Here is a 72,089-nt window from a genome sequence, read left to right on the forward strand (position 1 = left end):
TATATCTGTGTGTGTGTGTATTTCAAACAATATACTACAGATAACTCAAGAAAGCATGTTATACATGTCATCGGTAAATATTGAGTAGCCAACAGGTTAATGTCGTCAGTAATTGTTATGTAGCTGACAGGCCCCTTCGGGAAGGTTCTTCGGGATGGTATATGTACAACTTTGGATCATTGTTGTAATCATCATTGGAAGCATTATGTAATCTCTTCGGCATATATGCGAATAATAAAAGGAGTACTGCGGTGTTACATATTCTTGTCTATTGTCTGTATGCAATAAGCCGTTTGCCCTGTATGGTAAACATTTGGCACCATTGCTGGGGACGACTTTTTCTTTTGGGGGGATGATGTCGTCGGTAAATATTGAGTAGCCGACAGGTTGATGTCTTTGGTAATTGTTATGTAGCCGATGGGCCCCTTCGGGAAGGTTCTTGTTATGTAGTGGACGGGCCCCTTCGGGAAGGTTCTTCGGCATGGTATATGTACAACTTTGGATCATTGTTGTAATCATCATTCGAAGCACTATGTAATCTCTTCGGCATATTTGCAAATAATAAAAGGAGTACTACGGTGTTACATATTCTTGTCTATTGTTTGTATGCAATAAATCGTTTACCCTGTACAGTAAACAATACGAACTCTCTATTCTTCTTCAGCAACATGAGTGCCTTCTTTTTACACTCCTGACTCATATATTTTGATCTTCTTGTTTCCAGTAATATAAATCTTTTCTATCTAGTGTATGCATACACCTAAATCGAATGAACACACAATATATGTGGAAGTTGGACAATCAACTACTCAACAGTGGATCTTTGCAAAGAATGTTATAAAATGTTTCCCTTCAACTCACCCCGCCAAAGGGAGTCCGACCGTAGACCATCTCATACATCAGAATTATGAGTGGCCACCAATCCATTGGAAAAGCATGTCCAATGCTCTACAAAATCTTGGATGCAATATATTCCTTCAATCCCACAAATGAATGTGATTGCTGGGAGCTAAACTCTTTGAAATCCTTGGAATGGAGGTTATCAGTTTGTTTGTTATGATGAATAGAAGAGAGGCAGAGGGAATGATCGAAATAGTGAGCATTATGTGACCTTTACCTTGGAGATGTATGTTCTCTGGCTTTAAATCTTTGTACATGATCCCCTTCTTGGGAAAATATTTCAATCCAACAACCACATAAGCGGAAAAGAACCTTGTGGCAGATACAAAAAATTTGTGATGGGGCTGCCCAAGGCGGAGCACACTAATATCTCCTCTAGAGCAATATTTAGTGGCGAGAAAGACGTAATTATGCGACTCAAAGTGGGTAAAGATAGAAGGGAGGAATGGGTGATGTAAAGTGAACAGGATGTCCTCTCGAACACACCCTACATTGTTTGAGAGAGAGGGCTTGCGCATTACTTTGACAACATAGAGCTTGTTGATCATGCGATGCAAAGCAAGAAAGAGTCTACTCACATGTACCTACACCAACTTCCACATCCAGTATGGTAGCTAACTGTCCAATTATCATAAACAAGCAATTTAGAATGTTTTAACCAAAGCAATATGCCCTGACACAGATATGGAGTTACCAGGACAGTCCAATACAAACAAACACATGACACTTAAAACTTAGGTTTATTTAAACTCCAATTGCATCTTGCAAAGCACACTACATCGTCTTGCCTATATGTTTAGTGAGTTGTTGTATAAGATGCCACAACCCTATAAACAAATATTTTAATCAAAATAACAAGTCCTCCCAGTATGTTTGCTCAACAAGAATAGGCAATGAAGAACCTTTTGGCATCATTCCTTGTTCGAACACCAAAACACACAATTTTTTTCTAGGACTTGAAATTCTTCATCCTCTACCCATTTGTAGGGAATGGAAAATCTCCTCCAAGGTTTTTCTCTGATACAGTGTTAGGTTTGAAGAGATTTGTCTCTATTGTAACTTGTGATTTCTATGTTTTCCAACAACAACCCAATGAGATTATATATCTGCCACAAGATGAAGGGTCCTCCCCTTAATACCATAAATGCACTACAAAGATAGAGAAACAACAAGAATTTGCGAGAACAAAATATGGGCTTCTTATTATCGCCACAAGTGTGGAATTACATAATTCAGATCAACAATATGCAAACCCACATGGGCGCCTTCCTTGCACTATTTAGCAAGAAAAAGTTGCAAACCACTACCCAAAACTTCCCAAAAGAACCTATGGGCCTTATATACGCATTTTCCATCACCAAGAAGGTTCACTTAGCCCTAGCTCTTGAGGCCAACCAACCTCAAATTATATTATTTTATTACACTTTGTTAGATAGAATTGCCTCAAGACAATGTACGAATTACATTTTCGAATGGCCACGTCTGAAGACCATAACATACAAATTGTTGACCCGATTGGATATTAGAACCACTTTCCAAAAATGACAACTTTTGTTCGACAACGATTGATTGTGCAAGCATCTCTCAATTGGGGTTTGACCTCGTTTTGGAGCCATTTAGGCCTTCAAAACGGAGCTTGAAGTTTTGATACCAAAAATTCATACATTCAAAATGCAATAACTTCAATAAAACATATGATATGGCAATAAAACTCATGTGGCAGGCTGATATATCTAAGATGAACCTTCACCTATTAAATTAGCACATTCTAAGTAACACGACCAACTTACTTAACATAACAAGCTTCCACAAACAACATCTCTACACTACGACAGCCCTTGTTTAAAAGACAGAAAAAGAAATACAAATGCTTTTGGGTGATGCAAGATTGCCATTACACCTAGGATGCTCCTGCACCAAGCATGTTTCTCAATGAGACGTGCTTCATCATTAATCAAACACTTAACTAAGTATTGTTTTATAGCATACAATTAAATTATTAATCAATTTTATAATCAACATATTTACTTTGATTAATAATTATTAAATATGTAAATCAATTATATGATATATATAGAAAAGTTAAATCATCGTGTGAGAGAAAAACAACTCAAACATGCGTCTTAGGTCTCAATTGGGCAAAAGAAAATTTTAAAAAACTTAAACGAAACATAGAAAAGTCAACTTAAATGAATTACATGTTAGATTTGCCCAAATTCATTTCTCATTTGCTAGATTTGATTTTGTTGATTTAATAGCTTTGGTTAGGATTATTTTATCAAAGAAAACAAGTTGATTTATCAGTATATAAAAATTACGTGTTTACGTTACCTTTATTAATAATTATTAAATATATAAATTTATATATTGTTGTGATTAATATATATATTAATCACAACAATATATAAATTTATATATTTAATAATTATTAATAAAGGTAACGTAAACACGTAATTTTTATATACTGATAAATCAACTTGTTTTCTTTGATAAAATAATCCTAACCAAAGCTATTAAATCAACAAAATCAAATCTAGCAAATGAGAAATGAATTTGGGCAAATCTAACATGTAATTCATTTAAGTTGACTTTTCTATGTTTCGTTTAAGTTTTTTAAAATTTTCTTTTGCCCAATTGAGACCTAAGACGCATGTTTGAGTTGTTTTTCTCTCATACACGATGATTTAACTTTTCTATCATTTTTCCTAAGTCACTGATGCGTCTGGGCTGGAGGGGGATGCGGATGCAAACTACTGCAGGGATGCAAAAGGATGCATGGGGGGTGCACGAATGTGGGAGGATGCAATAATAAGTATAGATGCAAAAGGAAGTGTTAAAGAAGCGATGCAAAAAAAAATCTCTACAATATGTTGTGACAAGTCCTCAAAGAATATGCCACATCATCGACTTCATGAAATTAGGGAACTTCATAATGGTGTTTGCATAGCAATCTAAAGATACATATTTTATATATCACTACAACTATCGTTCCTATCAAGCGCACTACATAGGAGCTCATCATCTCATGATATTTAAAATATAGTTTGCCTGAACAAAGAGGAGTTCGCAAGTGGAAGTGGATATGTTTGGAATGAATCTATGATGAAGACATGAAGCCACGCATGATAGATATGCTTTCCAAGTCAAGGTGAGACATAGGCACAATTAAAGAAAAGGTCATGTTTGTCTGCGATGCTTCGGAAAGCCTTGTTGGGTTTCAACTCATTTGTTTGCTGGAAGGATTCTCTTCATGAGGCAACAGTCAACAATAAAGAGATTAATCTTACACTACAAGTGGTAGATTAATATTCAGCTATAGTTTATGAAAATGTTGTAAATAATTAAAAGGCCTCATGATTACATTATAAAAGGTGTAATTATTTTTAGAAGGATATGATTTTGGAATTTAAAAGGACATGACCTTCTATATTTAGAATTTAAAAGATCATATTTAACATAATCTAGTAAGCTATTTTTCCTTCCTCCTCTCTTTTCTTTCTCATATTATATCTGATATTTAATATTTCTTGTATTTCTTTGTGTACATAAATTATAGTTGACAACTTTACACACACACACACACACGTGTATTAATATATATATTTTTAAATATATATATACTTATGTATGCATGCACCCAAATGCATCCAAAATCCCCAAAAAAAAATCCACGCATCCACGCATCATCACCCCACACCCGCATCAGCATCAGAACCAAAATCAGTAACTTAGCATTTTTCTATACATAAAAAAACATTGTTGTCTGGCTGTCATGTTGGCTATTTGAGCAGGCATTGCTACATTGGTTGTCTAAGCAGGCATTCATATGCAAATTTTTCTCACATTGCACTTGCAACTAGTTTTTGTCACACGCATGCATCTGGCAATAAAGGCCGTGGGTTATCACGCTGCTATAGGTACGGCTTTCACTCCATTCTCCCTACCATACTATTTGGTCCCCTCACCAACCACTGATTCCACCATACAGGTAACTTGGGTCCACCGTATGGCCATATCAAACTCCTTCCACCGTACAAACAATTGCCCCCTCACCATACACACCCTCCTAAACACCGTACCTCTCTAACATCCTGGTAGCACCCATTCACTGTTCAGTCATCTTGCATACCAATCGTACGACTATCCCTCTGCATCGTACGACCAAGTGGTGTTCTGTCGTACGGCCCTCCAATCCCACCATACGGCCCTCATTTGTATTCATACAGCCGCGGAAATCACTTCATTTCCTGTACATTACAATTCCATTAGATCGTACGGCTCCTACTCCCAAAGACACCATCACCGTACAGCTAGAGTCCGTATGACCTCTACCATTACCCTGTACGACTGTGAATCCATACGGTCACTGCTCCATTCAGCTATATGGCTCCCATTCTGAGCATCTGCACGACCACCAATTCCAGAACAAGGAGGGCATTACTGTAGCGGGAACATTACAGTAGTATCAGAGTTAGTGATCTTGCCAGCCTACTGGGATGATTGAGAAATTTTGGTATTGGGATCACACTATGGCGCCAAACATCGATGGGGAGTGGCGGTTGAAAGCACTATTGAAGATTGGCAAAGAACTAAGTGAGGGTATTGATCCTCCATTAGATATATTGGAAGTCTGTGTCGGGGGGACCAATTACCTTCAAGATTTATACAGAGAATCCTCTCGCCAATTAAGGATGCTTTAAGTCAACCCAGGCTTTTGAGACACCATGACAAGGATAAAAGATTGGCAGTTGCAACATATCTCAGTGAGGTCTTAAGAATTTCGGCTCCTGAAGCACCATATGATGATAACACCATGATAGAGATATTGCAATTGATAGTTGATAGCTTTCAGAGTCTTGATGACTTCAGTGGTGACCCTTTTGGTAGGAGATCTAAAATATTGGACAATTGTGCAAATGTCAAAGTAAGTAATCTTCTCTTAGATCTCGAATTGCAAAATTTGATCCATGATATGTTTCATCACTTCTTGGTCACCATCAAGGAAGATCATGATACTAAGGTTTCAATTGCTATGGAGAACCTTATGATTTGGTGCATTGAGGAGATGGATGAAATATCCCAACCCATCACATCTATGTTATGGGCTATTCGTAATCTTGAATGTGTCCCCTCTATAGCTACATGCAGATTGGTCAATAATGTTTTCAAGCATTGTGAAGAAAAACTAATATCTCATTTGCACAAGTGCAAAAAAATGGATGACAACGATAAGGGTGACGCTTTACATGAGGAGAATGAAGACATGATTACAGGGCCGCTCCAGGAGGATTTGCTAAATCTTTCTACTACACCAACATGGGGAGAACACCAAAAAAATGAAGAGGTCGCTTGCATGGATCTTGTGAAGACATGGACAGATCATGTTGTGCCCGAGGTTGTGCCTGTCACCAATGCACTATCCCTTGAGGAAGCTTTATTAGTTGCCAAAGTTGTGTCCATCATAGAAGCGGTGTCCATTGCTAAGGTCCATGTCCCGTCAAGTTGGCCTCCGCCACCGTCATGTTTGTCACCGACACCGAGTCGTTATCCGTCACCGTCATGTCCGTCACCATCGTGTCCATCAAGTTGGTGTCCGTCACCATTGTGTCCAACCCCAAGTCCATGTCTGTCACCATTGTGTCTGTCATCGTCATATCCATCACTGTCATGTCCATCACCATCGTGTCCATCAAGTTGGTGTCCGTCATCGTCATGTCCGACGCCGAGTCCATGTCCGTCACCATCATGTCCATCACTGTCATGTCCATCACCATCGTGTCCGTCATCGACACTGAGTCTGTGTCTGTGTCTGTCGTCATCGTCATGGTCATCCATGTCATCATTGTGTGTCCGCCAAGGAAGCTACAATTGTTAAGACATTGCTCATTGTCAAGGCTCTATCCATCGTCAAGTTTTCAACCGGGGTTCTGTGTGCCACCCAAGTTTTATCTATAGCCAGAATTGCTAGGTGGGTTCCAACATTGGCTTCTGTGTGTATGACCATACCCCAAGAAATTGATTAACATGATGACATCAATATATGTTATGATTGGCGTCTTTGGGATCCCGGTGACTCAGGATACGACAACGTTTATATCAAAGTGGTGCATCGAAATCCTGATGTTGGTCTACTAACCTCAGTTGAATTCAATCGGGCTCATGTGATCCTGAACAAGTATGGTGATTCCACTAGATATGGCTATCTGCGCCAGTGCATGGTTTGGGATCTAGGAGTTGCGAATTGCTTGAGGACAAGCAATTTTTGGGCGGCGAGGATTTGGAATGTTTCCAATTTTAATTAATTTGGGGCCCATGTTATTAATGTTTGTATTTAGGGGTTTCGATTGATTTAGTATATCTCGGACCCATTTTATTTTTTATTTCCGTAGTTTGTGTCACCATTGGCTACCTTTGTACACCCTCGGAAAGTTTCTCGATGGGTATTTAAGCACGGCTTGTAGATTGTAGTAGGTATGATTGGATTATATTTTCTCTGTACTGTGGATTCCTATTGGAGTTCGGAATTGTTCGCCATTTCGGAAGTGAAAGATCTTCCTTATTTGGCTCGTGCAGTTTCGGTGGGCTTCAACCCTCACCCTATTCTGTCGATGTTCTACTCTGTCTGCATCTGGCAAATTGAAGTGCTCTCATTATTTGCAAATATTCATCAACTTGCGAATGTTCATTCTTTCTGGTACAAGCATTATTTGGTGTTCAAAATCTACATTGTTATTTAGCATTAGATAATAATATCAGTTAATAGTTTATGGTGTATGACTTCTCTCCATACTCCACCTGCAATTTGCAATCTTCTGTACCATCTACCTCACCTACACAATGTATGGCTTTCACTCCATTCTCCCTGCCATCCTATTCAAGCCCCTCACCAACAATTGATTCCAACGTATGGGTAACTTGTGTCCACCGTAAAGCATATCAAACTCCTTCCATCGTATGAACGATTGCCCCCTCACCATACACTCCCTCCTAAACACTATACCTCTCTGACATCCTGGCAGCACCCATTCACTGTTCAATCATCTTGCGTACTAGTCGTACGACTATCCATCTGCACCGTACGACCAAGTAGTGTTCTGTCGTACGGCCCTCCAATCCCACCGTACAACCCTCATTTGTATTCGTACAGCTGCGGAAATCACTTCATTTCCCGTACATTACAATTCCATTAGATCGTACGGCTCCCACTCCCAAAGACACCATCACCATACGGCTAGAGTCCGCACGACCTCTACCATTACCTTGTACGATTGTGAATCTGTACGGTCACTGCTCCATTCAACCGTACAGCTCCCATTCTGAGCATTTGCACAACCACCGATTCCAAAACAAGGAAGGCATTACTGTAGCAAGAACATTACACTCACATACAACTCTTCCTCATGATTCCTTCAAAGAAAATGAAATTTAGCATAGGAGACTAGGTCATCTTCATTTTCGAGGATTACCCTCTCTACGAAAAATGGTAACTGGTCTACCCAAACTTTATCCTTACCATGAAGGAACCTGTAAAGGTTGTGCACTTGGGAAGAACATTAAAACCACATTTCTCAATAGTCAAAGAAAATCCAAAGAAGTTCTAGAACTTATTCACTTAGATTGATGCGGGCCAATGTCAATTCCTTCACTTTGGGGTTTCCTATACTACATCATATTTGTGGATGATTTCTCGAGGAAAACTTGGATCTATTTTTTAAAGAGTAAAGAGTCTGAAGAGATCTTGACAAAATTAAAAAAATTTAAAGCCATTGTAGAAAATCTATTTGGGAAGAAAATAAAAGTTTTGAAAACTGATAATGGTAAAGAGTATATTTTAGAGATCTTTATAAATTATTGTAAAACTGTCGGGATCATGAGGGAGTGTTATGTTCCCTATAACCCTCAATAAAACAGAATAGGTGAAAGAAAGAATAGAACCATAGTTTAAGCTGCTAAAGCAATGCTTCATGATCAAAATCTTGAAACTTTTCTTTGGGCAGAAGCTTCCAACACTGTTGTTTTCATTCAAAATAGATGTCCGCATTCTCATCTTGAATTCAAGACCCTTGAAGAAGCATTCTCCGGGAAGAAACCTGATCTTAAATTCCTAAGAATTTTCGGTTGCCCTATCTATGTGTACATTCCTAAAGAGAAGAGAATAAAACTAGATCCATCAAGAAAGAAGGAAATCTTTGTAGGATACAATGAAACTTCTAAAGCTTATCGTATCTATATCCCTGGACAAAGAAATATTGAACTAAACCGAGATCTAATATTTGATGAAGATTCAGCCTTCAAAAGATCTAAGGATGAAACTGAATCAAATTCAGAAGAGACACCAGAAGAACAAATCTCTGACAATGAGAGGGAGTGTCTAATGGAGGAAGATAACTCTATTGACCCTATGGATGTTACTCTCACTTTTGAGGAAAAGAAAAGACCACTATGGACCAAAAAACTAATTGAAGAAAATAATTCCATTCCCTCATATTTTATTAGGGGAAAAAACCGTCCTAATATATATTCTAGTTATATTGCATTATTGAGTGAAATTTCCAAATCTGAACCATCTGATGTAAAAGAAGCAATGAAACATCATAACTAGAAAGATGCCATGACAAAAGAATATAATTCCATACTTAAAAATGATGTTTGGGATATTGTTCCTAGACCCAAAAATAAATCGATTGTCTCCTCAAAATGGTTATTTAAAATTAAACATGCTGCAGATGGAAGTATCAAAAAGTACAAAGCAAGGTTTGTGGCAAGAAGTTTTCTCAAAAAGAAGGAATAGACTATGATGAAACCTTTGCTCCCGTAGCAAGATATACCTCTATCAGAACTATTATAGCCATTGCTGCATCCAAGGGATGAAAATTCACCAAATGGATTTAAAGAATGTATTTTTGAATGGTGTTATAGATGAGGAAGTTTATATTGAACAACCTGATGGTTTTGAAGTAAAAGATAAACACTCCTATGTATGTAAACTAAAAAAGGAATTATATGGATTGAAACAATCTCCCCAAGGTTGGTATGAACGGATAGATCATCACTTGACTAAACTTGGTTTCTCTAAATGCATTGCAAATCCTAATATATATTACAAGGTAATACAGGGGTATATGTTAATTATGGTTTTATATGTTGACGATCTTTTGATTACAAGAGAAGATCATCTTATTGACAAATGTAAAGAAGCTCTTACGTCTGAATTTGAAATGAAGGACTTAGGAATACTGCACTATTTTTTGGGACTGAAGTATGGCAGCATTCAAATGGAATCTTCTTAAATCAAGGGAAGCATACTCAAAAGATTTGGCATGTTGGACAAAAAAGCAATGAAAACTCCTATGGAAACAAATCTCAAGAAACTAAAAGAAGCAACAAAAGATTCTGAAAATGTTGATCCTACTCTATAGTGACAAATGATTGGTTCTCTAATGTATTTGGTAAATACAATGCCTGCCATTTGTTATGTTGTAAATGCTCTTAGTTAGTTCATGTGTGAACCCAAACAAACTCATTTAGTAGCAGAAAAACACATTCTCAGGTACCTTAGTGGTACAATTGGATATGGTCTAAAATACACTAAGACTGAACTTAATCTAAACAGATATATAGACTATGACTGGGCAGGAAATTCTGACAATCATAAGAGCACTTCAGGTTGTTTTACTTTGGGGTCAGCGATGATGTCTTGGTTTAGTTGGAAGCAGTATTCAGTAGCCCAGAGTTTTACAGAAGCCGTGTACATCGCTGCATCCATGGGAGCAAGAGAAGTTGTATAGTTAAGAAAGCTTATATTTGGATTATTTGGAAAGACTCTACCACCTACTACTATCTATTGTGATAACTAGAGTTGCATTAAACTATCTCTTAATACAGTGTTTCATAACAGACCAAAACACATCGGGATACCATACCACTATGTTCGAGATATGGTTGAGAAGGATGTAATTGAGTTGAAATATATTAGTACAGAGAATCAAATTGCAGACACTCTTACCAAACCACTTGCTAAAACAAAAGTGGAGCACTTCCGTAAAGAACTTGGCATGATTAAAATCTGAGGAAATTTCTCAGAAAAATTGATTATTGTACTTTATATATATTATATGAAAGTTATGGAACCTGTGTTGATCATTGAGAAGTGACGAGTTTAAAATGATTTCACTTGTATTGCGAGACGTTATTGTAATGTGATGACTTTATAATAACTTGTAGCATGATTCATTCATGTAAAGGCTTTATCTTATAAATCAACAACTAGGCGTGAGATATCATTAAATTGATTATCTACAAGTTGCTTGTATAGATATATTTTCGCTACTTGGTGAATATCTTGCCCTAATATTCTGATAGGACAATACCACATTGAGTACTTGGTGAACATCATTTGATTGATATTCTGATAGGCCAACACTCATGTCACATAATGTCAAATATAAGTTGGTGAACATTTTATTGTTCATATACCAACTCTTATCTAATATTATATAAAGAAGTCTTCTGATCAAAGTCGTCTTCTGTGTTAACAAATAAATATATATTTTCAATTTGTTGTTTGTCCTACTAATCTAAGAGGGAGTGTTAAAGTATAGATTAATCGGACTTAATATTGAAATTATATTTTTGCTTTATGTTCATTGTATCATGTCATATATTTGGATATATACTCATGCAGATATATTATGATTTATATGATTTAATAAAGGTGGACAAATTTGTTATTGACTGAATCAGGTTGACTTATATTGAAGACTGATTGTCTATCGGTTGTGACTATTGAGTCAAGCATGATAGACGTGACTCAAGTATGAGTCATGCCTTACTTGATTCACGTCTATCGTGCGTGACTCATAGTCACCCCATCATATCATATACATATGATATCTCAACCTGATTATATCACACGGTGAATACATAATATTACAGTCTTCAAAGGTGCTATAAATAACAGGTCTTATTTATATGTATATCTGCAGTATATAGATACCTCTGCTAATTCATGATTATTAAGATAGTTATTAGTTCCGATCCTTATTCTGTGAAAGCATTCTCAGAAGAAACAATTTGACAGCATATATATATATATCTGATTACATTAACATAATCTGAACTCACTTAGGTTTACAAGCTAATGTCTACAGCCATACTACATTATATTATTAGCTAATTTACAAACTATATACATTATTATATTATATAAAAGAGAGATAACTAGATCCAAAATCACTATTTTAAAGCACAGATTGATATGAAAATTTACATATATTTACAATGCTGCTACTCCTTTTTTGTCATGTCATTATTGTCCTGTATTTATACATTCAAATACCTAGAGAAATAGATGAAATGAAAAGAAGTTTGAACCTAACTTGTTAGTTTTATTTTACTTTTCTCATTCATGAACCATTTTTTATTTTTTTTGGTTTTTGTGTGTTGTTTGTGGATTCAATGTCTAAAGTATGGCTACCAATACTTCAAGCACCAAAAACTATTGCTTCAAAATAGACAAATACTCTCCACTATGGAAATATGTGGAAATCGTTCAACCAATGTCAAGTGGAGGTCATTATATGTGGGTTTTCTGCCATCGCAAAGAGGAATTTAGCGGCTCCAAGAATTGAGAAAAAGCACATTTTTGTTTTACTCCTCAAAAAGGCATCAAATTTTGTACAAGGAAAGGCAAGAGTTGATGGGATCCTACCTAAAAACCTTTCTTCTAAAACACATTCTGAACAACTATATTCAAGAACAAAAAGAAGCAGACAAAGCAGCTGGGAGGGTAAGTTCTCATTCTTTGCAAAGTGCTAGGAAAAAAGCAAGATCATCTAGGTCTTCAACTTCCCTTCCTAATGAACCAACAACACAGGGTCATCCATTCTTGTGTGTACCTCAAGTACAAGTTGCAATGGAGAGAGAAATGGGGCCCTTGGAAACATCATTTGGAATGAAGCTAGAAATATTGTAGAGAAAGCCATAGTGATATGCATCGATGTATATGGATTGGCATTTAATGTCATTCACTCACCGTATTGGCAAAAATGGTAAGATCAATTAATGCAGCTCCAAAGGGGTTCAAAGGGGGCCCTTAAGAGAAGGCGTATACCACTTTATTTGATATAGGGGTGACAAATGCAGGAGCTGCCATGCAGCCCATCAATTCATGGATTGAAAAGGTGTGACCATAGTATCCAATGGACAAAAAGATGCGAGAAATCTTCTTTCAGTGAATGTTATTGCAATGTCCACAAGAGGTGCAGTGCTTCTAAAAGTTGTGGATTGTGAAGCAGAGGTTGGTGAAGCTTCTTTTATTTAATGTTATAAAATGATGATGTGTTGGTGAAGCTTCTTAAGTGAAGTTGTGATTGGGAAACTAAGTGCCATTTGGGGGTTATAAATATGAGCCCATTGTGAAGGAAAAAGCATCTGATTATCCAATTGATTATTTGCTTTGGTTTCTGTGAGAATTTCTGAGTTTCGTGATTTTTGTACCCTTTCTGAAGTATAAGGGTTTGAGGCTGAGAAGTGCATTTGATTCCACAGCTACAGGTATTGTGGATCAAGTTCTAAGATTTGTTGGAATTGAATTATTGATTTTCCTATCCAATTTGGGAAATCTATCCAATTTGAATGCTAATTTTGCTTGGTGTGTTGAGGATTTGAGTTTTGATATTTGCCTGCAAGTATCTTTGCAAATTTTCTGCTGAGGAATAGCAAAATTGACCATTGCTTCTCTACTGTATTTACTATATCTGAGAAGTCATTGACTGCTGAAGTACCAGTATTTGGAGGAGTCATTAAGCTGCTGGGAATTGAATTCTACCTGTGTTTGGAGCTTAGAAGTGTTGGCGTAGCAACTATATCCCCAATGAGATCCCTCTCCACTATCAGTACGTGCTTTTGGTGTGATGGCAAAATCTACATGGTATCAGAGCACAGGTCACCAGTTCGAGTCCCCCAAGCCCTTTAACCCTTCGTCCACGTAGGCTTGGATTATCAACATGGTATATAGTGGGTGCAAATCCCACATGATAAATGGTTGTATCCGGCTCCATTGTATGGGGGGGTATTGGCATAGCGACTATATCCCCAATGAGATCCCTCTCCACTATTAGTACGTGCTTTTGGTGTGATGGAAAAATCTACAAGAAGATGTCTGTGTTAACATTTAGGCTGCCGTGCATCTGGAGGCAGTGCTGAAGGTTGTATGTGGCCTGCGATCACTCCAAGACAGCCTGTGTTCAACTTTCAGGGCTCCGTGTCACCTTTCCTTGGCCCACGATTCCTCATACTTTCCCGCAATGTGCATTTAGGGACTGCCGTTACATTCTTGGGCATCAGAAATGTATCACAAAGGCTGACACAGCAAGGGAGTGACCTGCATCTGATATCCGAAAGTTTAGATGTGTGATGCTGGGTCCACGTTGGCATTTTGGACTTTATTGTTATTGGTGAATGTAGCATTCAAGGCTGCTATCCAGTCACTGTCAGCATGTTGGAGACTGAGATAAATAATTCATATTATTTATCTGCAATTTAAGTTTAGATTAAGCTTATGACAGTTTGTATTTACTTTCCATCAGATTTATTGGCAGAATTCAGTTAGTTTGTTGGTATCACATTCCCAGAATTGTTTACAAAGAGAATAGTCCAATTTGTTAATTGTTTGTGTTAAGAAATTCCATACTATTTGTTTAAGCTGCATATTTAATTGAACCAGAAGAAAAACAAAGGAATATAGTCAATATTTAAAAAATACAGATCAGAGTTTGAATTGAACTTGTTACATTGGAGCTAGCTGTTTACCTCCCAAGATTTTGACAAAATGCTAAGTTGTTGATTAGTGAAGAAAATTGATATTTTAAAGCTATATTACAATGTTCTACCTGCTTCTTTCAAAAGTAGTACACATCATCATAGAGCAAATCAAAATAACAAGCTTCTAATTCTAATAGTTTCATAGGCATTGCCCACCAAAGGATTAAGAGATGTAAACAAGCGGTCATAAATAACCAGCTGCTCCCTCTTCCATGTCGAATTTATATTTAAGAAATCCATTTTGATGAAACATCATGAGATGCACAAGATATGTAGGAACTCAATGCCTTATTGTCATTGCTTCTATTGGAATACTCCCTCAAGGATCCAATAATGAATCAAAATCCAGGGCTTTCATCAAGCCCTTGGGATGCCCATCTCCCTAAAACTTCCCTTAATTGAGATGGAGGTAGAATCCTAAGTTATTCTCAGTGCAAAGAAAAAGGAAAGACACTATACCAAAAACTAGAGTATTTCTTAAATGACACAACAAGATTGTTAACACGGATCAAAAACATCATCTTCAACCATTAATTCATAGAAGTAAATAGATGAGCTGATTTGAAAGTGTATTTAATATTAAACATAAACATTCTCTGTCATCTTTCCAACATAGATGAGAAGGATCAGCCTAGAGCAAGCCATATTTTACTAAATGATGCCAGCACAACCCATAAAGAAACTGTAATGTCCTCTTATTTAATATCATAAGATTATGGGACTATTTACTTAGATTTCATGCAAGAGACTTATTTCTAATTAAAATCTTCGTCAATTTGTCTGAACCGATGTGAATGTACAAGGCACATCTAAATTATTCCATCCCTATGAATTTTAAATCATACAATATTCAAGTGTATCAATGCAATCGATATATCTTATATGAGCTTATCCATATAGATCGCCTATGGTATCCCCTATTAGTATCGCATATATATCCCTTATATTATGCCATGTGGTATCCCTGGTGTACACATTAGTGTATCCCTTATGTATTACTTGGATATTTTGTACTCTTGTTAAACGGTCGCCTATGATGTGGGGCCTTGTGCCCATCTCCTAGCACAAAGTGGTGGGCCTTGTGTCCATCTTACTATCTTGTTATAAACATAGATGTAAGGTTTAAAAGAATCTTAATTTATATGCAATTGTGTAATTATCTCATAATTCATTAATTGTTTTAGTCAAGATTTGTTACCATATGTTTCTCTGTAGTAAAGTCAGGGAATCTAAGAGGTCATAGGATAATGTGTTGATGGTTCGCATTGCATTTGTTATTTATGTATCACTCATTTGGTTGTTATGATGTAAAAAAATCATTACATTTCGGCTGTAACTGCTTTCACTGTTTTAACAAAAACAAATTGTTGTATTCCTTAGTAGATATACATTGTCCTCTTGGGTTCCCTACGGTGCATTATGGATTGTCTAAAATAGTGTTGTGAAATTCAAATCTATGTCAAAGAATTAATGACGTGAAGATTGTAAATTTGTTAGCAGAGACATATCATTGCAAAACTTGGCAGATACCTTTATGAGAGTGAGTTTACAAAAGAGAGATGTAACATCCACAACGTTGGTGCCTAAAAGATGATGAGCTGTCGCGCAATCTAACAAGTAGGTGCTTCTTTGGAGTTGGTTCTGCCAAGAAAGTGGAGCCCTTAAACATTGTAATCAAATTTATTCGTGAGGCTCAATAAGTACCGGAGGTCCTAGAAGAATTTTTAATCATGATTTTTATTATCCTGGGTTTCCACGTAATTCTTTGCATTGGCTTCATTGTTTTGTTGCATATTTCTCAGATTTCAGTTGTAAGCTATATTTCCTTCAGATTTCAGTTTGATAAACTTACCAAAAGTTTTAATTTTTGAAGTATCTAAATTTTCTCTCTTCAACTGATTCAAACCTGTTATTTTGATGAGTAATTGAATTTAGGAGACCATTTTTTCAGTGGACATTTTGGTTATAATTAACACCAACTATTGAATGCTTTATTCACAAGTTCGAGTTTCTTTCAAGTTTATAACCAGTAACCATTTCCACATGATTAATTCAGTAAAGTAGACTCATCATTGTGTTCTCTTTTAGAATTCCATTTTCACATGTTATAGCTTGAAACTACTTTGGGAACTTCCTACCTCTCTCATCCAGAACTTACCAAGAAAGAAAACAATGCAAACAAGAACCTTTTTTAAAATAGAAAGTTTTGATTTTTGTGCCAAAACTCTGCAATCTAGGGTACTAAACAAAAATATACGGCAAAACAAAAAAACGTTTCTCTAAAAAAATTGAGTTGGTCTCTAGACCACAAAAAAACTGTATATCTTGAAAACTGGATATTTCTGTAATGATAACTTAATGCTTTGAAGACAATCCTCATGCATGATTATTTGTAAATGTGCCTGAAAAAATCTCTTAGCCTCAATTCTTCCTATATATGTTTGTTGCATACAGTCATAATCCTTTTTTGAAAACACAAGATCGTATGATCCATATGGTTGTTCATATTTTTCCTTACAAATTTTCAATCACCCCAAAAAGCTCAAAACCTTTCAGCTCCAAACCTTATCAAGTCTTCTGTACACCTATAATTTTTTCACATTATGAAATCAAGCTTGAGGTTTGTTTTGCACTAGCACATACCATATGAAACTACTTGATTGGAACTCTCAAAAAAGGGAAGAAAATTACGGATTAAGATCTCTGAAACCATGTAAGAAATGTTGTTTTAACTGCAACCACACAATAGTCTACCAATCACTTGCAACCTAGATTGCCTTCCACATATGAAAGGAGCAATGAAAATGTTATAGCCAGAGAATTCATTACATGTAAAAATGGAACTGATGCAATATACTATCATAAAATCTTGTCAAACAGGGGTGAAACCCATAGACATAATAAAACCATGACGAGTGATGACATCAAACCCAAAAAGTAAATGCCTAAGAAAGCTTCAGATGTCTAGAACTTACTATGAAACTATTTAGATAACAGATGTTCACACCAACATATCCCACTTTCTCATACATGAAAATTTAAATATTTCTAATTATCTTTTTGATTTTGCAAAAGCTGGTTTGAGATGTATAACTTAAGAATGCTCTGCAATGTGACAATAATATAATTTTCTAAAATGAATCTAAAACCCTTTTAAGAAATAACTTCAAGAAATGTAAAATAGATTCTAATGTCAACTTTAGCGAATAAATTTAAAATATTTAGGTTTGAAACAAACACATTGTATAGATGCACTACCTCAAATTCTACTGGGGTACTTGTCTGCGTTGATTCACCAGATCGATCATTCTATCATAGGTGAACAGATGAGTAAAAACAATATTAATAATGGTCCACATTAATAACCAAAAATAGATCATATTTCCAGAAAAATGTGAAACGCATAAATATAAAATTTCCATTTGAAAGTTCTTTTAATTATTCCATAAACTAGAATCCTCTTATAATATCACATGAATTAATAAAGGAAACAACACATAATAGGGAATTGAATGTAGAGCAGTTCAGTATATAGCAACTGTATACCTACATACTAAATAGTATATAGTGACACATGGATCATTCTTAGAGGCTCATAAATCTTCAGAAAAAAATCCCATTGACTGAAATGGTATAACAAATGTGTCTATGAAAGAATTATGAAAGATACTATCATGAGATAATGTAATACCAATCAACTGTTCTCTTTATTTCTAATATGCAGAGAAAATCAAAGACAAAGAATGTACGGATGAGAATTAATATTTTTATATTGTTTTCAATAACCAAATTGGCACAGTTTGTATTTTATGTGATTACACCTAATGACAGCTATTGTTGTACCCCAAAAAAACATATTATGTCATGTTGTATGGAAAAATCTTTAGTCTCTAATTTGTAGCTCATAATAGAATCCTTGTTCCAGATGATTATCAGTGTTGTCCTCGTCACATTTAGCTTAAAACCTTACCAAGAAAAACAAAAACAAGATTTGTTGTGTATCACATGATTACTAGAAAATAAATTCAAATGCACTTTAATAAAATAAAAATAACATAAGAGCTAGATACATATAGAGTTTGATCTTCATTTCTTTCCATCCTAGACTCTATTACAAGTCATGACATTAGTTGGAGAGGGAGGGCGTCATAAAGACCTTCACCTCCTAACCATAGAACTAGTTGTCCCCCACACAACTTCCTACTTGAAAGGGTCCTATCCCATATGAGGATGCAAACACAAGATAAGCTCTAGTTTCCCTCCGAGCCTGGCCTTTCTAACCTACACAACTCTTAGTCAAACACTATAGGTGATATCCTAACTAGTATGACCATCTAACTAGAGTGTGTCTGATTCATGTGAATTGACAGTCACATGCAATAAACTACACCACCTTGGTCAAGGTTTTAGAGGATGCAAGAACATTTGCATGTTATCAATATTCACCACCCTTACTCGACTTGTACATTAACAACCATAACCAAATGACTCAATTGTCTAATAAATAACATTAGGCTAACTTCTCTAATGACATGTGCATAACAACATTCAATAGAGTATGGCCTGTTCACAAGCAACTGTACAAATGCCTAAATCCACAATCACAACACCTTCAAAATATTCTTCACATGTAGGATAATATACCAACTAAATTAAATATTCCAAACTACTTGACATCTCAAGGGTCTTATAGCATATTGTTGTTTTTAAATCAGAAATAATATGTTATGCATAATTAATTACATTTGTATTTAAACTTCAAAATTTTAAAGCATGATATCTAAGCTCTATAAGCCTTGTCAACTACTTGAGTGGAATGATGATCGCCTAATTTAGTTGACAAGAATGCCAAAAAATGATGTAAGAGACTAGATTGCCAAATATTATCATGGTATTAAGCGACCACAATCTACAAAAGCTATTTAGTACAACATGCTGATAAATATATTCTTGAACAGAGTGAATCAAATCAACAAATGTCCCTCCATCCATGATATCACATTTTGATATTACCATCCATGTTATGATGAAACCATAGTTATGGGACTCGGATTCGCCTTTGACTCAGAAAGTCAAAATCCGACTTGGACTCGGACTCGACAACCTGACTCGGCAAGGACTCAAAAAATCGAAATATCCATGAAATTCAAAGATTTTGAAGGATTCAAAGATCTTTTCATGCATCATTTAGTCAATTAACATCAGATACACAATAATTGAGATAAATAGAAGCTACTTAATTCTCATGCACAATTTTGCATAGATGACATAAGTGTTTACCGCATGGGGTAAACGGATTAATGCACACAGACAATAGACAAGTACAGCAGTACTCCTTTTATTATTCGCATATGCCAAAGACATTACATTATGCTTATGATGATGATTACAATGATTTCCCACAAAGAACCTTCCCGAAGGGGTCCGTTGACTACATAACAAGAACCTTTCAGAAGGGGCCCGTCGACTACATAACAATTACCGACAACATCATCCCCCCAAAAGAAAAAATCATCTCTGGACGACAATTACAAAATATCCGAGACAAATTAACAAAACGGAATACATTAACTGACTAACTACAACAAGATAGATCTCTTTCTGTCACACCACTTTCACATTCATCCCATGCCTGCACCAAACTGGTCTCCAAACCACGTTGCATTTGTAGCCTTTGCTAAGGCAATACTATCTCCTTAATCAAGCTGACCTTGATAGCCACCCATGCTGCTTTCTCTACTTCCAACTCCTGGGTACACTGAGCCAAGTGTCACGGTATTGCCTTCAACTGGATGATCAGCTCCTCCCGAGCTCTCTATGCATCCACCAAGACAGCCTCACATCCAACACCTACTCCAAGTGCCTCAGAGCGTATCACCCTGCTCGAAAGGCTTGCTCTGTTGCTCTCTCTACCTCTAGTACACAGAGACTCTATTCCTGTAGCAACTCCAGGTCTCATCAACTGGTCACACTTCCCACGACTGATAACCGCACTGACTGGGGGTCAAGGGGGCATCACTGGGGTCAAGGGGCAACGGAAAAATTTGGTAGGATAACCACACCAAATTAGCACTCTCAAACCCACACAAAACTCCATGGAGCACACCATTTTTATCATTTTCTTCTGATTCCACACTCTTTTTGGCAACTACTTATGTTTTCCCTTCCCTTTGGCATTATGTGTTACTCATTTTGAACTATTTCAATCTGTCGTCGTTTTTTTTTTTTTTGCTCCTTTCTCTTTTGACTACTTCCTTCTGACCCTATCATCTGACTGCTCCAAACATACGATGCCCAATAAATAAATTGCAATTGTCGTACAACAATCTCTACTTACTTTGCCAGGTGATATCGCCGTACTATGTCAATATATATCTTTTGTTATTCCTTGACTATAGGGTCCATACGGATATAAGACTACAGAAGAAGCCATGCATCAAACATCCCTTCAATAAGTTGTTGTACGGATGAAAGACAATCTTTGATGTGATTAACCGTACGGCTGCAAGACTTCTCAAATGTCATATGGTACAAGGAAAAAAATGCATATAAAACATACCAAAAATTATTGCTGCCTGCTCCATATAGGTATGGGGGATCTTTTACAAACACCATACGGTGCCCACAGAGGATTTATCCTTTGAAACCGTACAGCAGCAAACATCCCTTAAATCTGTACGGTGGCAATAAGACAACTTAACCTCCAAACCCTTACCAAATCCGTATGGCAACAAGCATGAAGTTAAACCCCCAAATGTCGTATGGTACCAAACAAAGAAAGCCTCCAAAAGTCGTACGACCCCCAAACAGAGAAGCCAATTTCTAAAATCCATATGCTCTCAAAGATTTTTAAATCCGTACGATGGTGATCAAGCACTTTATTCCTCAAATCCGTATGCTAGCATTATTCTTCAAATCTGTATGCCAAACAATGAACTTAATCTTTCAAATCCGCATAGGTGTGTGGCTGCTAAAGATCGTATGGCTAAGGGGTCCACCATACAGTGTCTTTCAGGACACCTTAAGTTACCATACGACAACTTCTTTTCCCTTTTTTTATAGTTTTTCGATTTATTTATTTTTTCCAAAAAAAAAATTTCCAATTTTTTTTTTTAAATTTTCAGAATTCTACTGCTCCTTGATCTTCGTCGATGACGGAACAGGTTGTGCCTGATATATTTTCAATTTTGAACCATTCACCGTTTCCAGAATTTCTTGTTCGTCCAGTGTTCGCAACTTTATTGCTCCGTTATCACCTACTTCACGGATCTGGTATGGCCCGACCCATTTGACTTTAAACTTGTCTGGTTTGATTTTGTTTTGTCTATCATACTTCAACATCAACTATCCCAGTTGGAACTTGTTCAGTTTCAGGTGTTTATCATGCCACGCTTTGCACCTCTTCTGTGTCACCTCTGTGGTCCATTGTGCCTGCAATCGTCGCTCATCAAGTTTATTTAAGTTACACGATCTCTCCCTCAGGCTTTCCATATCTCCAAGCTTGTTCTCAAAACTTGGTTCCATGAATTTCATCAGCTACCACTCCTTGCCATCAATAACTATATTCTTGATTTTAGAACCTTCACTCTGTACCGCTGAAGCTTTTATTAAACCCTTCCTTTTTGTTTCCTATGCAGACCGTATGATGTGTTTTCCTTGCTACCAGCACCTTTCTACTATATTCATGGTTCGACATAACATTTTCTTTCTGCACGGTCGTACAGTGGAATCTTTCCTTTTTTGGGGTTGGTACTGTATGTTCTACCCTTCATCTTTTGTCGTAACCACCTTTCCTTCTTCGCTTCTCTATATTCCTTCGGACATTCACTTCCCTCTTCTTTCTCACCTTCGTCCACCCTTAACATATTACAAGCTCGAAAAGAGCTCGTAATCCTCCATCTGCCAATGGAAAAGGCCGTTCATCGAATCCAAATCATCATCCATCAATCCACCTTCCAATTGTAGGACTCCTTCCACATCCAGTTCCAATCGATGCTTTCCTTCATCCTCTTCTTCGGAATCAAATGATATAGCTTCTTCGCCCAACATTTGCGTGCGTAAATCAATAATGAATTTTCGTCCTTTGCTCTCTATTGATAGTGTATTCTTCTTCGAGTCATGCTTAACCTTTGCTTGTACAAGCCATCCTCAGCCCAGCATGCAATCATATCCTCTCCTCTTCAGCGGGATGATGATGAAGTCCAGTAGGAACAATTGTGTTCCAATAGTTACGGGTTGTGCCATCATGACTCCCAACGGTTTGATTCCGTGCTAGTCCACTGTTAGTAACTGGAATGTAGGTGGCCACAATGTTGGTTGTCCTAACCTCTTCCAAGTATCCTCTAGTAACACATTCACGTCGGACCCTCCGTCCACAATTGTGTCTGTGAGGATAGTTCCCAAAATTTCCATCTCAACGCCTGCTAGATGCCGTCCAAATGACAAGGCTAGCAACATTGGATCCTCTGCACTTATACCACTCTCTTTCACCCTTGTTCTGCTAGTAATTTAGCAATTCGAGCAATGTTTGTGAGTGCCAATCAGAGTTGACGCATTGTGAGCAGCAAATCGTTTATTTTGATGGGTACCTTAGTTTGTAATATCTATCGTACGATGTTCTGTTCCGCGCAGTTCTTTGCTGAGGTACTGGTAGTGTCCTTTGGGTGTGCTTTCTCCGCCTGCGTTGCTTTCTGAATTTCTGCCTACGCTTCCTCCAGTCTCTTCTTTTCTTCCGTCGGGTTGGGGTACAATTTTGTTTGCTTCTGTGTGATTGCCAGAACCTCCTCTTCGTCTGTCCCAATGGTGATCAAATTTACTCCTGATTTCGGGCACTCGGCATCTTCATGATCTCCCAGACCGCACCATCTACATAATAACATTGGTACATTGGTCGTTGTACAGTCTCAGGAAAAGTGGCCCCACAAATTGCATGCTCGGCATTGAACCATCGGCCATCTGTCCGCATCGTACTGGATTTGACTATGGCTCCCATTATTATTATTGGCATTGTTGTTGTTTTTCCCTCGTCGATTATTTTTGTACCCTCCTGACCTGGCACCCTCATTACTGGTATTTTCGCTCCCTCCTGATGCGGAAGCCTCCTCAGTCAGGAGCACTTGTTGAGGTCCTCTTGTTTTCATATTGAAGGGGCATTCTTTTGTGGAATGTCCCATGATCTGGCAAATCCCGCAGAACTGGTTCTTTGGACAGGATCCCTTCGTGTGACTTTTTTGTCTTATATTTTGTGCACCATAGCTCCTTGCCCTTCATCTCTTTCTGCATATTCTTAAATTCCTTCATCATTCGGATCATATCCTTCTGGAGAGCTCGGACCTTCTTGCTTCCCTTTTCATCATCGCTACTATCTTCTCCCAAAGACCCATCGTCATCTGAATCGAATGAGCTACTCTTCTTCTTCTTTTTTGTTTTCTGCTCACTTTCTAAGTTCATCGCCCGGATGTATGCTTCAGTGTCACATAATATAAATAATATAAAGTTAAACATAGTGTCACTATCAAATGTCTACAATATATGAAATCCATGGAATCAAAAGTTGAAAACATATATCAAAATATCAACTAGAGTGTAGAAGACTAAGGTTCATAGTAGCCTATGCTCTCCTACGAATACACCTAAGATAAGTCATGGAAGACTCAAATATTGAGAAATATGTTTGTTACAACTTATATGCGCATTGTAGACAACAGGGCTCTCAAGTATGTCTATCAATTTTGTTGGTGAAACACAACATTTAACGGTAAAAGTCTTTTGATAACAATTATAGTTGGCTTACAAATTTTTTCCAAGAAAATGATCAAAGACATAGCCAGCAACACATATACACGTAAGTCTAAAAGTTTATAACTTTATGTACAACACTAGAGAGTTCCAACATTCATTAACATGTAAGTCTAATAATAAAATTAAAAACTCATAGACATCATTATAGAATTCTAGCACAAATATATGTAAATCTGAAAATATCTGTACAACATTACTGAACTCTACAATGTTGAAAGTGACTTCTTCATAATGAAGCCCATACATTATCATCTTTTATCTCACTCTATGTAAGTTTGAAAGTACAAACTCAGCTTGATGTCATTGGTCAATGAACTAAAATTCTCAACTTTTATCGATGATATAATGAGAATGTTTATATTTATATATCTACAAATCAATCTATGTCCCCAATCCATGATGTCCAATTTCAATACTACCATCGATGCTATGATGCAACAATTGATCTTTGCAAGACAAGGTGTAAAAAAGAAGAAAGTTGCCATCTTTGTAATTCCACTATAGCGAGGATTGATGGCAATAGGAAACCACATATATTATCACTTCACACAAGTTTGAAACTGAAAACTAAGCTTGAAGTCATTGGTCAATGAATTCAAATTTTCAATTCTTAATGATAATACAATGAGACCATATATATAGATATACATACACACACATATATGTACATATATGTGCATATACATACATGTATATATATGCATATACATACATATATACGTGTGTGTGTATGGATATATGTATATATATACTTCGTAATGTCCCCTTTGTAGACTATATATATGAATATATGTATAAATCCACATCGTAGTGTCCCCTTTCTAGATTTAAAAGCAAGTATTTGAAGCGACAACCACTTACTATTACAAGAAATAAATGATCTATGATGCCACTTCATTAAGATGAAATGATTTAGAATAAACATATATAACATGTCTTAAAAGCTCTGAGTTCTTCCCCTAAATAGCTAAGAAGCATGATTGTTCAAAGAACAACAATAAGAATATATATATATATATATAAAATGAGTGAATCCTACTTCATTAAGATGAAATGATTTAGAATTAAAAAATACAGTTATGTCTTAAAAGGTCTTTCTTCTTCCCCTAAATACTTAAGAAGCATGATTGTTCAAAGTACAACAATAAGAATATATATAGATATATAGATAGATAGATAGATAAATATTATGAGTGACTCAACAATATGTTAAAAGTGGTCACCTCTTTTAAGAAGGCATGTCCTTTTAGAGTGAAAAGACATAGGACATGCCTTTTTAAGGCCTTAGTGAGTTTTGGTTTTCATGAGTAGTTTGATTCACTGGTATGAATGAAACAAAGAGGAATATTATCTTTTGAATTTCATGGTGACATTAGATGTGACTCAAAAAACTCGATATTTGACCAACAAAACAAAGTCACAAAAATGAAACACTCAATATGCACCAAGGATCTCTCAAAAGGTCTAGCCAAAAAAATAAACATACTCTTATACCATATAAGATTTGGTTGTGGAGATAACCACCCAAGATAGAGACCTATTGGAAAGCACAAGAATAAGACAAATATGACAATAATAAACTATATTCTAATCAAGAATACAATAACTCAAAATGAATATACAAAAGTCTAATGTCCCCAATTTTTAATAAAATATTTTACATAGGTTAATTAATTAAATGGTCCTAAAAATTAAATAATATCACAAGGACTTATTTAATTGATTGATTTAATATACAAAAGGCCCGAATAATAAAACAATAATTAAAGTTTGTTAGTCAAGTTTCTATTTGTAGTCCTTCAAAAAGCTTCGCTGAAGCCCTTTATAAGGTTGTCGTTAGCATTGAAGGAAATCATGGATTGGATTTGATTTCTCTATGTTTCCGGAGGCTGAAATGTTCCAATGTCACTTCAGTGCCTATAGAAGCACCTTCAATATATGAGACCAACAAGTACATACACCATATACGGTAGGGAGCCGAAGGCCGCATAGAAGGAAGTCGAAGGCCGCACATTAAGGAGCCGATGGTCACACGGTAGGAAAGAAAGAACTTACATGAATAAAGGTGTCATATGGGGTTTGAATCCGCTATCTATAAAGTTCAGTGAATTCCAATGTTATATGCGAGATAAGATAAAGTTAGAACACAAATTGCAGAAGATATATGCCAAACAAGAATAGATGTTGAAAGTAGATATTCGCCAATTATATTTGCAGACAAGATGGTGCTCCAAATGTGCCAGACCAGAAGCAAAATAATATAGAGAATCAAAATAGGGTAAGGGTTTAATCCGACCAAAACCAAAATAGCCAAGTAGGGAAGATCTTCCACTTCCAAAATGGACAAGAACACAAAGCTCCAACAAGAATTCAATGTACAAGTAGAGACGACGTACATGGTAGGAAGCCAAAGCCCATACGGAAGGGAGCCTAAGGCCGCACGGTAAGAAAGAAAACACTTACAAGAATAAAGTTGTCGTATGGGGTTTGAATCTGCTATTCGAAAAGTATAGTGAATTCCAACATTATATGTCAGATAAGATAATATTAGAACACCAATTAGACAAGATATATGCCGAACAAGAATAGATGTTGAACATAGATATTTTCCAATTAGCAGACAAAGATGGTGCTCCAAATGTGCCAGATTTGAAGCAAGCAATACAAAAAATCTGAATAGGGTGAGGGTTTAATTCCACCAAAACCAAAATAGCCAAGTAGGGAAGGTTTTCCAATTCTAAAATGGCAAACAATACAGAGCTCCAAGAGGACTTCACAGTACTAAGAAATAATCCAAATCGCTTACTAACAACTTCCTACATGCCACACATAAATACCCCTTTTGAGAAAACTTCCGAGGGTTTTGTTGTGAGGTTCTCACACCATTGCCCCAAAAAATTTTGGGGACCCCCTTTTTTGATTGCCTCGGCAATAGTTTTTTGAAGTTGTCCAAAAGTTTTTTTTGAGTTTTGAAAATTTTGAGCCTTGGACACCTTCAGGCCAATGGGGGAGACTTAGCTTATTTTCACCCAGTTTCGCTTGATTTTTCAAAGCAACAAATTTCATCCTTAGGCCGGACAAAATTCAACAGGCAACACTTGGCAAGATACAATTGTAAATTTGTACTTGGATGTTTTCTTTTGAAAATCCAGATATGACTGTGTAAATTTGAATAATTTTCAAAAGGGAAATTTTGTTCGACTTGAGTTTTGGAAAATCTTAAATTTTTCTTTGGGGAAAATTTTAATTTTGTAGAAATGAGGCTAAATTGCAAAATCAATTTTTGACTCTAGAGGCAATTTTATATTTTGTCAAAAAAAAAAATTTAATGGCATAGCAAAATCGATTTGGATAAATGGCAAAAAATTGTTTTTGATAGATTAAAATTACCTTGAAAACTTTTAGCCTTTAATGAAGTTGGTAATTTAATATTGAAAAATGGCTTTTGGTTAGCCAAAATCCAATTTTAATGACGTATTAATTACTAAATCCTCATTAAATGAAAATAGTTAACATCTCCAAGGCACCATTTAATTTCTTTTTGCAATTTGGAACTAATTGGGAATTTAAAAGGGCAATTTTCATTTTGGCAAAATTAAATTTTGGTTAAGTATTTAATTGTGGACCATAATTTTGAATTAATTTTTGTTTTTTCTTTCTCCTAGGGTCCAAGTTGGCCAGCTTGGGAAGGCTTGTGGAGTTGGGTATAAGAGGAACCTCCTTCCTCTTCTTTCCTCACTTCTCATTTCCAGCTCTCCTTTGTTTGGTGATTTTTTGTCAAAGGAAGATTTCTCCATTGTTGGGTGAATTTTCTTCTTGGCGCAGCTCTTTTGTCTTGGGCGATTTTCCTTGCAAGGCAGTTTTTTCTCCATTTTTGGCGATTTTGGTCTTGAGGGCAGTTTTAACTTCCATTGGTGATTTTATTAAGGGCAGATTTGGCCCTTGTCTTGGGCGATTTTTTGGTGGGAAGGCAGATTATTCATGGTGTTGGCATTTTTTTGCAAATTCTTATTTGTGCAAGGAGCTGCGATATTTGCCCTAGGTTGGGTAATTTTATTTGGAGGTGAATTACATGGTAAAATTCTAATTTGGAAGGGATTTGAAGTTCTTGAGGTCTGATCCTAACTTCCGAAAAGTCACCGTCCGGCTATTGGTTAAGGTGAATTTTAATCATTTAGAGTTGTACGGGGTCCTTAAGCTGACATCCTTCTTTCGTTATAGTCTAAAGATTGCTTCCCTTGTTCTACTAGCCTTCCGGTCCACCACTCTACCATCCCATAATAAGGCGACAAGATGGAGGATGTTAGTGCAAGTAAGAATCCCACGCGAACAAACACTAACAAAGACAAAGAGGATATGATGCCCAAAACACCTTTCTTCTAGAAAATGAAGCGAATAACTGACACCAATATCGGTGCAATAGACATGATACCGATTAAGGACAGACTAAAGGAAGGACAATCCCCCTTAGCAAAGAAGATATACAGAAGCAGGATTGTACACATAGCAGCTCTTCCTCCTACATTGCCATGTCCGGAATTGATTATGGAATGTGCATCTAGATTTGATCTAAACAGTAAATCCATCATTTTTGATGAAGGAAGCAAAGTGTTGGCCAACATTGGCGAAGAAGCAATCAAAGAAACATTCAACATTCCCCAGTACAAAAGCATGACAATTGTGATGATGGATCAGGCAACCAAATCATTTCAAGATAACCAAGAGGCCTATTTCACGCATCTAAAGCAGAATTGGATTCACGAGGAAAAGAAAGGAGTTAACAAATCATCAAGGTTCACAATGGTAGATTTCAAACCAGAATATGGCGATATTGTTGTTCTTCTCAACCGAATCATGGGCCTAGCTCAACGTATGCAATTTGAAAACTGGATGTACTTCTTCATTGATGAAATTGAAAGGGGAAAAAGAAGATTTGATTGGGCTAGGATCATAAGCGAGAACTTAGAATTGCAACTTAAAACCGTACAAAACCAAAGGCAATTCTACATGGGATCCTATCTGTTTTACCTAATTGCTAGATTGTAAAAGAGTTTGGGACTTAAGGCCTTAGGAGAAATTGGTAGTGGGTCGGGGCAATACTTGGTGCATGAATGCTATCCGCTTCTCCATTTGCACAACAACAAGCATTACAAAATATTTTGTGATGCCTTCGCCATGAAGACAGTAAGGGTATTACAAGGGACAACTATTAAGAGACTTTCAGAAGCAGAAGCAAGAATTAGGAAGTATGGGAGTTGGCTCATCCAATTTCCACAATTTACATACATTAGAGTGGCAGGAAGCACAGTTTGTCCCAAGAGACTTCCAAGGTACCCTCCTGACAGGGTAGTTTTAATAGAATTGGCTAGGCAACTTGAGCACTATGATAGAATAATGAGAAATGAAGGAAAAACAGGCATTACCTTCTCAATCATAATTGGCAATGATAGTTTCCCAAATTGGGCCTCCTTTGCAGTTGCGGAGAAGGAATTGGAATCGTATCATCTAGGATGGTATAGAGCAAGGCAAGGATTTGATCCCAATGGTCTTATCAAGGTATCTCATGGAAATGAATTCAAGCATGTTCCCACTATAGAAGATTTTTGGGCCAATGCCAAGGATGACTTTCATGTGAGAAAGCTAGCTTTCTCAAGGCTGTCAGTGAACATGATGAGAGATATCAGATAGAGAGGCCTTGATATTCCCAATCAACTGGAGGATGATGGATATGTGTTGAGAGAATATTATGATACAGTAGAAGGAACAGAGTTGAATCCAATGGATTGGGATGACCATCAGGATCCTTCCTTGGAGGCAGTCACAACGACAGTAGATTTACATACTGAGTCATGGTATAATGAAAGACTAAGGAAGCTACAAAGACAAAGGATTCCCCTTACCTATGAGATGATGAAGCCAAAAGAGAGACAAATAGAATCAGCTGGACAGAGGAATGAAGGAAGTAGCCGGCAACGAGAAACGGTTAGAAACGGCAAGAAGAAAGCTTTGGAGGTTGAAAAAAGTAAAGAACGTCATGAACCTCCAACCAAGAGACAAAATGCAACGTCATCAACCAAAAGTATACTTGAGGTGAGAAGCCAAGAGGTCAATTCAAGTGATAAAGGGGCTGCGGTAGAGGTGAGCTCTGATTCAGAATCAAGTGATTATAGTGAGAGTACCGAGTACTCCCCTCTCTAGGAGAACCAACAAGGAGATGGTATGGCAGTTACTAGTGGAGAAGAGGATGGACCAATTGATATTGAAGAGATAAGTCAAGCGCCCGAGGCCATTGGTGATGCTTTGTTAGTCAAACCGAATCCAAATTTAGGGAGATGCACTACACCACTATGGTTAAGGCAAATGCTTATGCCAAGAGGCGAGGTGGTAACTGCCCATACAGTTGAAGACATCCAAAGATTAATAGAAAAAGGTGATAGTGAGAACCAAAAAAAAATGGCAAAGATGGTAGCAAAGATAATTAGGAACCACAATGATGATCACCGAAAAGTTCAAAGTGCTATACCAACAATCAATAAGGCAGTGGGTGAAATTGCGGCCCAGGAATATGAGATAGTGGAACACAACTTGGGAATAAATATGGATGATATAGAATGTGAGGAGATCCAGGAAGGTATAGCATCAATCAAAGAAAGGTTGAGGAGGGCAAATGAAAGAAGAGTAAAGTTGGAGGCCGAGAACAAATATTGGAGAGATTGCCAGCCCATCCAACAGTTGCACCAGGTAGCCCTTCCTCAAGACAGTGGGAGCAATTCAGAGGAGATATCAGCTCAGCTACAAGAAGTCAAGGATTGGATCCATGATACAATCCAAGATGGGCAAAATTTCTTGCCTTCTTTCATCTCGACATTCCAACCATTAGTGACTGTTAGAGACAAGTTTAGATTATTCGAAGAGGAGTGGAAAGATTTTCTTTCCTATCAAAGATTTGGCTATTCCTAGGCTACAAGCTTTCATTGGGCTACCGGAGGCATATTTGCAGAGGGCCAGGTTGGTTGATGAGAGAGGATTTAGTACAGTCGAATCTTGGTTTGTCGCCTTGACTACCAGATTGGGAATACTCGAAGAGATATAGAAGGCAGTTGCACATCACATCCCAAGCATCGACACTTCCATTTCAACCATGATGAGCGACGTTAGGATGGCGCTTGTTTTTGAGGATATCAAAGAAGAGAACATCAATGAGACAAATTTTGGATCGAGGTTGGATGGGCTAGGAAAGGTTGCCATCAAGAAGAAACATTTGAACACCCTTTCCTCTCTCAATGCTTTTATTGGATTTGCGAAAGAGTGTGAGAAGGATCATGAAAAGATACTACAAGCAGCAAACAGTGTGGTGAAATCAGTTGAACTCGGGACGAAGCACACACCTTGTCCTCCTATGGAGGAAGTTAATGAAAGGCTAGCTAAGTTCATTGCCTTAGCTAAGAAAATGAAAGGGGAAGAGTTATATTAGAAGATCATTTGATGTAAGCCCAAGTGGCAATTTCTCTTTCTCCTAGGACAAGTGTCTATTTCTGATTGGCTACCATTTTGGTGCCTTCTCATTGGTTACCACTTTTTGCACTTTTTTCATTGGTCCATTGACGAGGTGGCACCTTCTCATTGGCCAATGGGGTGGCAACCCTAATTAGGGTTTCTAGGATTCAATCTGGATCGTCGGTTTTGCTTTTGATCTCTACCGTCGGTTGTAATTTTGGCATCTATAGAAGGCCATTTGCTCTCATTTGTAACGGTCGGAGAAAATTGTTGCATAAGATAATACCAAAATTCGCTATTTCTTTCTCATTGTTGTGACTTGCATGGTGATTAAGGGCCTTTGGTATTCTTGCATGGTTTCTACTTCCAAAAAGTTAGAGTAGATTTCTTTTCAAGTTGTTGAAGCAAATTTCATTTCAAGTTGCTAAGTAGGAGTAAACTAGATGGATAGTCGCATGGTAGTATTAGTAGGTGTTTGATAGTGATCAATACTAGACCACTAGCATCCTAGCAGCTTGTTGGGAAGCCTTGTGTGGCAAACTAGTATATCTTTCCTTTGAATCATTGCACCTGTGAAAGTGAGGCCACTGGTTAGCTTTCGTTAGGTTCGATCCCAATCCATTTGCTAGTCTTCCATCCTTAGGAGTAGGAGTAGGATAGCAAGTAATTTAGGACTTAGGAGGAGAGAGTTAGAGAAACACCAGTCATAAGAACCATTCACCCTCCACCACCATCACTTTCCCATCTACATCATCTAGCATTCACACTGAACCACCATCTCCATCATTCCACCAAAGTCCAAGTCATCCTCAATAATTTGCGTAAGGCTGCCTACATGATTACCAGTGAATCACATCGATAAAACTAAGTGAGTATCCATGAGTGTAAGGAACATTGGAGTTATACTCATATCCCATGAGCAATAACTTTTCAAGAGAGGAATTGTATGTTTGATACTCTATATTGGATATCCAATTACTAATATGTTATGTAAGTGATACAAAACTCGCATCAACAGGTTTACAAAAGAATACCGATATGACAAATACCTACGAATAATTAATAAAAAATGGGCCCCTTTATTAATTAAATCAATTAATTAAATTTGTCCTTGTGATATTATTTAATTTTAGGACCATCTAATTAATTAACCTAATTAAAATATTTTATTTTAAATTGGGGGATATCACAAAAAGAGACCTCTTTTTTTAGTAGCCCACAATGAGACACATGAAGGAATAAAATTATATAAGTATCCACTAAAGTTGGAAGTTCTATAGAGTGAAAAAGTGAGAATGGGATCATTTAGGATAAAGAACTAGGACCAAATGGATTCAATGCAAACTTGTTTCACAAATGATGGCAGTTTTTAGGTATAGAGCTATGAGATGCTATAGAAGCAACTTTCAATTCAGGTACAATCTTATTTAAAATTAGTAACACCTTTCTAGCCCTTATCCCCAAGAAAATCTAATTATGAGGTATTCGCGGATTTCAGACCATTAGTTGTATGTAACACCCTATATAAAATTTTATCCAAAGCTATAGCAAATTGACTGAAAACATTATTACCAACATCAATTTCAAAAGAAAAGATAGGCTTCATTCCAAACAAATCAATATTCAAAGGAATCATTATTGCCCAAGAAGCCATACATTCAATTCAAACCAACAAAGAACCCTAGATGATGATTAAATTTGATATTCAAAAAGCTTATGACAAAGTGGATTGTAGATTTCTATGCAAATTCCTATAAGCATTTGAGTTTGCAAAAAGTTGGACAAATACGATATTTAGCTGCATTTCAACCCCCAAAGTCTCAATCCTTTTTAATGGAAGTCACGTAGGATTCTTTAACATTACAAGAGTAATCAGACAAGGGAACCCTATCTCCCCCTTTCTCTTTGTCATAATGGTAGAAGCACTACGTAGAACAATTCATAAAGCTCATCAAGAGGGTAAAATAACAAGAGTTAAAATCAATAACAATGTACCAAATATCACTGACAAACAATTTTCTGATGAAACTACTTTACCTAGCGCTGTTACCAAGGAGGAAGCCAAGCAATTTAAACTAATTGTTAACCAATATATGGAAGCATCAGGTCAAAGAGTAAATGCTAACAAATCTAAGATCTTCTTAAACACTAATCCTAGTATGAAACAAGAAATTTGTAGAATCCTAGGTTTTAAAGTTGGAAATTTTCCATGTAAACACTTAGGTATACATCTTGATAAAGGGCAAAAGAGTGATAAATTATGCAAACCTATTTCATCAAAACTTCACAATGTGATGGATAATTGGAAAGGGAAATGATTATCTAATGCAGAAAGAGCAACAATGATTAAATCTGTGTTAACAACTATTCTAATATACCAAATGCCAATCCTACCTATATCCGATAATGTTAAAAAAGAAACATGATGTCAAATTAAGAAATGTATTCTGGCAACACAAAACATTTGCATTGATCAAGTGAGATAACATATGTAAAGAAACCAATAATGGAGGTATAGGAAAGAAACCAATAAAGGAGGTATAGGAATCAAGAATATACGATGGCAAAACAAAGCTTTAGGAGCAACCTTGAAGAGAGGGAGCATATAGAGGATATGGTTCAGTCAACCTTCGGTGATCTTGGTCGTATTGATTTAGAGGGAGTAGACCATATTGAAATGAATTCTCTAGTTTTCAATAAATTGTAGAAGTCAAGAGGAATGCTATTCGTAAATATACTTCAAGACTATTTGGGCCTAACCCATGTGTACATCATGAAAACAAGTAGAAATCAGTTCTCTGGTAAAGAAAAACAACTTTTTCATCAGTAGGTACCTATGTAATTAGTGCAGTGGAAGTGAGGACTTCCAAATGATTATCACTTGTATTTGCAGAAGTTATTGAAAGGTGGATGTCATATGGTAAGCATTATGAGAATGCATGTGCACATACCCTATGAACATTTTGAGTACATGGTGAATGTTACACAAATTGATGTTCAAGAGGCCATTACACAGAATGCATGGTGACTATCATATGAGATGACATTCAAGAGGCCATTACTCACAGTACTTGGTGAATATCTTGCAACTCAACATTTAGGAAGCCATTGCTCAAACAATACATGGTGAATGTCATATGAGATGACATTCAAAAGGCCATTACTCCCAAAATCATTACTCAGAGTATTTGGTGATATCATATGTTGATATTCTGTAGGCCAATACTCATGATATCAAATGTGATATCAAAATGTTGAACATCTTCTTATCAAAGGTATTCTTATATTACATTGTGGTAATATATGGTCATGGGTTTATCCTCTCTAGCTAAAAGGCAGTATTTCAGTTTGATAAACTCAAGAGACTAAACTTAAGTTCTATAGATATATAATATATATACACACACACAATAGATATATATACACAATATATATATGTGTGTGTGCATATGTGTAGTTAAATTATAACTTGTTATATTAATTAAATATTAATAAATAGACTTGTCCCATGAAGGGACATGTCTATCCATATCTCATCCACAATATAAAGAGAGATTGCTGCACTTGGAACACACATACCGAAAAGACATTGCTACTACATTTTGCAGAAATCTTCCCCTTTTCAACAGAAATCAGCCACATTTATTTGACTGTACCCAATCTTATCGTTTTCTTTGTTTGTCTTATTTAAATTAATGATATTTTTGTTTACCTCTTTACTGTCATCAGCAGCTGTAAATATACTTCATTTATGTTTGGTTTCATGGTTGTTCCATATATATGTTAATGATCTTATCTCTATTAAATCTAATTTCTGTTGTCATTCTTTCACTCACTTCTCAAACATTATTGCTATCAGAAATACTGTCTCAAACTCAATCTCTGCTCTATTAGACTTATGAATCACTGTCTTTCCTCTCCTAGATTGCTCACATGTAACTGCTAGCAGCTGCAAGAGCATTCCCTTCTACTTCATGAGTAAGTCAGACAATCATATTTATTACAAAAATGTCCTCACATTTTGAACTCTTCATTATCAACGTATCCAACCAAAACCAATTACAATAGAGATATTTGCGCAGGTTGTCCATCTTAATCCAACCATTTCTTTCTTGTATTTGGTTAACATTAATGAAAATCAATTCCAACAAAATAGCATCAAGGAGGTTTCAATTTTCTAATGCAATACACCATGGCTGAACTTTTTTTCACTGCATATCATCTGATAGAGAAAAGGCGAGTATCCTGCAAACCTTGGCAGATAATCCACAGAATAAGGAAGACTTGAATACCATTAGGTTATCACTAACAACCTATTTAAGAATACTGAATGAGAAATAATTTAATAAAAAGGAATTTGGTTGCCCAAAAAATATTCAGCGGGCTGGATTGGTAAAATTCTGCGCCACTAGTTGGCACTGTTAGGACAAGGGTAGTTCCTCTAATATGTTTTTCAGAGGAGTAATTAATTGAACGGTCCTTTCAGACTTAATTGTGGACAGATGTCCAAGGGTAAACATCCTACTAGAAGATACCTGGAAGAAGTTGGGACAGCCTATGTTGTGGCCACCTACGTTCCAATTACTAACGGCGGACCAACATAGCATTAAACCTCTTGGGATCCTGATGGCACAACCAATGACTATTGGAACACAGCCGTTCCTACTCGATTTCGCCGTCATCCCGCTGAAGAGGAGAGGATATGACGCCATTCTGGGCCAAGGATGGATCGTACAAGAAAAGGTTAAGCATGACTGGAAGAAGAATACACTATCAATGGAAAGCGTGGGACAACGATTCATTATTGATTTATACACACAAATGGTGAGCGAAGAAGCAGTATCATCTGATTCTGAAGAAGAGGATGAAGGAAAGCAGAGATCGAAACCCAATGAGGAAGGAGTCCTACAGTTGGAAGGTGGATCGACAAACGATGATTTGGATTCGATGAACGACCTTTTCCACTGGCAGCTGGAGGATTACGAGCTCTTTCCGAGCTATAATATGTTAAGGGTCGACGAAGGTGAGAAAGAAGAGGGAACTGAATGTCCGAAGGAATACAGAGAAGTGAAAGAAGGAAAGGCGGTTACGACAAAAGCTGAAGGGAATAACATATAGTACGAACCAAGAAAAAGGAAAGATTCCACCGTACAATACACAATAAACAGACCACAGAGAAAGAAAATGTTATGTCGAACCACGGATATTGTAGCAAGGTGCTGGCAGCAAGGAAAACACATCATTTGGTCTGCAGAGGAAACAAAGAGGAAGGGTTTAATAAAAGCTTCAGCAGTACGGAGTTAAGGTTCTAAAATCAAGAATACAATTATTGACGATAAGGAGTGGCAACCAACGGAATTCATGGTACCGAGTTTCAAGAACAAACTGGGCGATATGGAAAACATGAGGGAGAGATCGTGTAACTTAAATAAACTTGATGAGCGACAATTGCAGGCACAATGGGCCATGGAGGTGACACAGAATAGGCACAAAGCATGGCATGATAAACACCTAAAATTAAATAAGTTTCAACAAGGCCAGTTAGTGTTAAAGTATAACGGGAAAAATGAAATCAAACCTAGAAAGTTCAGAGTCGAATGAGTAGGACCATTCAAGATACAGAAAGTTGGTGATAACAAGGCGATGAAGTTATGGACGCCTAACGGGAAGGAAGTACTGGACACGGTGAATGGGTCAAAGTTAAAAATCTATCATGAAGGGAATAGTCCCCCGTCGACGAACAATTGATTAAAAATAAAAAATAAAGAGAAAAAAATAAGGAAAAAAAAGAATAGACAAAAAAATAGAGAAAAAAAAGTAGTAAAAAAAATTTATTTATTTTTTTTAAAATGAAGAAGTTAGTCACTGCACAGTTTCCCGAGAAAGTTGGAAGCCACCTACGATCCTTGTACTACCCTCACCATATGGAAACCTCAGCGAGCTGATCACTATACGACATCAACCTAAGGACCACAGTACAACAAGCCTCAGACACAAGGCTGTAAGACTTAGGCACCATTCTGTGACCACTGTACAGACCTCTTAGTACTCTGGCGAATCCGTATGGGCATCTGGCAAATCCATACTAGCATCTGGCAAACCGAATGGGCACTTGGCTAATTGTACAAACTTTCAACTCACCGTACAGTGCAAAAGTAAGGGGAAATTTATGATTTGTTTTACTGTACACAATGTCGGAGGCAGGGAAAGCGAAAACTGTACGAACATTCAGACTGCATCATAAGACCGTATGGCAACATAGAAGACCATACGCTGCGTGAGCAACTTGCAGACAAGAGACTGTATGAAAGGATAGAAAGCAGACAGGCATGTTAAAAATACCATACGACTAGGACCAGCAAGTGACCGTACGGGCAGCAAGTAAATTAAAAGGCGACATTTCAAGTAGTGCGGTTAATACTTAGGAACTGTTACCATGCGGCAAGTTCAAGAGAGACTAGGCGACAATAAGTAATAGATTAGCAGAAAGCATTGCACATGACAAAGCAGTATACAACACAGCATGGACCGTATGACCGCACTGTACTATGGCATTGCCCCCTAGACCCCCAATCGCTTCAGTTATCAGTCGTGGGAAGTATGACCAATTGATGAGACCTGGTGCTGCTGCAGGCATGGAGTTTCTGTGTACCAGAGTTGGATAGAGCAATAGAGAAAGTGTAATGTCCCCTCTTTAGTTCGACATGACATTGATCATGGATTTTGCCTATTCCAGACTCTCGTAGGCAAATGGTGTGGAGAGAGAGTCAATTCTGCGGATCAGATGGTCATATCTTGCTCTTGAAGAAGTGTTAAGAGGTTATATTTTATTATTATGTGTTATTGGGGCCTACATGTTATAATTTTAAGTTGAGTTGCACTTTTTATTTTATAAAATTACTTTATTATAAAAAGTGCATTATAATGAGATTCTATAAAGGATGTTTCTAGAAGTTCTAGAAACTTCTTAGAAAAGTGAATAAATAGAGGGTTGGGCCTCTCATTTTGGACATGCTTGGATTTGAGATTTCTTCTACTTCTTCCATTGTGGAGCAATTTGTAGTCTCTTGGGTCTGCAAATACTATTCGATCTTTGGGAACGAATCACTCCCCTAGATTGGCATAACTGAGGTAGTGAAATATCTACTGAAGGGTTGCATAATTGGAGTTGGTATTCAGCCATCTCATTGGAACTTCATTGAGAAATTGTTTGAAGGGTTTATTTTGGTTGGAATAAGGGTTTCAGATTTACCCTAGCATTGGTGAAGCGTTTGGCAGGGGTTTGAAGACAAAATTTGTGCATTTTCAGAATTGTCAAATCAGGGTTTGGAACCACATAATTGCTCATATCTTCTCAACTCATTGGAGTTATTTTTTATGGTTTGGTAGGGTTACTAGCTAACCCTAGGCGCCCATATTCCTTGCATTTGGGGGTCCCAAAACCCCAGCATTATTTTTATATAGGGGCCGTACATGCTGGCCTGGGTACGGCCTTGCCAGTAGAATCAGCAGCAGCAATTTGGGGGTTCGTTTGGGGGCAGTTTGTGGAGGATTTAGTATCTTTGGCAGCGGTTTACATCAGACATCTCCAGCAACAATACCAGGTGCACATATTGAGGTTTTTGATTGTCAAAGGTGTTGCATACAAATAGTTGAACAGTCAGCACTGTCATTGCATTGTTGGTTATCTCCAGTTATTAGTTGCTGTTGTAAACCAGTCATCTATCATATAATCTGAACTGGGTTATTGTCATGTCATAGCATTGCATTGTCAAGGGTTTGATGTATTAAAAGTGCATAGTTGTGACAGTCCCCTAAATCTGATATTGTAAAATCAGTCATTAATGTAGATGCACAGCTCAGTCCATTATAATCAGTTGTAATCAGATTTGCATGCATTGATAGGATTGAATATGAAGGTTTATATGTTGTCATCAATCTATATTCATATGCATATGTATTAGACACCACAGTCCTTATATTCTGAAAGTATCAAATCTGAGAGTTTCCATATTCTGAATATTGTTATTGGTACTGTTATTGTTCATTACATTACATTTCGATATTGGCATTGTACTTTGTGGTTTCGTTGCACAACAATTAGCCCTATTCGCAGCTCTATTCAGTTACATGCCAAGTGTTTGACAAATTGTCTCAGTTCAGTTTGAGGGTTTTAGTGGCCTTAATAGTAAGGGTCATTACAGAAAGCCTTTCAAGAGGGGTGATACGCTTTGAGGCACTCGAAGTAGGTGTTGGCCGTGAGGCTGTCTTGGTGAATGCATAGAGAACTCGGGAGGAGCTAATCATCCAGTTGAAGGCAGTACAACGACACTTGGCTCAGTGTACCCAAGAGTTAGAAGCAGAGAAAGCGGCATGGGTGGATATTTTGTAATTGTCATCCAAAGACGACTTTCCTTTTTGGTAGGGATGATGTTGTCTGTAAAGTTATAAAATAGCCGACAGGTAGATTAGCATGTAGTCAGTAATTATTATGTAGCCGACAAGTAGAATTAATTATATCCGAGTGGGCGCGACGATTGGGTGACCCCTTCGGGAAGGTATATGTACACCGTTCGAAATGGTTGTAATCATCATTGGAAGCACTATGTAATCTCTTCGGCATATATGCGAATAATAAAAGGAGTACTATTGTGTTACATGTTCTTGTCTATTGTCTGTATGCGTTAAACTATTTAACCCATACGGTAAACATCCACAACCAGTCGCTACGCAAACTTTCCAAATAAAGCGAGTCTCATTGGAAAATCCTGCGCACATTTGTGGTATCTCCTTATCAATTCGTTTTCCTTTATATTTAGTTTCAATGGACCAAAGAACAAACTCTAGATGTGTTTTATTCTGAACTGTCATTCCAGATACAAGATCAACTATGCCTATGTGATCGTAGTGTGTCAATACAGTAAAATTTATTTTCGTAGCTATGCTACGTTTGGTTATGACTGAATATATTTATGCCAAAAAATCTAAAACTCTATAAAATTGCAAATACATTTGATATATCATATATATTAAATTGTATAATAAAATTGATATTTAAAGCTTTGATAGCATGATATTTCATCATTAAGCAATGAAATTATGTGTGTGCAATGAAAAGTGACTCAATGGAAAGCAAATAACTAACAAATACACAAAATTAAACAAATCAAGACAACATTCAAGATTGGATGAAAGAAGACTAAAAACAACAAGAAATGAACACCCAAGTAGCATATCAATAGCCTCCTTGATGGAACCCTATGTCCATGGATGTTTTGTTGGAGGTGTGTTCTCTCAATATTTCGGCACCATAACAGCAATCTAAGTGCAGAATGGGTGAGAGATAAAAATGGAGATCGTTTATAAGTACAAGGTTTGGATGAGTTTAATAGATGATTGAAATCAATTGAAAAGATCAATGGTGCAAAATACTTGAGAAGAATAAAAGAATATAAAAATTCCTTTGAGGAACATGAAGGGACGAGCCCCATCTAAGTACATGGGCCCATGTGCATGATGTGATGGAAAAGTTCACTTTCGGTTCTTAATCTTTGGGATTGGGAATCTGCACATGATTAGGTGAGGTGACTAGACTTGAAAAAGAGGGATTAGAGAGCATGTGGGAAAATTACTAGAATGTCATGGAAGGGGAGAAAGTGAGTGGAGGAATTTTTAGTTTGTTTACTTAATCAAATGAAGTGTTAACATGCAACCAGATCAGTTAGGAATGTCCAAGTGGATAAGGGCACACAGACCTTTTGAATTAAATTAAAATCAAATTAGAGGAAAGGGAATTTAAATATAATAAACAAATGAATGTATTTATTTAATTTAAATAAACACATGAGGGTCTTGATTCTTTTATTTGCATGTTTATTAGACTTGTCATTTGCATTTCCACATGTGCTATGCATGGTTGCATGATGCAATGGGTATGTATTTTACTTGTGGTTCTTCTAGCATTCTATCCTACAAAGTGTGTATGTATTTTACTTGTGGTTCTTCTAGCATTCTATCCTACAAAGTGTGTTGCCGCTTTGTCGAATGTTAGATTTACCTTTTTCTTGTTTGTTGTGTTAGTCTTTGCATGAAATAGAACACAACCTTAGTTCCCCATACTATGGAGCATAACATCATATGCTAAATTAAAATAGGTGTTCGCTTCAAGGCAGTTAACATAAGGCTCTCAATCACCCCCCATCCATCTATCCCATATCGTGCTTCTATCCCCTTATCAGTTGCATTATCTCTTTATCACCTTATCACTTCAATTTCACCCTTTATCACATTCATCCTTGTATTACCATTATCATTCTTACATAATCTCATCCATTTTTAGAGCACATATGTGTTCTCTTGAACCCATATGTCCCCTGGAGGGAGAATCCTTAACCTCATCTACCATCACCTATCCTTCTCGTCAATCGAAAGAGTGACTAGGGCATCTTTCTTAATCAAATTATCTTCTTCCTAGTTCTATGTCTTGATCTCCTTTGATATTTTTTTACTTCGTAACACCGTTTCAGAGAGGGGGAAAATATAGAACCATAAATTTGATCATTCAATAAAACTAAATCATAACAACCCTTCTTCTAAAGCCAACATATTAATTAAATAATTTGTCAACTTAATTAATCTCCCCTTTTGTACATAATGTGGAAAATGATGTTGTTGCAAGTAAACTCTTAATGAATAAGTATCAATCATTCTTCTAGAAGCTATATGTTGTTCATTTCCTTGACCACGTATACTAGGAACTTAGAAAAATTTAATGTATCAAAGCATGTGTGTACACAACTATAATATTTGTAGATATGTAAAATTACACATGGGTTCTCAACCTTATGACGCATTCAGGAGGAAGAGGTTTGCTTATCTTGGACGAGTGTAGCTTGCAACCAAATTCATCACATTCTAGCTATTGCTGCATGCATGGGGATATTTGAGGACAATGTCTGTTCATGAGAAGTGGATTTCTTCATCATATACTACAACTGACAAGAGGTTTGATGTAGCTAATTGGATTTCTCATAAGCAAAGATTCTAGGTATCTATCAAAAAGACATTAAAAGTAAATTTAAACTATATTATTATGCATATTTTATTTTATTTTATTAATTTTGTTCACACTTATGTTAATGTTTCAGAATGATTACAATTCACAATGCCTTTAGTGGTTCTCCTATGAGTTCTTAATGAGAAGCTCAAAATTGGATATAAATATAAGAGGATGACTACGACCAAGGAACCCATTAGATCCATTTATGTGGACTTGAGAATCAACATCTCCTCATGATGGAACGTCCAACTTAAAAATCTCTAAACACAACTATAGCGTTTCAATTTTACCTCGATTTCAAGGCAAGCAAGGAAGTTTTGTGTGAGCTCTACACAAACATAGAGATGATGGTTCTCAATTCTACTATTGAATCACAAATAGTCACTGTGATTCAAATCTTTAGACTTGCACAAGGAGATTTATTTTCACGAGATATATGCAAGGCAACTCAATTGACATTACAACCAAGTCAAAATTTATTAAGAACATAAATTTTATAGCATTATTAAATATTGAAACTTAAAGTTGCGCAATGAAATTGTGTTTTTTCTCACCACACATGAATGGTAAGATTTGTTTCTAGGATTCTATCTTCAAAGGATTGCTATTTGATCTTGACCCAAGCATGCTTCATGTTGTCAGCATAATCGAAGTATGCTTGTGAGCAATAACTCCAAGAAGAACAATACACTATCACTCCAAGAATTTATTTTCTAGTTTAAGTTCATTAAAAACTTCACCTTTGGCACTAAAATTGTTTGGAAATGAATTATCACCCATCAAACAAGAAGAGGTTTATCCAAAATCAACTTGGATCACTAAGGTTGAGGATTTTTCTTTTAGTCTTCACTGAGTTGACCATGTAACAAGGAGGTATATTAGGAAAAGCTATGAAAAAAGAGGATGGAACACAATCAAAGACCTTGGATGTTGGTTTCAATGCCACTAGAACAAAAGAAGATATAATGGTTGCAACATCATCTAAGACATATCTTAGATGCTCACGCATAGCTTGCAACATTAAGCTAACTAGAGAGTGATGGAGGCTCCTTTGAGCCATAGAATTCTGCTACATTCTTATATTTGTTCTAAACTTCTGATGTTGTGGATTCCATTTTTTCTAAGTTTTGTCCACATTGTCTAATACTTACATATTTAAATCTATTATTGCCTTCAACTAGCAATTTTCTTTATGCTTATGTGATTGATGTATACTTGCATATGTCATCAAACTAGCTTCTACGTGGTGTCTCAAACAAGTTTTAAACCCTTATAAATCTCTAAATTTCATCAGATTTCCAACTTGTTGAGTCTAGTTGCCAAGTTCATATGCTGAGTCAGTAGTGTATATGTTGTGGTATACAAAAGCAATATCAAATATTAACTAGAATAAAAGTAGTTATCGAGTAAACAAGTCCAATTGTTGAATTAATTATCTTTCCATCTCCAATCCAAGTACATCTTTATCCCACCTTTCATTTAAAGAAAAACATATCTCAACAACAAAATTGGCCAATATGTGAAGAACACAACCTAAATAGTTTTTTAACAAGTGATGTATTACATCCATGTTTTTATGCCTCTATTCTCCCCCATAAAAAATTTAACAATTTTCTTTGCCTTCATCTTTAATTCGAAGACTAATGTAATTTTGAAGAAAGTATTTAAAACATTCATATTGACACTCTGTTTCAAAATGTACTAACAATCCTCTTACTACTAAACATAGTTACAAGACTCAATTGGAGTTAGAAATACTAGATGAGTTCGGAGGTGTCATGTCCCCTTTCTAGAGTGGACATCAGAGATGATAGAGTTGGCCTATCATTAGAGTCTCGTAGGCTAGCAGTGGTGTTTAGGGACTCAATTAAGATACACAGTGTTCGGATCTGGAGTTTCAAACAGTAGGAGAGCAGTTGAGAGCATTTCCTTAATTGTAGGAGGAGTTTCCTACATTTTAGGAGGTGGAGATGGGCTATAGTCTTGAGTCTCTACGAGATCATTCTATGGTTTCAGTTTCGGGAGATTTAGAGACGTTCCTATTTTTTAGAAGTATCCCTAATTTTGAGGGATGAGACTATCAGTTATTTCAGATTATTCGGCATCAGTCACAGGGGGTGACGAGTTTAGTTTCACCTTGTAGAGGGGTTTTGGCTATCAATTTGTTATTTGGAAAATATTTTAATATATTTTAATATTCTCCTAAGTTAGCATTTTAATAATTTAAATAAGGCTAAGTTATAGCCATTTTGGAGTAATGAGGGGTTTTTTGGCCTCATCTGGGCGAATATCCCTTGGTGTAATAGCTTGTTGGAAAGGTCTTGAACTTCTCTAAATATTTCTCTTTTGACTCAGAGCATTTCGATGAACGGATTTCTTTCTATTGGGAAAAAGGATATTTTCTGGATACTTGACCACTTTAAAAATGAGAAATATATTATTTTATAACCCAACACCACATGGAGACACTTTTAGGGTTCGAGCTAAGTTTGATGGGTTATAAGGAGGTAAAGAGAAAGTTCAAAGGCATTATTGACATATTACATCTTGGATTTGTGATTTGGGCTCTGATTGAGCTTTCAGCACTTGGGATGCCAACCCCACTTGCTTTGCCTGTTTGGGACGTAGCCCCCAAAAATAGTGGTTTGGATTTGTTGCAGTCAGAAGCATCTTGGAGATTGTGCATTGTTTCTTCTAAAAAATGCAGTATTGAGTCAAAGTTTTAGCTGGGGTTTGGGCATTCTATTCATGTCTGGGCACTTTGCAGTTGTACAGCAACACCTAGCAGCAATATTCTTTCCCACGTGCAACATTAGAGAGCTGGAATCTGGCCGTAGCTTCCTTCTGAGCTCATATTTCTCCTTCACACCTTCAATATGGGTTTATCCTTAGTTGTAATCATCTAGATATTATTGTAAATCTTCATCTGGTTACAAATTAGGCTTTATATTAAAAAATCTGATTGAAGCAAAATTGCTTTGATTGTATTTGGAATATATTTTCAGAACTAGTTCATGTTATTGTAGTTCTATTATTACTTATTGCAAAATCATCAAAAACATAAAACAATCAAACCTTTCTGCAACTTCCGTCTAGTTCTGCAAGAAAATTTTAATAAACAAGGAAAAATAATTTAAAAGTAATAAAATTACAGCAGATCAGCAGAAAGACCAGTTACAAATCTTTCAGTGTTATCAGAGCCTAGAACCTACCAGCCTATTGGAAAAGAAATCAGTTCAATTACAGGCCAATACCATGGCTAGAAATAAAAATGGGTGCTCTAAGGTTTCATCTTCGTTAACAAGCACAAGTAAGATGCCTCATGCCAAGACATTCAATGTTACAGTTATGAACAACTACCATCAGTATTGTTCTCTTCCTAAGGAGATACGCAACCTCCTTTCCTTTACAGAATTTATGGGTGTACCTAAAGCAGATGATAACTGGGTATCTACAAGCTCCTTTCAGCAGCAACAAGAGAAAGAAATATTAAATGATAATAAAGAAGCCATTGGTCACAAATTGGAAGAGATTAGAATCAGGGGACAAATCATTAGAGATGTTGGAAATGTGACACCAAGGTGTGAGGCCTATTCTGAAATTTGCAACAACAGTTCAAATCATGAGGTAACATTTATTTCAAATGTAGGTAATGATGTCGATGATGGTATTCAACTTAAGAATGGGATGACAAGTTTAGTATGCAGGCAGTCTGATTTTGAATCTCATAGAAGCCAAGTTGAAGACTTCTTTGAGTCACTTCTATCTAAGCATATGAAGAATCAAGATGGAGTGTTTTTTGATGATTGGAATGGAAGCATGGAGGAGGCTCCCACAACTCTAATTTGGGGCAGCGATAGCTTACACCCTCCTTGTAATATGGTAACTCTTTCACTTGGGAATAGTCATGAAGGCCCGTATACAAGTGGTGGCCATGAGGCTTTCTATGATAATACACTTAAAGGGGTCAAAAATACAACTAGAACACATCATAATAATTCTGAAGTTCATAACAACAGTGACACAACTTTGTTACCTCACAATGTGCCATCCTTTGGTCAAGAAGAGAACAATGATTTGTATTCTATATTTGAGGGTACACATGGTGCAAGCATGGGACGTGATGATGGAAATGGTACAAGTCATCATAAGCCTGATTTTGTGTACTTTGGGGTAGATGATATAAAACATTGTCAAAGGTTGAATAAATATTGGTTAGATAGAGCTATGCAAGCAAAGATACTTTCTGCCCAAGCCAGACAACGTCTCCAAAGAGTCAAAGAATGCCATAATCAAATAGATGGTGCAAAGAAACAAAGGGAATCATCCATTAGATCTTTATTTCTTCCAACGGAAGAAAAGGCCAGTGTCGATTTGGACGGAACAACAAGTAACACAGAGGTTCAGGATTATTTTGATGTAATGTCCCCTCTTTAGTTCGACATGACATTGATCATGGATTTTGCCTATTCCAGACTCTCGTAGGCAAATGGTGTGGAGAGAGAGTCAATTCTGCGGATCAAATGGTCATATCTTGCTCTTGAAGAAGTGTTAAGAGGTTATATTTTATTATTATGTGTTATTGGGGCCTACATGTTATAATTTTAAGTTGAGTTGCACTTTTTATTTTATAAAATTACTTTATTATAAAAAATGCATTATAATGAGATTTTATAAAGGATGTTTCTAGAAGTTCTAGAAAAAGTGCATTATAATGAGATTTTATAAAGGATGTTTCTAGAAGTTCTAGCAACTTCTTAGAAAAGTGAATAAATAGAGGGTTGGGCCTCTCATTTTGGACATGCTTGGATTTGAGATTTCTTCTACTTCTTCCATTGTGGAGCAAATTTGTAGTCTCTTGGGTCTGCAAATTATTATTTGATCTTTGGGAACGAATCACTCCCTTGGATTGGCGACTTTGAGGGTGTGAAATATCACCTGAATTGTTGCATTTGAGGAGTTGGTAATTCAGCCATCTCATTTGGACTTCATTGAGATTTAGTTATAAGGGTTTACTTTGGTTGGAATAAGGGTTTCAGTTGTGCCCTAGCATTTGTGGATTGATTAACAGGGTTTGAAGACACAATTGTGCCTTATTTTCAGACTGCCAGTCCAGGGTTTGGACCCACGTTTTTGCTCATAACTCCTAATTGGTTTGATGGATGAATTTCATATTTTAGGGGGTTATTCAGCAACCCTAGGTGCCCAGATTTATTGCTTTTGGAGTGACAAAAACGCTGCAATATTTTTATCTAGCAGCCGTACCAGGCCGTACCTGTACGGCCCTATCAGTTGGGCAGCAGCAGCAATTTTGTGAATCGGTTTGGGGCAGATTGTGAGGTCTTCGTGTGGCATCAATTCAGCATTTATATCCGGCAAAATTGGAGCTATTCCAGGTGCACAAACTGAAGTTTTTGATTGCCAAAATATTGCATGTTAATTAGAACAGTCAACACTGTCATTGCATAAATAGTTATTTCCAGTCATTAATAACTGTTGTAAAAGTTTCGTCATTTGCATTCCAAATCTGAACTGGGTTATTGTTCATGTCATAACATTGCATTGTCAAGAGCTTGATGTATTAGAAGTGCATAGTTGTGACAGTCTCTCATTGTAATCAGTTCTATTTGCTGTCATAAAATCAGAATTGCATTGGACTTCATATTTGAGTTTCATATTGTCATCTATCTCTTAGATTGGTAGTGTTATAATCTGGAAATAGTTGTTCATACATTATTGGCATCATATATTGAGGTTTCGTTGTACAACAATTAGTAATATTGCAGCCTTATTCAGTTACATGCCAACTGTTTGACAAAATTCCTAAGTCCAGTTCGAGGGTTTCAGTGGCCTTTATAATAAGGGTCATTACATTTGACACATGGGGAGCTGATGAGAGTGAGCATAGTGTGACGACAACAGTTTCATCATTGACAGAGGAGGTGGTCTCAGAGGTACAAAGTCGCAATACTATAAATGAGGATACATGCATTAGTGAATGCATACTGGATACTCCTCACAGCGATGTACATGACTCCGACACAGTATTCTACCATAGTGTAGATTCAGAGGTAGCACACATGCCTAAGAACTATCATTTTCAGACTCCTCATCGCTTGATTAGACAACTCAAGGTTGATGATAGGAGGGTAGACATAGTGGTTGAGCACTTTGATGTCACTCAACAGATGTTATCTACACTCTGTTGGAGTGCTCTTATGATTGATGAGCAGGATAGTGGAGGATTTTCCATGGCAGATTTCCATGCTCTTCATAAGGTTATGGGGATATTGAAGCAGGACTTATGCTATCCGTGTTGCAATAGTGCGCTCCCATCTTCAGAGGATAGAGTTATTGACTATAGGCACCTGACTCAGCAGTTTGGGAGGATTCGTTGGTGGGACCAACAAACGATCCAGCATTATGTCAACAAGTTTCTGACATGAGCTATCACATCTATATCACAGAGACATCATCCGAGATCATGGTTACAAGATGATGTGGGTATTAGTAGACATGATGCTTTGGACGATTATTACTTTCATGGTGGTATCACAGTGGTTGCAGAGAGATATGGCATGATAGAGGTTTCCAGTTATCCCTGTTTATACCTGATGGATGGGTGCTGGTTCAAATGGTGTTGGAATCCGAGTGTTGTTTTGTTTGACGCCTTGTCTCACAGGGATTCCGTATGTTACCACCTTCGTTGTGGGAACACTCATCCAGTGTGGAAGCCTAGTATTATCCTATGCAGTGCATTTGATTGGGCGATCCTTGATGTGTTGCTTCATTTCACACACCCAGGAGTATATCAAAGTGGCGCAACAAGATTTTGTTCATTGCTTGTGGACAAGCAATCTCCGGGAAGGGAGGATTTTCATGTCCCCTTTCTAGAGTGGACATCAAAGATGATAGAGTTGGCCTATCATTAGAGTCTCATAGGTTGGCAGTGGTGTTTAGGGACTCACTCAGGGTACACAATGTTCAGATCTAGAGTTTCAGACAGTAGGAGAGCAGTTGAGAGCAATTCCTTAATTGTAGGAGTTTCCTACATTTTAGGAGGTGGAGATGGGTTATAGTCTTGACTCTCTATTTACCATACTAGGTAAAGAAATTAATGCATATAGGCAATAGATAAGAACAACAGAACTCCATTTATTATTCGCATATGCCAAAAGATTACATAATCCTTCTCATGATTTACAATGAACCCAGAGGGGGTATAAATACTTTCCGCCGAACCTTCCCGAAGAGGTCCATCGGCTACATAACAATACTAATCTACCCATCGGCTACCAAATACTAAATCTCCCACGACATAGCCAAATAGGCTGCAGAATGCAAATTCCACCGACGACATCATCCCCCCCAAAAAGAAAAGTCGTCTCCTAACAACTAACAAAATAGGAGACAACCCACATACAACAAACAAAAAATACTAGAGAGAAGGTGGTGCCACTGAAGAATGCTACTGCCGATGCAACTCATAGACCTGCTCCGTTCGAATGCTCAAATCCTTCTGAATCCGTGCGTTAACCTCTACAGCCTCCTTCAGAAGAAGCGCTGCATCCATAGCCTGTCTTGGCTAACTACAACTCCTGTTTAGCTGCTTCCTTATCTCGCACGGCCACTTCCTTATCCCGCAACAGTGTTGCACACTCAGCTGCCCACACTGCCTACTGGCTAGCCAAGTCGGCGGCTATCTTGTCTCTAACCTCCCTCTCGACTGCCAGAGATCTCTTTGTTGTTGCCCTGTCCGCCTCTGCACACCTGCGAGCATAGTAGACTTTTTTGTACAGTCCTACTATCTCGTGTGCCAGCCTCTCCATGGAAGTGTTGCATAGACCTAACTCCAGCTCGGTGGCCCAATCCACCAACATCTTCGATGTCTCAACTGCTAGCCAACATCTCTCCTCAAAACATGAACGAAACTGCTACGAACAAATTGCACTGATGTAAACTCGAACCAAATGCCACTCTCTCCGCCGAGTCATAGCCTACAATGCCACATTGTGTCCCTTCTTTAGCGCAACCTTCATAGCCCTGAGGTAGTCCCTGCACTTGTCCTCATCTGACCCATAATCCTCCTTCCCACGCCCCCCATTGTCCATTCCTCGTCACTAGTTTCTACCTCGTTTGCAGTGGCCATGCCCACATTCGGTGTGGCCTCCTCTGCTCTCAGCGCATCCTTGGCCTGTGGCATTCCCACCTCCTGAGGCTCTGCTACTGCAGCGGATACCCCTAGATGCCTTGGGGACTGAATGGACGAACCAACTTCGACAGGGATGAGTCGGAACTACTATCTAAGGAAAGCACTCGCTCTATCTATCACCTCCGATTGCACTGACTGTGTGGGCTCCATGCTCTCCTCCTGCTATGCTAGTTGGGTTGACTGGACTGACTATACTGGCTCGGCTTCTGCTAACAAGGACGAAATGGTCACCACTGCATCACAGTCGATCACATCCAAACGAACCTAGGGCTCAAGCTCCGATGCTTGCAACTCTACCCTCATTGAGACTGGCTCCGTTGGTGCAATTGGAACAACATCCGCCATGGCCATGGAGAAAGTAACACCTGGAGTGGTCGTCAATGCAACAACATCTATCGCCGGTGGGACACCCTTAGCCACTGCCCGTGGGACATCTGCTACCACCGGTGGAGTCATCACAACCGATGCATGACGTTGACCAAAAGGAGGAATGTGCGAAATGGGGACGGACAAGTGCGCCGAAGTTGACAACTGCGGTGGGGTGAAAAATGTGGGCTCACTATCTACTGCTTCACTGCCAACTTCCACGGAAATACTCTCTTCCTTGTACTCCACCCCACTGCTCTCCGAAGTCTCCTCCCATCCGCTGTCGGTGTCCCCGTGAGCTGCCTGCAATCCCTAAAATACCTTCTTCTACCCCGCTACTGTCTCACCCATGTCCAGATGTCTCCAATAAAATATCGAAGGCTCTCCTTGTGTCAACTTCCCCCGAGGTGGTGCCTCAAAATCATCTGATTAACTGCTACCTCCAGAAACAAGCCAATTGCATGGTGCAGCATAAAGAATGTGCGGTGCTGGAGTGTCATGAACTCCATCTTGTCAGCAGGAACTGTAGCCCAATCATACACCGTACTGTTCATGATGCCATTCATGAATACTATCTATGGAAATGCTATATCTGAAGCCTGAGTCGCCCCTATCAGCTTGCTCTTGATGACATCCATAATGCACCTCCAGTGGCCTTCCTGAATAAGATCTCGCTGAAGCCCTCTACATTTAGACCCCTTCATTACTGACTCCATCTCGTCGGGTGTAAGATTGTGGGCCACTAATCGTATCCAATGTTCTTTCCGTTCCTGAGAGAGCTTGTGATTCTTGATTTCCACCTTCTTACCTCTAGGACCAGGAATGCCAAAAACCCTAGTGCAATCCCTAGGCTTAAAGGAAACCATCATCCGATGCTTTTTGTACAAGAATGTGTTGGTTCCGCTGTGTCAATTATATGCTTCTATCATAGTTCGCAAAACTGATTCAAATAATCGGATAGAAAAAATTGGAAGCTAGTTGGCCCAATGCACCTGTGCCCGTATCAAAATCTGCTTAATTAGGTCTGCGTCTGGAGTTTCCTGCCACCATTTCCGGCACTTGCTGCCATTGAGTCCCTCAAACTGAACCGTGAGATGAGTGAGTTCTGCCCTGACTTTCTGTTTCTTACTGTTGGAAGCGGATGGCCCTGCAACTCGAATTTCAGAAGCGAAAACCCTTGAATTCTTCTCCATACTTGTCTTCAGCTGGTTCTTCCACTGCTTCTGTTCCCTTGCCGATTCCATATAATGACGACTTCTTTGCTCTTTTTATAATATATAGTTCCTCCTTTCGTTACTTTTGTTTTTCGCGGTAATGTTCTGTGCGAAACCCCGACAATACCTCTGGCTTAATTTATTTCTCCCATGGAAGCTTGCAAGTGAAACCGTGAACATTCACCCACCCGCAGACTAGAAAGAAATTTATAAGCGCCGAAGATGATTCCGCTGCCAACTTCTTGCCAAAGCAAACAATAGACTCATCAGCTAACCCAACATGAATATCGCGCTGCCCAACAAATGCAGCTCCTACTACCACTAGCAAATTCCACAAGTTGCAGAGGTACGGCTACTCCAAAAGGGCGAGCCCACGGGGAAATTAAAGTTGTACGAGAAAGAATAAGGCCGCAAGAGAGAAGAAATAAGGCCACGTGAGAGAAGTTGCAACCTGCGGAATAACAGAACTAGAATGAGACCTGCGGAAAAATATCCACGAGCAAGCGAAGAACATCTGCAGGTAAACACCAGCATTTTTCCACGGGGAGACAATAGGACACGCTGTAGAACATCTACGTGAGGAAGAAAGCAGAAGGAAATAGCAAGTGCCCACGGGAGAAGAAACAAAGCCACAGAACAACAAACCATGGAAGGAGAAGAGTTCACCGCAGGAGGAAAAGAGTTCACCGCAGGAGGAAATACTACCCACGGGAGCCACCTGTGGGGAACAGGGACTGTCCACAGGAGACTACATAACAATACTAATCTACCCATCAGCTACCAAATACAGAATTTCTGACAGCATAACCAAGTCGGCTACAGAATGCAAAATCTACCGATGACAGTCTCTACGAGATCATTCTATGGTTTCAATTTCAGGAGATTCGGAGACGTTCCTATTTTTTAGGAGTATCCCTAATTTTGAGGGATTAGACTGTCAGTTATTTCAGATTATCCAACATCAGTCACAAGAGGTGACAAATTCAGTTTCACCTTGTTGAGGTGTTTTGGCTATCAGTTTGCTATTTGGGAAATATTTTAATATATTTAAATATTCTCCTAAGTTAGCATTTTAATAATTTAAATAACGCTAAGTTATAGCCATTTTGGAGTAATAAGAGGTTTTTTGGCCTCATCTAGGTGAATATCCCTTGGTGTAATAGCTCGTTGGAAAGGTCTTGAACTCTTCTAAATATTTCTCTTTTGACTCAGAGCATTTCGGTGAACAGATTTCTTTCTATTGGGAAAAAGATCATTTTTTGGATACTTGACCACTTTAAAAATAAGAAATATATTATTCTATAACACAACGCCACATGGAGACACTTTTAGGGTTCGAGCTAAGTTTGGTGGGTTATAAGGAGGTAAAGAGAAAGTTCGAAGGCATTATTGACATATTAAATCTTGGATTTTTGATTTGGGCTCTGATTGAGCTTTCAGCACTTAGGACGCCAACGCCACTTGCTTTGCCTGTTTGGGACGTAGCCCCCAAAATAGTGGTTTGGATTTGTTGCAATCAGAAGCATCTTGGAGATTGTGCATTGTTTCTTCTGGAGAAGGCAGTATTGAGTTAGAGTTTTAGCCGGAGTTTGGGCATTCTATTCATGTGTGGGCACTTTGCAGTTGTATGGTAGCACCTGACAGCCATATTCTTTCCCACGTGCAGCATTAGAGAGCTGGAATCTGGTTGTAGCTTCCCTCTGGGCTCATATTTCTCCTTCACGCCTTTAGGTTGGATTTATCCTTGGTTGTAATCATCTGGATATTATTGTAAATCTTCATCTGGCTACAAATTAGGCTTGATATTCAAAAATCTACTTTAAGCAAAATTGCTTTGATTGTATTTGGAATATATTTTCAGAACGGGTTCATGTTATTGTACTTCTGTTATTGCAAAATCATCAAAAACATAAAACAATCAAACCCTTCTGCAACTTCTGTTTAGTTCTGCAAGAAAATTTTAATAAACAGGGAAAACAAATTTAAAAGTAATAAAATTACAGCAGATCAATAGAAGAGATCAATCAGGGATCTTTCATGAGGTAGGAAACATTAAACAAATTGAAGCACTCATGATGCAATTAACCAATGAGTCTAGTCAAACTAAACAAGTTTTATAGAAAGGATCATCCATGACAAGAAAAATAAATAAACACTCTGGAAAAGAACCCCTTAAAATGGCCTCTTAAACCCTCAAAGCACATCCATTGTATTTTAAAGAACTAAGAGGAAAACAACACAACATTGAAGACGAATATAGACACATAGGTTGAGTGATAAGTTATGATTACATAATACAAACAAGTTTCAGCATCTCTTCATACATCCACATGAGCCTACAGAGGATTTCAAAGAGCCCATTATTAATTTGGAGAAAATTTGAAGAGGTAATTATATATTGCTAAATTTAACTATTTCACAATATAATTTTTGTTGTGTTCTACTTTTGTTTTTAAGTGTTCTACTTTAAGTGATCAAAAATAACAAATCATATCTATGTTTTGTAATTTTGAAATTTGACAACCATAAACCCTTACATTTTTATTTTTATTTAATAAAGAACGAAAGATGTTTAACTTATTTTTCATTTACATATTTCTACAACAAACTTTGTTTTTATACCACGAATATGACTACATAATTTACATCTATAGAATCACAACGTCAACTTGACTTAGAAACAATACTTGTTAAAAACATGTCACTCTTGGACAAAAGGCAATATAACTTGTGGGCAGTGCAAGGAAAAAAAATGGTTAACACTCATTTTATAATTTATTAACTAATTTTAGCAACTTCAAGAAGTATTCGGTGATATCCTTTCTTTATTTAATATGTTATTGGCCCATCTCTAGCAATACTCTTTATCATAATATCGGCTCTCTTTTAAAAACACTTTATAAGGTCCACATCAAACCAAATTGTTGGACATTTCTTTTTAAAGTTATACTACTACGTTGATTTTAAAACATTAGTTAAAAACTAAATCAATTGGATAATTTTGATTATTTAATTAGCTTTACTAGAAAAGGGAGCATTGCCTCCTCATTATCATAATCAATCAATTGGTAGCATAACTCAACACATTTCACAGAGTTGTCTACCTAGAGTAGCTCAAAGGATGAACCAAGTGAGAAGACTCAAAACATTTTTCAGCCAGGTGTTTTTAAGTATAACACACTCAACATCTAAAGGCAATCAATTCATAACCAGCTTGTTGCCTCCAAACCATGTTAGCTATTGTCTAACAAATTTATTCCAATTATTTCTTGGATAAAAATTAACTAGAAGAATGCCCAAGTAAAAGGACTCGCCATATAATTCACATCTAGAATGGAGAAAAGATTAGCAAACAATCTTCAATGGAAGAAAGACATTCTTCATTACAAAACCTAAAAGTCAAGTTTCCAAGCCTCTACAAGGTTAGAGAAACAAGGCTTGTGAACGCATCTAGGAGCACGAGCGTCAAGCCCAGAAAATACTTAAAATAAAATGCTTTACCTGAAACAATTTAAAAGACATGCTCTATTTTGATTTTTTAACTTTCTTTTTTTCTTCCAAACCCTAAAAGAAGTCATTCAAGAACTCACAACTCATTTTGTTTGCAACTACTCTCTCTCTTCTCATTTAGTCATTTTGGAATTTTGTAGGCAACTTGATTATTTTTAAATAGGATTGATTGGAGGGCAAGAGATAGCTTCCTCAAAGGAGTTTTAAGCATCTAACGTAAGCATTTGATCCCATACTTTTGTTTTTTGATGAATTTTTTTGAGATTTTTAAGAGTTTTTTTTAAAGCTTGTGGTAAACATAAAATAAAACAAAAATAAAAACATACTTGTGATAGGATTTTGATTGTAGTAGGTTGTAGATTCTTGAAATTGACCATACATGTACCACTATGTGATAGCTCCCATTTTATTTTTGGTCCTTTATTGTATATAGAGAATGCTCGAGTCCCGAAGGCACACATTCTAGCCTCACTTTTTCATCCATTTATTCGTCTTGGAAGAGTCTTGTCAAAGCTTTATAGTACCCATTAGCAAGCTCTTTACCCACATATGGTGCAACTCTATCCACCTCGAAGATATGGCATATGCAAGGAGCTGCAATGGGGTGGTCATCTTCTCCCAATGATGATGGATGATTGTTTCCACCTCATTTCATAAGGCTTCACATGTTGCAGGGTCAGAATGCTTCCCAAAGCAAATAGACCAGATTATAGCTTCATATTTTCATGCATTTCTTCATCTTGGAAGAGTCTTGTAAAAGCTTTATAACACCCATTAGCAACCTCTTCATCTGCATATGGTGCAACTCTATCCAACATAGCAAGTACTTACTCACTATAGTGGCTTGGAGATTAGGAAAATGCAAGGAGGTGGAATGGGGTAGTCATCTTCTCCCCTAAACAATGATGGATGACTGCATCCACCTTATTGCATAAGGATTCACACGTTCTGGGGTCATTCTCATATTTTTGAATGGGCAATTTTGTGTTTTCAACCATGATGTCCATGCCATAATACACATTCCCCAAGCAAGTTGTTTCTGTATTAGAGAAGTAGAGCATGGTTATGGTGGGCTTAGTGAAATTCAATACAAATACCACACGAGCCCACCAACTGTCATTCAAGACCAAAGCCTTGACCTCTTGGGCTCTTTCTGAATTTGAAGCCTTCCATATGCCCCGATGAGTGGAAATGACCATTTGGCTCAATGCATCTTGCAACTTAAAAAGTTCTCTCATAACAATAGTATGAGATGCAAAATGAGTCTCAACAACCTAAGAAAGTTAACAATAAGTCAATAAATATCAAACAAATACAAAGTTATATACAATTTGATAATTGAATATGAACATAAAATGTTGTAATGTTCCATGTTCCAGTTATTAAGATTCTCTTATATAATCTTGATTGGAAGTCTTCTTGTGTTAGGATGATCGAATGACACATAGATAGATAGTAATGATACTATGTAGCTATAAGGATTTATCACTCTTAGAATAATGTTATTTGGTATATCAATTGGATTTTATGCATAGACTTTCTCAATTTTGAATTTTGAAATTGATTTATGTAGTCAACACTGGTGATGACTCTTTTATATCATTCTCATTATGATGATGCAATTCACTAGGAATGGTCTTTGATAAATAGACAATCTTTCACCAACCAAATGGTTTATGTAAGATATACCCTCATATAATTATGGTGGATCTGGAGTTGTATGAGGTCTTCTATTGTAGATTGGTTTGTCCAATAACTTCTGGTGTAGATGATGTGAGATCTAATGTTGACCACTAGGTAGGAAGGAGCCTTCGAGTTATATTAACCAATGTAGAAGATATCCTAGTTCGGAAGAAGTTTATTGATCAAAACTATTGATATTTAAATATTTAGCTATGTACATTGGATAGATCGAGGAGCTCATACTTGTTTGACACTTTTCTCCCAATAATGTCTTGTAACGTGTATCTTCAATTGCCTAAAGTAAGCCACGCTGCCTAAAGTATGAATTACTCGATGATGATTGGGATTCTATCCAATCTTCATCACTCCTCGATGGTCTTTTCAACCTCCTTAAATATCCTTGATTACTAAATAGCCTAAGGTCTGCTCAGTGCAAAAAAAATCATATGATTAAAATAAGATTCTTAATATATGATATTGCCCAAAATGTCATCTTTCCCCCTATCTTGTCTTCTTCTTCCCTTTTTGCTTAAAGGTTAACTTGATCACTCTATCCTCCTTTTCTAAAATGTTTCCATCCATATATAGTCGATACCCAATGAAGGGCTAAGACGTGATTCTTGGTTTCTCTTCCATTAATAATTTCATTGTTTATATTATTATTTTACTATAGCATCTCTCAGAAATCTATTAGTTTAATTTATTTAGGATTATAACTACATCTTGATAGTCAACATCACCAGTGACAACTTTATATTTGGTTTTATCATTTTTTTATTTTTTTTATTAGTAAGAGGCCGAAGCCAAGAGTCATTATTATTATGTCATGTGATTAATTATTATTATTTATTAAGCTTGTGTAGAGTCAAACCCAAGACCTCTCAGATAAGAGACACAATTTACGGTTGTGTTGTAGGCTCTTGCCTGTTTGGTTTTATAAATATTATTAATATCAAAATATACATAAATTTTTCATTATGTGATACTATATTATATATGCATAGTATTAATATGAATATTAATATCTTGTATTACATGATAATACATAGAATGTCAACTAATTCTCATTATTTATTTAATTTGATAGTAATATTTTATTATTTATTACTCTTATCAATTTATTATTTTATTATTGCAATATTATTTTTATGAACATTATCATGGCATTATGTGATTACTATATTAACAACATATTATTATATTGATAGTATATTATTATGTCATATTATTTAATTATTCTAATATGACAATTGAGTTTGACCTCTAAGATAGGGGACATCACAAATTTATTCAAACTAAATAAACCCATAAAATCTACTAATTGCAATTTACCTTCAACAACTCCAATTTGGAGTATGATCTAAAAATTGATTATGACATGTGGTGGTTTGTCACTATCACTTGTATCTCCTCCCCTCTTGGTATATTTGCTTCACCCAATCTATTTGAGTGTCAATCTATTGCATGATCAAGTTAAGAGAATGTGTGCTGCACAAAGTCCAAAAACCATGTTCATATCGATCCTACTTCAAAGCACCTGTACCCCTACAATTTTCTGTAGTCTATAACCACCTACACCATATTCTCACTACCCACCATCTCAATGGCCTCAATGATAATTATAGAAATGAGTTTGGAATACTTCACCTTCCCTTCACAATCAATGGCTTTCAAAAACATTGCCCCTTTGGGGAAAACTGCAATCACATTAATCAATTCTTGGTTTTTTGTATCTTTCCAACCATTAGACACAATAGTTACACCAAAACTTTTCCAAGAATTTTTAATTGGTTTAAGTTCTTTCTCTGTTTGTGTCCTCTCCTTTTGCAATATAGTGGTACACACCTTTTCATACCTAGGACTTGTGTAATCAGCTAGTGCTTCTTTGATGGTTGTCATTATTTCCTTGCAATATGGTATCTAACCAAGTTGAAAGGAAGACCATTGGCATAGAGGCAACATGCAATGGCTTCATCAACACAATATATTGCCTCCATTTCAAATGTAGTGTACAATGGGCCTCTTTTGCAGGCTGTAGTTCCACTTCTTCCTCTTCATCTTGCAGTACAAGTAATTGCAAGAATGGATATCAGGAGGATACAAATGATTTAGTTGGTGCTTGCATCTTGTTCTTTGCAAATGGAGGTTGATAACAACGTTTTTTAATCTTTTAACCAATACATCAGCAGCTTCTTGATCTTTTACAAATGAAGCTATTTCTACATTAGTCATCCCATGCCCACTTTTGCCTTTGCACATTAAAAATCACTTGCCAACAGGACCCATAAAATGAAAGCATGACGTGGGAATATGAACCATTGAAAGGTTTTCCTTTGTTACTTCCACAAAAATTACACTTCCGATAACACGAGCCACCTCCTACAACCTATGATATTCTTGTGGTATGTCTCCATAAAGGAGATCCTACATCAATTTGGAAATTATTGGCTCCTTTCCCTCCTTTCCCTACCACTAAATGTTGACTACCCATTCTTGCACAATACAATCTAATTTCTTAATATAAGAAATTAAATAAATTTAAATAAGGAAAACGACTATGAACTTCAAGCATACAAGTGCAAAAGAAAAAGAAAAAAAAAACTACTAACATAGATAGCTAAATTTGCTTCTTTTTTTCTTTTAAACAACAAAAAATGAAAAAAAAGCTTGAAAATTTCGTCACAATCTTTGAAAATCCCACCACAATGTTGAAAAATTTCATCACGATCTTGGAAAATTTCATCACAATCTTGAAGAATTTCATCACAATCTTGGAAAATTTCTTCACAATCTTGGAAGATAGCATATATACATATGATAATTTCATCATCAATGGAATTAAGTTTAACAATAACTGCCAGAATTGTCCTAAACTTAGGATTCTTAGTCCTTACATTCAAAATCTCAGCCTTAGAAAGGCTTGCACACAATTCTCACAGACATGGGATTTTATTCCCATCATTCTAGAACCTCCCCACATTAGAAATATAGGCACTTGGAATTTAAAAATTGGATGGAGTTTAAGTGAGATTGACCACTTAGGTAATGAAGAATTGGAATATATTCAAGTTGACATGGGGCAGAATCAATTCAAATCAAATATGGCGACCTGGATGGCTGAAAACATTAAATCCAAAAACAATTTTTTGCCCATAGACAAGTTGACCTATTAAGAGAAGCTGCATTTTCTTTTAACACATATTAACTTGGTTGGCCAAACATGGTGCAAGTCGGCACAACCAAAAGACATAACAGGTCTTGAAATTAACTACATAAGAAAGAACATTTCATTTCATCACAAATTCAAGTAGATCAACCTACCAAATAAGGAGGGCGAGTGATTTCATGATTGGAAGGTTGATTTTGAGAGGGATTCCAAAAGAGATGAACCTCTGATTTGCAAAATCAGAATTTGCAGGTTGTAAAGAAACTAAAACTGTGCTTAAAAGCAAACAGAAATCAGAATTGAAGTAAAGGAGAAATCTGCAAAGAAGCTGAAAATCGGATCTTAGGAATGTCAAAATTCTTGATCAAATTGCTTTAGTAAAGGAAAAGTTGATCTAAATGCAATTCCATATGAACTAAACATTTAGATTTCCTTAATCTTTATGTTTCTCATTTTATAAGCTCAATAAACTTTCCCTTGTGTTTTTGCAAGGTAATCTATGTCAAGGGACAAGCTTGGAGAATAATAAGATGAAGAACAGCCAAGTTCAAGACTTCAAGCCAGGAAAGAACAAGTAGGGTGCTTCAAGAATAAGTTTTATGATTCAAGGCAAGCAACATAGTTCAAGAATAGCCAAAAAGGAAAATTTTAATCCAAGTTCAAGACCAAATTATGAAAATAGATATCAAAAAAGAAATCATGCGAGAAAATGATCAAGAACAAAGGTGAAAGAAAATTATCCTCAACTTGAAAATTCAAGTCTACTTTGAAATATTGAAGTGCGTGAAGACTTTATCACTTCAAGAAGATCAAGGTCATGGCATTAAAACAAACATCAAGTTTGCAAGTCCAATCAAGTTAAAATCAAGGAAATGAGAAAGTTACCAAGAACAAAGATGTAGATTTGAAAAGATGAAGCAATTTAGGCCTATGGCATCACTATTGGAGGCTTGATAATGTTGAGTATCAAAAAATATTTTCTCATCACCAAAGAATTGATCAAGTCTATGAGATGAGGATGCTAAGGTGGCGTCCACTTGCCTTCAACCAATTAGAAAATTCCAACTACACTTGTTCAAGCACATTCAAACATATTATGCCAAGTGTACATAGTTTCTCATTGGCTCTCAAAAGCATTGCTATTTTCTTATTGGCCCACAACATGGTGCCTTCATGTAATTGGATGATAGTGGAAACCCTAATTATGATCTGTAATGGATCAATCTTGGCCCTTGGTCTTAATTCGATCTTGTCCCTTAACTGTAATTGAACAACTATAAAGTCCAAAGGCCTTCTCATTAGTAATATGTAAGATTAGGAGTTCAGATTAGATTAGCAAAGGGAGAGACTTGTTAAAATATTTCATAATACGAATAAAGTAATTGCTAATTCATTGTTGGTCTTCATGGTGGATTACATGTGTCACTTTGTAGTAATTTCATTTCATGTTGAGTAGATGTTGATAAAATGGAAAACACTTTAGATGTTTCTTCGGTAAACCCGCTTAGACAAAACCACTAGCTAATTGCTAATTGTAAGTTTGTCTTGCATGGTAGAATGACATATTCATGAACTTAACTTTGACTATTGCTCACACCTTGATATGCATAAATGGTGTTAATGGAATCGTGGTAGTTACTCGCTGATTGTAAGTTTGTTGTGCATGGTCAAATGGCATATTCATGAACTTAACTTCAATTATTGTTTGCACAATAATTTGCATTGAGAGATGGTGTTAATGGAATGGAGGTAGTTTGAACATCTTACATTTACCTACACTAGCTTGGTTGATGGTGATGGCTAAACTAAGTCTAGTAGAGTTAAAAACACATTTACACTCTCCTGCATTCTAGGAACATAATAGTTTTCTTGAAATCTTCTTTGCAATTTATTTGGTTAGAAAAAGTCAAGTTGGTATGTATTGAATGAATAGCTTAAGTCCCTTTGTGATAACCATTTTATCACATTATAATATTGGGTAAAGTCCATGATTAAGAAGGAACATTGGTTGTCTCGTATGATCACACAATTCATTTATATTGCTTAGCACATGAGCACCCTTATTCAAGATAAAGTTGGAGATTCGGTATTTCATCTTAGAATACTAACTATACAGTTTTGTATGTTGTAGTCAAACAAAACTCACACCAACACTACCAACAAAGACTTTGGAAGATGTACCTCTCAACACCCTTTTTCCCACTTTCACATTACCGGGATGTTTTCACACTATCTAGTTTTATCTCTATTGAGGATAGCCGACATCTATTTCTCGACTATACCTTTCCCACTGAGCACTCTTCTATAATTTTGGTAAATTTTCTCCTAGAAAATAATTTCATATTATTCCTTGCAAACAACATCCCAACCAAAAAAATTTCATACACTCCAAGAAAATAATTTTTTCCCACAACCAACTAGCATAGATACATATTGATGTAGTTAAGGTTAAGGTCTCTTATTAGATAGCCCAACCACACAACAAAATAAAATACCCAAAAAGTTGCAACTTTTTTTAGATTGACTTAATTAAAAATTTTACAATAATGGCTATCAAAAAAACGTACAATTTTTTATATAAAAAATTAATCACAAATCATTTCCCATAGAACACAATCTGCTCCATTCTATTAGTATCATTTCTCCATGGCAACTCCTACACTCTTAGTGGCTATTATTCATTTCCATGGCTTTTTCCTTCTCAGCTTCTCAAGAATCCTTTTAAATAGTTCCCCTTTTACAACCTCCAATGTTATTTCATACACAACTTTGTCATGCCCTTCTTCAACCCTAATATATTCTCTATACACCACTTTCTCGACTATGGCTAACTCCCCTATATCAATGCCTATGTATCTCTTCCACAACCAAAGACTCTAATCACTACATAGCCTTTCCTTTTTATGCTACATTGACCAAGAAGTTGAACCATTTGTGATTTAGTCATGAAATTAAATGATTTCCTTCATCTCCTCTTTTCGCCACATTTCATTGTTTAATTCTCTAGGCTATTCATTTTGGTTTCTCCTTGATAATTTTGAAAAATCACTAACAATGAAATCTTTTTGACGGTTTTGTGTTTATGATGAACAAATAAGTTGTGCAAACTAGTAAATTTTCCAAAATCCAATCCATTTCAATAGGAACTCATCTCAACACACTTATTTATTTTCTTCCTTCTTCAACAAACCAGAGACTCTATGAACCAGTGTTCCATATGTTTTTTCAAAATTTTTGATTTAGTCATTTCTTCTTTCAACACAAGCATTCAAAAGCTACAAATTTAATAGTAAACTTCTTGCTAGATCCTTCACCTGATTCATAAGTTGAAAAACTTCTAAATGGGTCGACCATGTTTTCTTGGATTTTCAATAAACATGGATTTCAACTAAAGATGGAATTTTAACAAATTGAGTAATAACCAAATTGAGCTAATGAGCCATTGAAAAATCAATTTCTTCGTGAACTCGAGGCTTTTACATGAGGTTTTATTTTTGGCTGGTAAGGGTTTTCCCCTCTTTCTTGATTAGCTAGATGATTCTGAACCCAATGGTTTGCAAATCTAGGAAATTGCTATATCTATATAACTTGGCCAATGCTTTCTCAATTTTCACAAAATTTAAGCTATAAATTCTTATATAGACCTTCTACATGACAAAGACTTCACTTAATAATTTTTTCTCGGAAATATCTTCAAAAGAAGGTTTTACAAAACCTAGCCAAAAACAAACTAACACCACCAAACTAAATTGAATTGAACCTAAAACAAGAGCTAACTTGTCATGAGCCCAAATTGACGAAAGAATTGATAACTCCGATAAATTACTACTTGAAGCCATAGGAAAATTAAGCAACAATAATAATCGGAGTGAAAGACCTAACATGAGGGATAGTCATTCTAATCATGCGGAAAATTAACCCTCATCACAATGTTCAGTTCCATGAGATACCCTGCCCTCGTTCATTCAAAGAGAAGAACTTGTTGTAGAAGAAGAAACAACAACAAACAGTGTAAGAAATAGCACAAATGTATGCGAACTTGGATCCAAACATTCAACAACTTATTTCCGTTGAAGAATACAACAAAGCCAAAATCATGGAAAATAAAAAGAAAAATCATGTAGATGAAGACTTTCAAGAGGAAGTAAATAAAGTAAAACTACCATGTTTTGATGGGTTAGGAGAGGAAACTGCTCAATCATGGGTGCAAAAGTTAAATACATATTTATCTTACAATCCTATGACAGAACAAGGTGCTCTTAAATTTTTCATACTTCATTTAAGGGGGTCAGCACACAAATGGTGGCACTATGGCCATAATTACTCAGATTAAAGCCTTTGTACTTATTTCTAATTGATTAACTGTAATAATAATTATGGTTTAATTTCAATAGCTCAATATGCTACCTAATCAAATCTGTATTAGATCCATCACAAGGCAAATTTGATAAATAGATCTTGCTTTAAAACCCTAGCGATGGCTTTAACTAGGGTAAGTAAATATAAGTGGTTGGTTTTATTGCAAGTTTCTCTTAGTTTGGATTTTATAAGTTCTAACTATCCTTCAAGTGTGGAGAAAGGGTTTTGCGGCTTTCTTGGCAGGTCCTTCAACAATAGTAGCCCCAATATCTTTATGGCTTCAAAGGGACTATTTTGATTCCTAACAGGGGATATTATCTCTGTTTAATTTGAAAACTTTGTAATCTCTCCGCAAAGAGAACCATGTAATAATGATTCAGAATGTACCTTATATTGTATCTCTTGATAAATTGTAAAAGGGGGTATGTCCGCTTCAAGACCCTTAACTAGGCATTTTTATTCGCACAGGACTTTGGTCTGGGCTACACCATGGGTTTTCTTAAACCTATTCTTTTTCCCCTAGTGCTTGCACTTGAAGGGGATTTTTGTAAATATTTTAATATTAATAAAAGAAGGGCATTTGTCTCTTATTAATCAATATATATATATAGTATGTACTAATAAAATGAATTTAACAATATCAATCTAACGCAAAGCATTTAATAATACCTTATGTGCTATCATAACACTAAAAATTACCGAATCAAAATGCAAATACATTGACATAACCTTTACCAATAAAAAGACAATTCATCAATCAACTAATAAAAACAAAATTTCACTTCCTTCTCTATCGTGCAATGGAGAACAAATCAAGTAAACAAAAGAACTTGATTTGAACAGTAATAGGTTCTCTTCGATTCATCATAACTTCTAGATGGTATCATACCTCATAATTGTGATTACTGTTACTCCACCTTAAAGGGTGCATTTTATGTGACATCCCCATTTTGGAGGTAATTTGATTTAATTAATTTAATTAATTAAGTTGTCCAAAATAATGAATATTTTATGAGGATGACTAATTAATTATTTTAATTAAATAAATAAGTGGTATTAAGTTAATTATTGATAAAGTTATCAAATAAATAAATATTAAATGGTAACTTTATATTTAATTAATTTAATAAAGTGACTTAAATAAAATAATATATCATAAAGTCACTTAATAAAAATAAAAAAAATTCTGGAAGCTTCTAGATTTTGGGCCAACCTCTTGAGGAAAAATTATAAATAGACATCATGAGCCTCATTCTCATCATCTAGGAATTGATGATTGTTTGATGTGATTATTTGGTGGAAAAGCCCGCTAGGGTTTCAGCCATTGGAGGATCTTTGGGGACGAAAACTCTCATTGGTTACACAATTTTGAGGCTGTGAGGTACCAGCTGAATTATTGTTGATTGTGGGCTTTACTTCAAAAGTTCAATCTTCTGCTTCACGGTGGATATTATTTGAGTAAAATAGTTGATATATTATTGTACTTGCAACAGCTGATGTATTGTTGCATTTGATGGAGAAGTTACTTCAGCAGCTGATGTATTGCTGAGATTGATTATGTTATTGAACAGGATCATTATAGACCTTCATAATCTATTGTCATGGAGGTTGATCAGCCTATGTGAGTCTCATGTTTTTGGTCACACTTTTCGATTGAGGAGGCCAATCATTCTGGGTATTGTTGTAATCAATTCCTATCATCAATACAATCATTTTAGGGGCAAATTGGAAGGCATTTGGTGCTGCAATTAATTATCTAAACTTTTGCTAGGCAATAACAGAGGCAGCAGCTTGAGTATTTTGATTTGAGCTTGGAAGGTGCCTATCACATTGGATTTTTATTGTTTCTTCATCAACAACATTGGGCGTTACCATTACCAGGTTCTTCTTGCATTCACTAAGTAGTTTGCATTGGCATCATACGCATTTTAATTGCTGCTATAAGTGAATACTCAGAAAATCAAATTTGGCACTATTGTCTAACAATTGTAAGCCAAGAGTCTTGACCAATTCATAGCATCATTGTAGTAGACATTTTATTGCAAACAAGGAGATATAAGTTGTTCGTCAACTACTATTGTAATTGAATACATTATTTCCATTCATGATCAACTTATTAGTTTGCTTGCCAATTGTTTGTCAAAATGTCAATTGGCTGTAGGTTCTCTTTTTTGGCATAAATAATGTTATAATTATGCATACCAAATGTTTGTTAAAATACCACCTCGCTGTAAGTGCATAAATGTCATCCTAGGTTGCATCCAAAGTGTTTGTCATAATTACTAGTTGCTGTAGCTGCATATTGCAAGCAGTTTCAGTCACATATATGCATTGAATATTGTCAAAATAAGTTGCATATTCATGTTAGGTCATTGTTTAGTCAATTTAGAGTCATTTGTAAACATTCTAATTGATGCTAATTGAAGAAAAGAGTCATTAAAGCAAACTAAAATGTTATATCAGTCATATGACCCTTGTATGTGAAGTGTTTGATGAAATTCTTCGAGCCTTTAATCAGCATTTTAAGGTCAGATTTGAGCAGGGTCATTACATTTTATTATTATTTAACAAGTTTGACTCTTATCAAAAGCTATGATGATATGGAGGCATTTCATAAACTTTCAAATTACATTCCCAATGAATTTGTCCACATATCACATTATACAACTTACCTCTAGACAAACATGTTTAGGTATCAACAAATTACACAATTGTATTTATTTAAAAATGTTTATGTTATAACAAAAAAGACACTACTATTCATTAATAAATAAAGTGTACATTAAAACAAACCAAAGAGAATATATATCCAAAAAGATAAACTTTCTTTCCTTTGCTTCAAGTCTATCCTTGTGGAAGATTTTGTCTTATTTAACCATGTTCCAAAAAATGCATAAACATATAAAAAACAATAAATCGTGATTAGGTTGAGTCACCTTATACCAACATTTTTGATATAAATCAAGTTACAATACTTTCACAACTTACTGATAAATCCCTACTAAATGTTCACAAACAAAGCAAAATCTAAATGGATGGGAACCTGGAAACTGCCCAAACAATCTGAATGTTAATGTAGTGGCGGAATTGTAGCAGCAATACTGTAGTGGTGGCACTGTAGCAACATTTCTGTAGTAGCGACACTGTAGAGATGACATTGTAACAATAACACTGTAGCAACGATACTATTCACCTTCAACTATAAGAAAATCTTCCAAACTCTTCCAAAATCATTAACCAATAATCCCATCCCTATTGCAATATATCTAAAATTTAATATCAAACTTATTTACTCAATATTACTCCGCAAATTTGACCCTAGGCGACAAATTTGGCACAATGAAAAGATTGATTTGTCTTTTCCAATAGCCCTTCGGAGGATCTTTGACCACCTTAGTTATGCGAATCAATAGAAGTGCTTGTTCTCAATGACTAATGTAGCAAAGTGCAGAAGCCCTTGACTCCACAAGTTATCAGGCAAAGTAGAAGGCAACACATTTGATATCCAACAATGAGGCTTCCCTTCCTATTTATTCTTTTCATTCAAGAGGTGGAACTCCTAGAAGAAATGAAAATAATATTTAATTTCACTTTCTAAAAGATTCACCTTTTCTCACAAAAATATTTAATTGCACTTTAAAGTAATATTAAAACATAATCAATATAAAGTGCAAACAATATCATAGACTATAGGAAGTCCGTGACTGCAGGAAGCTACAGAAGTCTTAGGCTTCTGGAATACTATGACAACAGTAATAAATTGCTCACACAACCCTCTCCCCAACATCTTGGCCTACGAGGCTCCGTTATAGGCCAAACTACATTAAATCTAAGTGCTAGTGAGAAGAAGACATTGCACAATCGCCTCTGAGGACTGATAAGCCAAAGAAGAGTATTTGTGTTGTCCCTCATCAAAGTCCACCAACCACTAAAGCCAGTGGTGCAATCAAACCAGGTTGAAGATGGTCCCGAGTTTGAGAGGATGTGCCCCAAATTCGGCGAAAATAATATTGTGGGAGATAGACTAGTGACGTCTAATGATACACCTTAGAAGAAGCGTCTAGACCCTTTCCACTGAAGCACAATCCGATTCAAAGATAGAAAGCATTGTTGGTCCAATTAGAGTATCCAAGAGGGCCATCTTGGATGAAATGTCCTAAAAATTATGTCACAAGCACTATCACTCAACTAATGTGATGGAGCCATACTCCTTGTTGAGTCTCATTTTGTAAAGGGGTCCAAAAAAATTGACCCCCAAATATGTGCAACAAGAAGACATCTCCACCTCCACGTTGTGAGAGGTATGGGAGTTGTGCAATAATCCCATGCTATAAGTAAAGAAACTTCTCTTCATAGAAGGCCAACTTCGGTCGCAAACCCCCTTGGATATACTACCTATAGATGTCCACCCTGACATGCCTATTCAACTAATCAAAACATAGTCCAAGAAGATGCTGAGTATCAAAAAAGGGAAAAATTAAAAAATATTTTTTTCGGTATTTTCTATGTTCTAGTATTTTTCATTTTCAGAGGCCTTCGGGGTATTTATGGGCTTCGATGATGCCAAGAAGTCGTAGCTATGCTTAATACTTCAGACAATAAATGTTGAAACTTTAGAAGATCTTTCTAGAAATTCTAACGGTTCGTGATTTCGTGCTACAAGTAGAAAGTTATGACTCTCCAAGTAGACATAATTTTTAATATAGAATTTTGTAGTTTTTATACTTGTTAGAGTTTATTTTGTAATTAATTAGCTGGTGGACTTTTTGTTTTTATTTCCAAGGAATAATGGTGACCCTTGGGATCCATTAAACTTGTATAAACTCTTTTTTTTTCAAAATGAATGAACCACTTTTTGGCTTGTAGAAACATCTTCTGTTGCATTTTAATTGCTTTCAATTTAGTCACAATACCGCAGGTTCTACACCAGGTATTATAATCTGAATTCCTAATTCAGAGCATCAACTCTTGATGGGAGGGGACGAGATGAATGGGCGCATTCAAAGAATACTAGAAAGGAGGAAGAGAAGCAATCTTGATCCCCACCAACCTCAACAAAGAAAAGACTTGAGAAACCAACACCGGGCCCAACCCATGGGGTTAGTGTCCACCCTCAACAGAGTCCACCAAGCACTGGAGACAAAGGAGTAACCAAACCAAGTCAAGATGGACCCAAGTCTAAGAGGGTGTGCCTCAAACTCGGCCAAACTATACTGTGTGATAGACTAGTGACATCGAATGATACATCTGTGAAGGGTTTGAACACTCTCCACCAAAGCCCAATTAGACTCAAGGAGACAAGGCCACCAAACAATATAATCATAACGCATGATCAATCTGACCAGAGTATCTAAGAGGGATATCCTAGACAAGGTGTCCTAAAAATGATCTCACAAGCACTCTCGCTCAAGCAACGTCAGGTAGTCATAGCCCTTGTTGATGTGGGGTTGCATGGTGAGGCTCATGCTGAAACAGGGTCTAGAAAACTTGACCCCAGATTTTTGTAAGAAGACAACTCGAACTCCACGCCCTAGAAGAAGTGGAGATGAGAGGTCTTCAAACAATTGGAGACCATCACCCATGTCTTTGCCCAAGTTAACATGTTGTCGCAAGCCATGGAAGGAAGCCAAGTCATTAAAAAGCCACCAAACAACCGCTAGAAAGGATGCTGAAAAAACTACGTCATCGCGAAAAAGTAAGATGAAGACCAACGTTTGATGTAAGAGGCACCCATCATCCTAGAGCAAGTGTTCCCGAAGGAAAGTCTCAGGCTCGTCAAAATAAATACCAAATAAGGTAGGGAGGAAAGGACAACCCTGCTTCAACCCAATGGTGCTTTGTATGGGATCAAAAAAGCCCTGTTGAGTTTTGAATCTTCCCACCACTCTCTCATATAGTCTCATGATGGTCGTCAAAAGAATCTCTAAAATCCCCCAGTATCTAAGTCTCAACAACAAGGTTGCTTGATGCATAGAATCAAATGCTTTCCAAAAGTTTACGAAGCTTGATTACCGTACTGGGTAAAGAAATCAACGCATACAAACAATAGATGAGAACAGTAGAACTTCCTTTATTCGCATATGCCAAAAAATTACATTATGCTTGATAAGATGATTACAATGCTTCCCAAAGGGGGTATATATACTCACTGAAGGGCCTTTCGGAAGGTTCCCAAAGGAACCCGTCAGGCACAAGTCGGCTACATAACAAATAATTCATACTAACCTACCCGTCGGCTCATTTACATTATTTACCGACTACATCATCCCCCCCAAAAAGAACAGTCGTCTCCGGATGACAATACAACAAAATTTGACCTTAAGCCAAAAACAAGATACTAGGTAGGGGGACGAGTCCGTGCTTTCTGATCGCTCAGCTCAACCCGAAGTTTGTAGACCTGCTCCTTCTGAACCTTCAACTCGGCCTCCGCTTCCATCTGAAGCTCCAGTGCGGACTGCATCATCGCTCCAACTTCTCCCATTTCTTTCTCCTTTTCTA

The 72,089-nt window shown here is 36.7% G+C and overlaps 1 pseudogene; it reads right to left on the reverse strand.

The window, feature by feature from the left end:
• Positions 1-801: 801 nt before the first annotated feature.
• LOC149569975 (phototropin-2-like) lies at positions 802-6,378 on the reverse strand (annotated as a pseudogene).
• Positions 6,379-72,089: the final 65,711 nt, after the last annotated feature.

This window comes from Cupressus sempervirens, chromosome 3 (genome assembly GCF_028749045.1).
Source record: "Cupressus sempervirens isolate cs-2001-9-10 chromosome 3, ASM2874904v1, whole genome shotgun sequence".
Taxonomy (NCBI): Eukaryota; Viridiplantae; Streptophyta; class Pinopsida; order Cupressales; family Cupressaceae; genus Cupressus; species Cupressus sempervirens.